The 72089-nt window shown below is 41.6% G+C and overlaps 1 protein-coding gene across 2 annotated transcripts; it reads right to left on the minus strand.

The window, feature by feature from the left end:
- Positions 1–25225: 25225 nt before the first annotated feature.
- Positions 25226–43505, minus strand: LOC139366858 (SEC22 homolog C, vesicle trafficking protein). 2 transcript variants are annotated; one of them, XR_011626799.1, is made up of 7 exons: positions 43307–43505; positions 35654–35865; positions 33558–33721; positions 29761–29940; positions 29532–29650; positions 27076–27551; positions 25272–25633 (listed from the first exon to the last, which is right to left on the minus strand). XR_011626799.1 is itself a non-coding variant. In XM_071104550.1 (6 exons), the coding sequence occupies exons 2-6, from the start codon at positions 35833–35835 to the stop codon at positions 27285–27287; spliced, it is 912 nt and encodes a 303-aa protein (XP_070960651.1). In that variant the 5' UTR covers positions 35836–35865; positions 43307–43501; the 3' UTR covers positions 25226–27284. The 2 variants fall into 2 exon arrangements, 1 of the variants encoding a protein (XP_070960651.1); XM_071104550.1 differs by having other exon boundaries at positions 25226–27551; positions 43307–43501.
- Between the last annotated feature and the right edge of the window lie 28584 nt (positions 43506–72089).

Here is a 72089-nt window from a genome sequence, read left to right on the forward strand (position 1 = left end):
TGTAAAAATATTTAGAAAGCTATAGAAATACATGTATTAATGTCTACATTCGTTTTTGCCACGTTTATTGTATTACAGACATCTTAATGCATACATTGAAATTATATTTGTGAGCTAAACATAAACATTTCAACATATCAAAAGATTTTCCTTAAAGTATATATTTTTGATTGCTAATGTTACTGTCCCCACTACAACAAAACAGTACTTAAAAACATTTCATTTTATCCTTGAAAAGATCAATTGAAATACTGTATACATGTAGGACTGATCCTACTGGATATGACTTCATAGCCTTTCAATGGCCAATACATACAGTTGAAGTCGGAAGTTTACATACACTTAGGTTGGAGTCATTAAAATAGTTTTTTTAAAACTTGTTTTTTAACCACTCCACAAATTTCTTGTTAACAAACTATAGATTTGGCAAGTCGGTTAGGACATCTACTTTGTGCATGACACAAGTCATTTTTCCAACAATTGTTTACAGACAGATTATTTCACTTATCATTCAATGTATCACAATTCCAGTGGGTCAGAAGTTTACATACACTAAGTTGACTGTGCCTTTAAACAGCTTGGAAAATTACAGAAAATTATGTCATGGCTTTAGAAGCTTCTGATAGGCTAATTGACATCATTTGAGTCAAATGGAGGTGTACCTGTGGATGTATTTCAAGGCCTACCTTCAAACTCTGTGCCTCTTTGCTTGACATCATGAGAAAATCAAAAGAAATCAGCCAAGACCTCAGAAAACAAATTGTAGACCTCCACATGTCTGGTTCATCCTTGGGAGCAATTTCCAAATGCCTGAAGATACCACGTTCATCTGTACAAACAATAGTACGCAAGCATAAACACCATAGGACCAGGCCCGTAACTCCGCTCAGGAAGGAGACGCTTTCTGTCTCCTAGAGATGAACGTACTTTAGTGTGAAAAGTGCAAATCAATCCCAGAACAACAGCAAAGGACCTTGTGAAGATGCTGGAGGAAACAGGTACACAAGTATATATATCCACAGTAAAATAAGTCCTATATCGACATAACCTGAAAGGCCGCTCAGCAAGGAAGAAGCAGCTGCTCCAAAACCGCCATAAAAAAGCCACTTTTTGGAGAAATGTCCTCTGGTCTGATGAAACAAAAATAGAACTGTTTGGCCATAATGATCATCGTTATGTTTGGAGGAAAAAGGGGGATGCTTGCAAGATGAAGAACACCATCCCAACCGTGAAGCACAGGGGTGGCAGCATCATGTTGTGGGGGTGCTTTGCTGCAGGAGGTACTGGTGCACTTCACAAAATAGATGGCTTCATGAGGTAGGAAATGTATGTGGATATATTGAAGCAACATCTCAAGTCATCAGTCAGGAAGTTAAAGCTTGGTTGCAAATGGGTCTTCCAAATGGACAATGACCCCATCATACTTCCAAAGTTGTGTCAAAATGGCTTAAGGACAACAAATCAACAAATCCAACAAATCAAAAACAAATCCTCACCAAAAGTCAAACGGGAGGCAACAGTCATACGACAGAGCCTTTGGAAAGTATTCAGAGCCCTTGACTTTTTCCACATTTTGTTATGTTACAGTGTTAATCTAAAATGGATTCAATAAATACAAATCCTCAGCAATCAATACCCCATATTGACAAAGTGAAAACCATTTATCAATTTTAGCACAACTATAAAAATTAAAGAAAACAACAAAATCTTATTTACATAACGATTCAGACCCTTTGCTATGAGACTCTAAATACACAACTGTTAGTATGTCAGTAGTGTCAGTATGTCAAATCAAATCAAATTTTATTTGCCACATACACATGGTTAGCAGATGTTAATGCGAGTGTAGCGAAATGCTTGTGCTTCTAGTTCCGACAATGCAGTAATAACCAACAAGTAATCTAACTAACAATTCCAAAACTACTGTCTTATACACACAAGTGTAGGGGGATAAAGAATATGTACATAAAGATATATGAATGAGTGATGGTACAGAACGGCATAGGCAAGATGCAGTAGATGGTATAGTGTACAGTATATACATATGAGATGAGTAATGTAGGGTATGTAAACATAAAGTGGCATAGTTTAAAGGGGCTGGTGATACATGTATTACATAAAGATGGCAAGATGCTGTATATGATATAGAGTACAGTATATACATATACATATGAGATGAGTAATGTAGGATATGTAAACATTATATTAAGTGGCATTGTTTAAAGTGGCTAGTGATACATTTTTTACAGCAATTTCCATTATTAAAGTGAGCTGGAGTTGAGTCAGTATGTTGGCAGCAGCCACTCAATGTTAGTGGTGGCTGTTTAACAGTCTGATGGCCTTGAGATAGAAGCTGTTTTTCAGTCTCTCGGTCCCTGCTTTGATGCACCTGTACTGACCTCGCCTTCTGGATGATAGCGGGGTGAACAGGCAGTGGCTCGGGTGGTAGTTGTCCTTGATGATCTTTATGGCCTTCCTGTGACATCGGGTGGTGTAGGTGTCCTGGAGGGCAGGTAGTTTGCCCCCGGTGATGCGTTGTGCAGACCTCACTACCCTCTGGAGAGCCTTACGGTTGTGGGCGGAGCAGTTGCCGTATCAGGCGGTGATACAGCCCGACAGGATGCTCTCGATTGTGCATCTTTAGAAGTTTGTGAGTGCTTTTGGTGACAAGCCAAATTTCTTCAGCCTCCTGAGGTTGAAGAGGCGCTGCTGCGCCTTCTTCACGATGCTGTCTGTGTGGGTGGACCAATTCAGTTTGTCTGTGATGTGTACGCCGAGGAACTTAAAACTTACTACCCTCTCCACTACTGTCCCGTCGATGTGGATAGGGGGGTGCTCCCTCTGCTGTTTCCTGAAGTCCACAATCATCTCCTTAGTTTTGTTGACGTTGATTGTGAGGTTATTTTCCTGACACCACACTCCGAGGGCCCTCACCTCCTCCCTGTGGGCCGTCTCGTCGTTGTTGGTAATAAAGCTGTAGTGTCGTCCGCAAACTTGATGATTGAGTTGGAGGCGTGCATGGCCATGCATTGGGTGAACAGGGAGTACAGGAGAGGGCTCAGAATGCACCCTTGTGTGGCCCGAGTGTTGAGGATCAGCGGGGTGGAGATGTTGTTACCTACCCTCACCACCTGGGGGCGGCCCGTCAGGAAGTCCAGTACCCAGTTGCACAGGGCGGGGTCGAGACCCAGGGTATCGAGCTTGATGACGAGTTTGGAGGGTGCTATGGTGTTAAATGCTGAGCTGTAGTCGATGAACAGCATTCTCACATAGGTATTCCTCTTGTCCAGATGGGTTAGGGCAGTGTGCAGTGTGGTTGCGATTGCGTCGTCTGTGGACCTATTTGGGCGGTAAGCAAATTGGAGTGGGTCTAGGGTGTCAGGTAGGGTGGAGGTGATATGGTCCTTGACTAGTCTCTCAAAGCACTTCATGATGACGGAAGTGAGTGCTACGGGGGGGTAGTCGTTTAGCTCAGTTACCTTAGCTTTCTCAGGAACAGGAACAATGGTGGCCCTCTTGAAGCATGTGGGAACAGCAGACTGGGATAAGGATTGATTGAATATGTAAGCAGTGTTAGTATGTCAGTAGTGTATCTGTCAGTATGTCAGTAGTGTATCTGTCAGTATGCCAGTAGTGTATCTGTCAGTATGTCAGTAGTGTATCTGTCAGTATGTCAGCAGTGTATCTGTTAGTATGTCAGCAGTGTATCTGTCAGTATGTCAGTAGTGTATCTGTCAGTATGTCAGTAGTGTATCTGTCAGTATGTCAGTAGTGTATCTGTTAGTATGCCAGTAGTGTATCTGTCAGTATGTCAGTAGTGTATCTGACAGTATGTCAGTAGTGTATCTGTTAGTATGCCAGTAGTGTATCTGTCAGTATGTCAGTAGTGTATCTGTCAGTATGTCAGTAGTGTATCTGTTAGTATGCCAGTAGTGTCAGTATGTCAGTAGTGTATCTGTTAGTATGCCAGTAGTGTTAGTATGTCATCCGTGTATCTGTCAGTAGTGTTAGTATGTCAGTAGTGTTAGTATGTCAGCAGTGTATCTGTTAGTATGTCAGTAGTGTTAGTATGTCAGCAGTGTATCTGTCAGTATGTCAGTAGTGTTAGTATGTCATCCGTGTATCTGTCAGTATGTCATCCGTGTATCTGTCAGTAGTGTCAGTATGTCAGTAGTGTATCTGTTAGTATGTCATCGGTGTATCTGTCAGTAGTGTCAGTATGTCAGTAGTGTATCTGTCAGTATGTCAGTAGTGTTAGTATGTCAGTAGTGTATATGTTAGTATGTCAGTAGTGTTAGTATGTCAGCAGTGTCAGTAGTGTATCTGTCAGTATGTCAGTAGTGTTAGTATGTCAGCAGTGTATCTGTTAGTATGTCAGCAGTGTTAGTATGTCAGTAGTGTTAGTATGTCAGCAGTGTCAGTATGTCAGTAGTGTATCTGTCAGTATGTCAGTAGTGTCAGTATGTCAGTAGTGTTAGTATGTCAGTAGTGTATCTGTTAGTATGTCATCGGTGTATCTGTCAGTAGTGTCAGTATGTCAGTAGTGTTAGTATGTCAGTAGTGTATCTGTTAGTATGTCATCAGTGTATCTGTCAGTAGTGGTAGTATGTCAGTAGTGTTAGTATGTCAGTTGTGTATCTGTCAGTAGTGTTAGTATGTCAATAGTGTTAGTATGTCTGTAGTGTATCTGTTAGTATGTCAGTAGTGTATCTGTCAGTATGTCAGTAGTCTATTTGTTAGTATGTCAGTTGTCTATCTATCAGTATGACAGTGGTGTATGTCAGTAGTGTTAGTATGTCAGCAGTGTCAGTATGTCAGTAGTCTATTTGTTAGTATGTCAGTTGTAGATCTGTCAGTTGTATATTTGTTAGTATGTCGGTTGTCTATCTGTCAGTATGTCAGTAGTGTATGTCAGTAGTGCATCTGTCAGTATGTCAGTAGTGTATCTGTCAGTATGTCAGTAGAGTATCTGTCAGTATGTCAGTAGAGTATCTGTCAGTATGTCAGTAGAGTATCTGTCAGTAGTGTATCTACCAGTATGTCAGTTGTGTGTCTATCAGTAGTGTTAGTATGTCAGTTGTCTATCTGTCAGTAAGTCAGTGGTGTATCTGGCAGTATGTCAGTAGTGTATATGCTATTAGTGTCAGTATGTCAGTAGTGTATCTGTCAGTAGTGTTAGTATGTCAGTCGTGTCAGTAATGTATCTGTCAGTATGTCTGTAGTGTTAATATGTCAGTAGTGTATCTGTCAGTAGTGTAAGTATGTAAATAGTGTCAGTAGTGTCAGTAATGTATCTGTCAGTATGTCTGTGGTGTTAGTATGTCAGTAGTGTATATGTCAGTAGTGTTAGTATGTCAGTAGTGTTAGTAAGTCAGTAGTGTCAGTAATGTATCTGTCAGTATGTCTGTGGTGTTAGTATGTCAGTAGTGTATCTGTCAGTAGTGTAAGTATGTAAATAGTGTCAGTAGTGTCAGTAATGTATCTGTCAGTATGTCTGTGGTGTTAGTATGTCAGTAGTGTTAGTATGTCAGCAGTGTATCTGTTAGTATGTCAGTAGTGTTAGTATGTCAGCAGTGTATCTGTCAGTATGTCAGTAGTGTTAGTATGTCATCCGTGTATCTGTCAGTATGTCATCCGTGTATCTGTCAGTAGTGGCAGTATGTCAGTAGTGTTTCTGTCAGTATGTCATCCGTGTATCTGTCAGTAGTGTCAGTATGTCAGCAGTGTCAGTATGTCAGTAGTGTATCTGTCAGTATGTCAGTAGTGTTAGTATGTCAGCAGTGTATCTGTTAGTATGTCAGCAGTGTTAGTATGTCAGTAGTGTATCTGTCAGTATGTCAGTAGTGTCAGTATGTCAGTAGTGTATCTGTTAGTATGTCATCGGTGTATCTGTCAGTAGTGGCAGTATGTCAGTAGTGTTAGTATGTCAGTAGTGTTTCTGTCAGTATGTCATCCGTGTATATGTCAGTAGTGTCAGTATGTCAGTAGTGTTAGTATGTCAGTAGTGTATCTGTTAGTATGTCATCGGTGTATCTGTCAGTAGTGGTAGTATGTCAGTAGTGTATCTGTCAGTAGTGTTAGTATGTCAATAGTGTTAGTATGTCTGTAGTGTATCTGTTAGTATGTCAGTAGTGTATCTGTCAGTATGTCAGTAGTCTATTTGTTAGTATGTCAGTTGTCTATCTATCAGTATGTCAGTGGTGTATGTCAGTAGTGTTAGTATGTCAGCATGTCAGTAGTGTATCTGTCAGTATGTCAGTAGTCTATTTGTTAGTATGTCAGTTGTAGATCTGTCAGTTGTATATTTGTTAGTATGTCGGTTGTCTATCTGTCAGTATGTCAGTAGTGTATGTCAGTAGTGCATCTGTCAGTATGTCAGTAGTGTATCTGTCAGTATGTCAGTAGAGTATCTGTCAGTATGTCAGTAGAGTATCTGTCAGTAGAGTATCGGTCAGTAGTGTATCTACCAGTATGTCAGTTGTGTGTCTATCAGTAGTGTTAGTATGTCAGTTGTCTATCTGTCAGTATGTCAGTGGTGTATCTGGCAGTATGTCAGTAGTGTATATGCTATTAGTGTCAGTATGTCAGTAGTGTATCTGTCAGTAGTGTTAGTATGTCAGTCGTGTCAATAATGTATCTGTCAGTATGTCTGTAGTGTTAATATGTCAGTAGTGTATCTGTCAGTAGTGTAAGTATGTAAATAGTGTCAGTAATGTATCTGTCAGTATGTCTGTGGTGTTAGTATGTCAGTAGTGTATATGTCAGTAGTGTTAGTATGTCAGTAGTGTTAGTAAGTCAGTAGTGTCAGTAATGTATCTGTCAGTATGTCTGTGGTGTTAGTATGTCAGTAGTGTAAGTATGTAAATAGTGTCAGTAGTGTCAGTAATGTATCTGTCAGTATGTCTGTGGTGTTAGTATGTCAGTAGTGTTAGTATGTCAGCAGTGTATCTGTTAGTATGTCAGTAGTGTTAGTATGTCAGCAGTGTATCTGTCAGTATGTCAGTAGTGTTAGTATGTCATCCGTGTATCTGTCAGTATGTCATCCGTGTATCTGTCAGTAGTGTCAGTATGTCAGTAGTGTATCTGTTAGTATGTCATCGGTGTATCTGTCAGTAGTGGCAGTATGTCAGTAGTGTTAGTATGTCAGTAGTGTTTCTGTCAGTATGTCATCCGTGTATCTGTCAGTAGTGTCAGTATGTCAGTAGTGTTAGTATGTCAGTAGTGTATCTGTTAGTATGTCAGTAGTGTTAGTATGTCAGCAGTGTCAGTATGTCAGTAGTGTATCTGTCAGTATGTCAGTAGTGTTAGTATGTCAGCAGTGTATCTGTTAGTATGTCAGCAGTGTTAGTATGTCAGTAGTGTTAGTATGTCAGCAGTGTCAGTATGTCAGTAATGTATCTGTCAGTATGTCAGTAGTGTCAGTATGTCAGTAGTGTTAGTATGTCAGTAGTGTATCTGTTAGTATGTCATCGGTGTATCTGTCAGTAGTGGCAGTATGTCAGTAGTGTTAGTATGTCAGTAGTGTTTCTGTCAGTATGTCATCCGTGTATCTGTCAGTAGTGGTAGTATGTCAGTAGTGCTAGTATGTCAGTTGTGTATCTGTCAGTAGTGTTAGTATGTCAATAGTGTTAGTATGTCTGTAGTGTATCTGTTAGTATATCAGTAGTGTATCTGTCAGTATGTCAGTAGTCTATTTGTTAGTATGTCAGTTGTCTATCTATCAGTATGTCAGTGGTGTATGTCAGTAGTGTTAGTATGTCAGCAGTGTCAGTATGTCAGTAGTGTATCTGTCAGTATGTCAGTAGTCTATTTGTTAGTATGTCAGTTGTAGATCTGTCAGTTGTATATTTGTTAGTATGTCGGTTGTCTATCTGTCAGTATGTCAGTAGTGTATCTGTCAGTATGTCAGCAGTGTATCTGTCAGTATGTCAGTAGAGTATCTGTCAGTATGTCAGTAGAGTATCTGTCAGTAGAGTATCGGTCAGTAGTGTATCTACCAGTATGTCAGTTGTGTGTCTATCAGTAGTGTTAGTATGTCAGTTGTCTATCTGTCAGTATGTCAGTAGTGTATCTGTCAGTAGTGTTAGTATGTCAGTCGTGTCAGTAATGTATCTGTCAGTATGTCTGTGGTGTTAGTATGTCAGTAGTGTTAGTATGTCAGTAGTGTTAGTATGTCAGTAGTGTTAGTAAGTCAGTAGTGTCAGTAATGTATCTGTCAGTATGTCTGTGGTGTTAGTATGTCAGTAGTGTATCTGTCAGTAGTGTAAGTATGTAAATAGTGTCAGTAGTGTCAGTAATGTATCTGTCAGTATGTCTGTGGTGTTAGTATGTCAGTAGTGTTTGTACGTCAGTAGTGTTAGTATGTCAGTCGTGTCAGTAATGTATCTGTCAGTATGTCTGTGGTGTTAGTATGTCAGTAGTGTATCTGTCAGTAGTGTAAGTATGTAAATAATGTCAGTCGTGTCAGTAATGTATCTGTCAGTATGTCTGTGGTGTTAGTATGTCAGTAGTGTATCTGTCAGTAGTGTTAGTATGTCAGTAGTGTTAGTGTGTCGGTATGTCAGTGGTGTATCTGTCAGTAGTGTTAGTATATCAGTAGTATGTCAGTTGTGTTAGTATATCAGTAGTATGTCAGTAGTGTATCAGTCAGTAGTGTTAGTATGTCAGTAGTGTCAGTGGTGTGTCTGTCAGTATGTCAGTAGTGTTAGTATGTCAGTAGTGTATCTGTCAGTAGTGTTAGTATGGCAGTAGTGTATCTGTCAGTAGTGTATCTGCCAGTAGTGTATCTACCAGTATGTCAGTTGTGTGTCTATCAGTAGTGTTAGTATGTCAGTTGTCTATCTGTCAGTATGTCAGTGGTGTATCTGGCAGTATGTCAGTAGTGCATATGCTATTAGTGTCAGTATGTCAGTAGTGTATCTGTCAGTAGTGTTAGTATGTCAGTCGTGTCAGTAATGTATCTGTCAGTATGTCTGTAGTGTTAATATGTCAGTAGTGTATCTGTCAGTAGTGTAAGTATGTAAATAGTGTCAGTAGTGTCAGTAATGTATCTGTCAGTATGTCTGTGGTGTTAGTATGTCAGTAGTGTATCTGTCAGTAGTGTTAGTATGTCAGTAGTGTTAGTATGTCAGTAGTGTTAGTGTGTCGGTATGTCAGTGGTGTATCTGTCAGTAGTGTTAGTATATCAGTAGTATGTCAGTTGTGTTAGTATATCAGTAGTATGTCAGTAGTGTATCAGTCAGTAGTGTTAGTATGTCAGTAGTGTCAGTGGTGTGTCTGTCAGTATGTCAGTAGTGTTAGTATGTCAGTAGTGTATCTGTCAGTAGTGTTAGTATGGCAGTAGTGTATCTGTCAGTAGTGTATCTGCCAGTAGTGTCAGTATGTCAGTAGTGTATCTGTCAGTAGTGTTAGTATGTCAGTAGTGTCAGTAATGTGTCTGTCGGCATGTCAGTAGTGTTAGTATGTCAGTAGTGTATCTGTCAGTATGTCAGTTGTGTATCTGTCAGTAGTGTTAGTATGGCAGTAGTGTATCTGTCAGTAGTGTATCCGCCAGTATGTCAGTTGTGTATCTGTCAGTAGTGTTAGTATGGCAGTAGTGTATCTGTCAGTAGTGTATCCGTCAGTATGTCAGTTGTGTATCTGTCAGTAGTGTTAGTATGGCAGTGGTGTATCTGTCAGTGGTGTATCTGTCAGTGGTGTATCTGTCAGTGGTGTATCTGTCAGTTGTGTATCTGTCCGTAGTGTTCGTGTGTCAGTAGTGTATCTGTCAGTAGCGTTAGTATGGCAGTAGTGTATCCGTCAGTGGTGTATCTGTCAGTAGTGTATCTGTTAGTAGTGTTAGTATGTCAGTGGTGTCAGCATGTCAGTAGTGTATCTGTCTGTAGTGTTAGTTTGTCAGTATTGTTAGTATGTCAGTAGTGTATCTGTCAGTATGTCAGTAGTGTCAGTATGTCAGCAGTGTTAGTGTGTCAGTATGTCAGTAGTGTTAGTATGTCAGTAGTGTATATGTCAGTATGCCAGTAGTGTTAGTATGTTAGTAGTGTTAGTATGTCAGTAGTGTATCTGTCAGTAGTGTTAGTATGTCTGTAGTGTTTGTATGTCAGTAGTGTTAGTATGTCAGTAGTGTATCTGTCAGTATGTCAGTAGTGTTAGTATGTTAGTAGTGTTAGTATGTCAGTAGTGTATCTGTCAGTAGTGTTAGTATGTCTGTAGTGTTTGTATGTCAGTAGTGTTAGTATGTCAGTATTGTATCTGTCAGTATGCTAGTAGTGTTAGTATGTTAGCATGTCAGTGGTGTATCTGTCAGTAGTGTTAATATGTCAGCAGTGTATATGTCAGTAGTGTCAGTATGTCAGTAGTGTATCTGTCAGTAGTGTGTGTATGTCAGTAGTGTCAGTATGTCAGTAGTGTATCTGTCAGTCGTGTTAGTATGTCATTTGTGTCAGTATGTCAGTATGTCTGTAGTGTTTGTATGTCAATAGTGTTAGTATGTCAGTGGTATATCTGTCAGTGTGTCAGTAGTGTATCTGTCAGTAGTGTTAGTATGTCAGTAGTGTTTTTAAGTCAGTAGTGTTTTTAAGTCAGTAGTGTCAGTAGTGTTAGTATGTCAGTAGTGTTAGTATGTCAGTGGTGTTAGTATGTCCGTAGTGTTTGTATGTCAGTAGTGTCAGTACGTCAGTAGTGTTAGTATATCAGTAGTGTTAGTATGTCAGTATGTCAGTAGTGTCAGTAGTGTTAGTATGTCAGTGGTGTTAGTATGTCAATAGTGTTAGTATGTCAGTAGTGTTAGTATGTCAGTAGTGTCAGTAGTGTTAGTATGTCAGTGGTGTTAGTATGTCCGTAGTGTTTGTATGTCAGTAGTGTCAGTACGTCAGTAGTGTTAGTATATCAGTAGTGTTAGTATGTCAGTAGTCTGTTGCATCGGGATGTTCTCCTTGGGAAACAAGATGATTCATATCTAGTCAGATATTAACCATGGGGTCATTACATTAATATTACAACATTGCATAACTAAGGGGATATTCAACTCAGATAAGACATTAGTGTTACAGTACCTTGCAAAAGTATTCAGACCCCTTGGATATCTTCAAATTGTTTTGCCCCGCAAAGTGGGATTAAAATGGATGCCATGGTCATGTCAACCATTTACGCAAAATACTCTTGTCAAATTGGAAGAAAAAAAACATTTACATACAGAACCAGTCAAGAGTTTGGACACACCTACTCATTCAAGTGTTTTTCTTTATTTTTACTATTTTCTAGATAGTAAAATAATAGTGAAGACATCAAAACTATTAAATAACACCTATGGCTCCATATAGTAACCAAAAAAGTGTTAAACAAATCAAAATATATTTGAGATTTTAGATTTTTCAAAGTAGCCACCCTTTGCCTTGATGACAGTGTTGCACACGCTTGACATTCTCTCAACCAGTTTCATGAGGCATGCATTTCAATTATCAGGTGTGCCTTGTTAAAAGTTAATTTGGGGAATTTCTTTCCTTCTTAATGCGTTTGAGCCAATCAGTTGTGTTGCGACAAGGTAGGGGTGGTATACAGAAGATGGCCCTATTTGTTAAAAGACCAATCCCTATGATGAAAACCATCTGTCAGTATGTCAGTAGTGTATCTATGATGAAACTGGCTCTCATGAGGACCGCAACAGGAAAGGAAGACCCAGAGTTAACTCTGCTGCAGCGGATAAATACATTAGAGTTAACTGCACCGCAGAAATTGCAGCCCAAATAAATGCTTCACAGAGTTCAAGTTACAGACACATGTCAACGTCAACTTTTCAGAAGAGAATGCGTAAATCAGGCCTTCGTGTTTGAATTTCTGCAAAGAAACAATTACTAAACAATTGTCACACCCTGATCTGTTTCACCTGTATTTGTGCTTGTCTCCACCCCTCTCCAGGTGTTGTCCATCTTCCTCATTATCCCCAATGTATTTATACACGTGTTCTCTGTTTGTCTGTTGCCAGGTCGCCTTGTCATGTCTTTCGAGCGTGTTTTCCCGTCTCCCTGCTTTCTCAAGTTGTTTCCCCGGTTCTGACCATTCTTCCTCCCCTGACTCTGAGCCTGCCTGCCATACTGTACATGCCTGACTCTGACCAGTTTACAAACCTCTGCCTGTCCTGACCCCCAGCCTGCCTGCCACTCTGACCAGTTTACAAACCTCTGCCTGTCCTGACCCCCAGCCTGCCTGCTGTTCTATACCTTATTGACTCTGACCCGTTTACAAACCTCTGCCTGTCCTTACACCCAGCCTGCCTGCTGTTCTATACCTTATTGACTCTGACCAGTTTACAAACCTCTGCCTGTCCTGACCCCCAGCCTGCCTGCTGTTCTGTACCTTATTGACTCTGACCAGTTTACAAACCTCTGCCTGTCCTGACCCCCAGCCTGCCTGCCACTCTGACCCATTTACCAACCTCTGCCTGTCCTGACCCCCAGCCTGCCTGCTGTTCTGTACCTTATTGACTCTGCCTTTGACCTGTCTTTTGCCTGCCCCCTGTTTGGGTCAATATACATCTGTTACTCTAGCTGTCTGCATCTTGGTGTTATCCTTAGTTCTGATACTAATAAGAAGAGACTTGCTTGGGCCAAGAAACACAAGTAATGGACATTAGACCAGTGGAAATCTGTCCTTTGATTTGATGAGTCCAAATTTGAGATATTTGGTTACAACCGCCGTGTCTTTTTTGAGACACAGAGTAGGTGAATGTATTATCTCTGCATGTGTGATTCCCACCGTGAAGCACGGAGGAGGAAGTGAGATGCTGTGGGGGTGCTTTGCTGGTGACACTGTGATTTATTTAGAATTCAAGGCACACTTAACCAGCATGGCTACCACAGCGTTCTGCAGCCATATGCCATCATATGCCATCAGCTCAGCCTATGTGGGAACTCCTTCAAGACTGTTGGCAAAGCATTCCAAGTGAAGCTGGTTGAGAGAATGCCAAGAGTGTCCAAAGCTCATTTAACACTTTTTTTGTTACTACATGATTTCATGTCTAATTTCACTAATTTCACAATTTTGATGTCCTCACCATTTTCCTATGTAGAAAATAGTTATTTTTTTAAGAAACCCTTCAATGAGTAGGTGTGTCCAAACTTTTGACTGGTACAGAATATCATTTCAATATAGTCATTGCATAAGTAGTCAGCCTCTTTGTATAGGCAAGCCTAAAATTAGTTCAACAGTAAAATGTGGCTTAACAAATCACATTTGGACTCATGGACTCACTCTTTGTGAAATAATATAGGGTTGACATTATTTTTTTGAATGACTTACCCTTCCTCTGTCCCCCATACATTCAACATCTGTAAGGTCCCTCAGTCAAGTATTGAATTATAAGCACAGATTCAGCTACAAGGACCAGGGAGCTTTTTTGAAAACCTCATAAAGAAGGGCTGTGATTGGTAGATGGGTAACAATAACAAATCAGACATGGAATCTATTTAAGCATGCTCAACTTAATGTATTATACCCTAATGTATTAAATTACCCAAACACATCAAAGATAATCTTCCTAAATGAAACTGCTCAGGGATGTTACCATGAGGCCATTGGTGATTTTTAAAACAACTACAGAGTTCAAAGGTTGTGATAGGAGAAAATTGAGGATGGATCAACAACATAGTAGTGACTCCACAATAATCACCTAAACAAGAGTGAAAAGAATACAAATATACAGAATAAACATATTGTACGCAACAAGGCACTAAAGTAAGTACTGCAAAAAAAACTTTGCAAAGGAGTCCACTTTTTGGGCTAAATGCAAAGCCTTTACAAGGCCATATATACAATTGAGTTGCTTACCAGTGAATGTTCCTGAGTGGCCAAGTTACAGTTTTGACTTAAATCTGCTTGAAAATCTATGGCAGGACTTGGAAATTGCTGTCTAGCCACGATCCCCAACATCTTGACAGAGCTTGAAGTATTTTAAAAATAATAAATGGGCAAATATTGCACATTCCAGGTGTGGAAAGCTCTTGGAGACTTACCCAGAAAGACTCAACTGTAATCGATGCCAAAGGTGTTTCTAACATATTGACTCAGGGAGCTCAATACTTATATTTTAGTTATTTGATTTTTATTCATCTTTAAACAATGTTTGAATTTTTCTTCCACGGACAGTATTTTGTGTAGATTGTTGACCATTTTAATCCCACTTTGTAACGCAATAAAATTTGAAGAAATCCAAGGCCAAGGGCTCTCAACACTTTTGCGAGGCACTGTATCTCTGTAAATGTGACATTAATGAGACAACACACCCAGGCCTGCTGCCTCAACATGGACAGACAGGTTCATCATTAGTTTGCTGACCACCTCTTAGAGACGCTATCTTAGAGACGCTATCGGAGTCGGTGCAGCCAGCTGGTTTCTCCACGCATCGCGCCGACAGAAACAAACATCTTTCTGGTAAGAAGAGGGGCGGGGCGTATGCTTCATGGTTAACGTGACGTGGTGTGATCATAACAACATACAGGAACTCAAGTCCTTCTGTTCACCTGATTTAGAATTCCTCACAATCAAATGTCGACCGCATTATCTACCAAGGGAATTCTCTTCGATTATAATCACAGCCGTATATATTTCCCCCAAAGCAGACACATCGATGGCTCTGAACAAACTTTATTTGACTCTTTGCAAACTGGAATCCATTTATCCGGAGGCTGCATTCATTGTAGCTGGGGATTTTAACAAGGCTAATCTAAAAAAAAAAAGACTCCCTAAATTTTATCAGCATATCGATTGCGCAACCAGGGCTGGAAAAACCTTGGATCATTGCTATTCTAACTTCGGCGACGCATATAAGGCCCTGACCCGCTCTCCTTTCGGAAAAGCTGACCACGACTCCATTTTGTTGATCCCTGCCTACAGACAGAAACTAAAACAAGAAGCTCCCGCGCTGAGGTCTGTTCAACGCTGGTCCGACCAATCTGATTCCACACTCCAAGACTGCTTCCATCACGTGGACTGGGATATGTTTCGTATTGCGTCAGACAACAACATTGACGAATACGCTGATTCGGTGAGCGAGTTCATTAGAACGTGCGTTGAAGATGTCGTTCCCATAGCAACGATTAAAACATTCCCAAACAAGAAACCGTGGATTGATGGCACTGAAAGCCCGAACCACTGCTTTTAATCAGGGCAAGGTGACCGGAAACATGACCGAATACAAACAGTGTAACTATTCCCTCCGCAAGGCAATCAAACAAGCTAAGCGTCAGTATAGAGACAAAGTAGAATCTCAATTCAACGGCTCAGACACAAGAAGTATGTGGCAGGGTCTACAGTCAATCACGGATTACAAAAAGAAAACCAGCCCCATCACGGACCAGGATGTCTTGCTCCCAGGCAGACTAAATAACTTTTTTGCCCGCTTTGAGGACAATACAGTGCCACTGACACGGCCCGCAACCAAAACATGCGGACTCTCCTTCACTGCAGCCGACGTGAGGAAAACATTTAAACGTGTCAACCCTCGCAAGGCTGCAGGCCCAGACGGCATCCCCAGCCGCGCCCTCAGAGCATGCGCAGACCAGCTGGCTGGTGTGTTTACGGACATATTCAATCAATCCCTATCCCAGTCTGTTGTTCCCACATGCTTCAAGAGGGCCACCATTGTTCCTGTTCCCAAGAAAGCTAAGGTAACTGAGCTAAACGACTACCGCCTGGTAGCACTCACTTCCGTCATCATGAAGTGCTTTGAGAGACTAGTCAAGGACCATATCACCTCCACCCTACCTGACACCCTAGACCCACTCCAATTTGCTTACCGCCCAAATAGGTCCACAGACGATGCAATCTCAACCACACTGCACACTGCCCTAACCCATCTGGACAAGAGGAATACCTATGTGAGAATGCTGTTCATCGACTACAGCTCTGCATTTAACACCATAGTGCCCTCCAAGCTCGTCATCAAGCTCGAGACCCTGGGTCTCGACCCCGCCCTGTGCAACTGGGTACTGGACTTCCTGACGGGCCGCCCCCAGGTGGTGAGGGTAGGCAACAACATTTCCACCCCGCTGATCCTCAACACTGGGGCCCCACAAGGGTGCGTTCTGAGCCCTCTCCTGTACTCCTTGTTCACCCACTACTGCGTGGTCACGCACGCCTCCAACTCAATCATCAAGTTTGCGGACGACACAACAGTGGTAGGCTTGATTACCAACAACGATGAGACGGCCTACAAGGAGGAGGTGAGGGCCCTCGGAGTGTGGTGTCAGGAAAATAACCTCACACTCAACGTCAACAAAACAAAGGAGATGATTGTGGACTTCAGGAAACAGCAGAGGTAACACCCCCCTATCCACATCGATGGAACAGTAGTGGAGAGGGTAGTAAGTTTTAAGTTCCTCTGCATACACATCACAGACAAACTGAATTGGTCCACCCACACAGACAGCATCGTGAAGAAGGCGCAGCAGCGCCTCTTCAACCTCAGGAGGCTGAAGAAATTTGGCTTGTCACCAAAAGCACTCACAAACTTCTACAGATGCACAATCGAGAGCATCCTGTCGGGCTGTATCACCGCCTGGTACGGCAACTGCTCCGCCCACAACCGTAAGGCTCTCCAGAGGGTAGTGAGGTCTGCACAACGCATCACCGGGGGCAAACTACCTGCCCTCCAGGACACCTACACCACCCGATGTCACAGGAAGGCCATAAAGATCATCAAGGACAACAACCACCCGAGCCACTGCCTGTTCACCCCGCTATCATCCAGAAGGCGAGGTCAGTACAGGTGCATCAAAGCTGGGACCGAGAGACTGAAAAACAGCTTCTATCTCAAGGCCATCAGACTGTTAAACAGCCACCACTAACATTGAGTGGCTGCTGCCAACACACTGACTCAACTCCAGCCACTTTAATAATGGGAATTGATGGGAAATGATGTAAAATATATCACTAGCCACTTTAAACAATGCTACCTAATATGTTTACATACCCTACATTATTCATCTCATATGTATATGTATATACTGTACTCTATATCATCTACTGCATCTTTATGTAATACATGTATCACTAGCCACTTTAACTATGCCACTTTGTTTACATGCTCATCTCATATGTATATACTGCACTCAATACCATCTACCTGTATCTTGCCTATGCCGCTCTGTACCATCACTCATTCATATATCTTTATGTACATATTATTTATCCCCTTACACTTGTGTCTATAAGGTAGTCGTTTTGGAATTGTTAGCTAGATTACTTGTTGGTTATTACTGCATTGTCGGAACTAGAAGCACATGCATTTCGCTACACTCGCATTAACATCTGCTAACCATGTGTATGTGACAAATAAAATTTGATTTCTAGCAAAGGTAACACTTCTACTATGAAGAGCCATTGGACTCCAGTGTATGGAGAATAACCATGGTCTGATCTCAGTGGTGTTAGGCTGCCCCCTGCTGGTATAATACAAACACTACAGCCTGCCAATGCCAAGACAACAAATCAACAGATCAGCAAAAATGTGGCTTTTTCAGCTGTTTGAAGCTGGTGGACAAAACCTAGAGTAAAAAAAATGGGAAGCATAGAATTAGCACACACAGAACAGATATACCGCTTCTTTGACTTGCTTTAAATGTCAATGACAGATCTATAACTGACATTTCTATGTGCATTTTGTCAGGTCACCCAAAAAGTTAGATATTGCAGCTTTAATGAAATGTCAGGTTCACAACTGTCTGCAGGACCTAAACACAGCACCCGTCAACATGCTGTGTGTTTGGATGATACATTGATCACATATATTGATCAGAGTACAGACATATTAATCAGATATTGATCAGAGTACAGATACACTGATCAGAGTTAGGGCTGTGGCGGTCATGACATTTTGTAAGTCGGTGATTGTCAAGCAAATAACTGCTGGTCTCATGGTAATTGACCGTAAATTAACATAAACGCATTAAGCATCTCCTGGCTTACACACATTCACCTGATGTAGACCTCTGGAACATCTACAAGTCTAATACATCCATGTAATATAGCCTACACCTTCACAATAAATCCATTATTTATTTAGACAGGTCTAAAAGAAACATGATATGAAGAAAATGTAGTCTATTTCAGAAGAACAGAATAGCACAATCTGAATTGTCCTTATCTTATTAGGCCCTGATCTGGCTATGCCATATGGCTGTGGGCTACACTAGTTCATGGGGCGGCAGGTAGCCTAGTGGTTAGAGCACGGCCAGTAACTGACAGGTTGCTGGATCGAATCCCTGAGCTGACAAGGTAAAAATCTGTCGTTCTGCCCCTGAACAGGCAGTTAACCCACTGTTCCTAGGCTGTCATTGTAAATAAGAATTTGTTCTTAACTGACTTGCCTAATTAAATAAAGGTCAGATAAAAAAAATAGCATATAAGATTTGCTTAGAATTCCATGGCAATATTTTATAGTATGAAGAATACAATTGAACATAGCTGAACAGAAATTATATTTTCTCCAAACTAATTGAGTGCGCACATGCAGCTATTCTGTGTTGAGAGGTTAACAAAGAAATAAGTACTCCTATATGCTTCATTTAGAGTCATTAATGTAACTTTAGTTGTGATACAAACGTTGGTTTATATGTTAAGATTTATAATACAGGCTGTATGATATGACTCTAATGATGATTTGAAAAAAGTTGCATGAAAGGCATGAGCTCTGCTTTGTTTTCTGTGCACACTTCATCAGTCGCTCATTCACAATTTGACTAGCATTTGATATTGCCTCAAATTTCTCGGCGGCATCCCTTCTGTGGCTGCAATGCCCCCTAAAAAAATACATGCCTTTTGCAGACAGTGGCTGTTGTGCCCTTGGGCTGAATATAATAATTATAATTCCCTTCTCCCAGAGTGCTGCGTGCCGAAGAACTCTCAGCCACGTGATCGCGTCTTTCTCACAGACTACAAGTGAAGACAGACACATTGGGGATGCAACTACACGGATCCTTATCCAATTCTGAAAAAGTTATTTGGCCACAGCTGTGATACAATCCTTATCAAAACATATAGGCCTACGGGCTAGGCTACATGAGGTGTGTGACCACGATTTAAAAGAGTAGCAAAAAAAACATTAACTATTTGCCTTAAGCTGGGCATCATTCACAAGTGATAATATATCATTCACAAGTGATAGGATGATAGTCACTCATCACAAAATTCTTGATTTAATTTTGTGTTTACTAAATAATGTGTCAAATTTGTTTTGATTTAGAATGTATCATCATCATGCACCTGTCTTGAAACAGGCAGCGGGAAAACATTCATGTAATCTATGCTGTGGTTTATTTTCATACCAGCCCGGTAGGCTATATTTCTGTTGTACAGATAAGCAATGTGCTTAATATTAGGAAAGTTAATAAATAAGTATAGTAGGCCTAGCCTATAGAAAGCTGATGGGATCCTCCTCTTTTTAATAGAAGCCATCACTGTTTTCTCATGCAATTGCAAAGCCTATATAAATGTTGCACAACATGTTGTGCAACATGAGCTCAAGGGCTCTGCCACCACCCGTGCTTCATGGTTGGGATGGTGTTCTTCGGCTTGCAAGCCTCCCCCTTTTTCCTCCAAACATGAGCGGTATGACGGCTGCGTGGTCCCATGGTGTTTATACTTGCGTACTATTGTTTGTACAGATGAACAGGCGTTTGGAAATCGCTCCCAAGAATGAACCAGACTTGTGGAGGTCTACAATTTATTTTCTGAGGTCTTCGCTGATTTATTTTGGCAGAGTTTGAAGGTAGGCCTTGAAGCACATATACAGGTACACCTCCAACTGACTAAAATTATGTAAATTCAGATGCTTGTAATTTTGTATGTAAATTTATGAAATAATCTCTCTGTAAACAATTCTTTGAAAAATTACTTGTGTCATGCACAGAGTAGATGTCCTAACCGACTTGCCAAAACTGTAGTTTGTTAACAAGAAATTTGTGGAGTGGCTTTGTAAACTTCTGACTTCAACTGTAGGCCCATTATCAGCAACCATCACTCCTGTGTTCCAATGGCACATTGTGTTAGCTAATCCATGTTATTAATTTTAAAAGGCAAATTGATCATTATTTAGCACAGCTGAAAACTGTTGTCCTGCTTAAAGGAGCAATAAAACTGGCCTTCTTTAGACTAGTTGAGTATCTGGAGCATCAGCACTTGTGGATTCGATTGCAGGTTCAAAATGGCCAGAAACAAAGAACTTTCTTTTGAAACTTGTCAATCTATTCTTGTCCTGATAAATGAAGGCTATTCCATGCGAGAAATTGCCAAGAAACTGAAGATTTCGTACAACGCCATGTACAACTCCCTTCACAGAACAACGCAAACTGTCTCTAAAAAGAATCGAAAGAGGAGTAGGAGGCCCTGGTGCACAACTGAGCAAGAGGACAAGTACATTAGAGCGTCTAGTTTGAGAAACAGACACCTCAAGTCCTCAACTGGCAGCTTCATTAAATATTAACTGCAAAACACCAGTCTCAACGTCAACAGTGAAGTGGCGATTCCGGGATGCTGGCCTTCTAGGCAGAGTTCCTCTGTCCAGTGTCTGTTCTTTTGCCCATATAAATATTTTATTTTTATTGGCCAGTCTGGCTAGAAGGCCAGCATCCCGTTTCAAAAATAAGGACATTTCTAAGTGACCCCAAACTTTTGAACAGTAGTGTTCATACCCCAACCAGAAGCCATGGATTACAGGCAACATTAACACTAAAGGGTAGAGCTGCCGCCTTCAAGGTGTGGGACTCTAACCCGGAAGCTTATACGAAATCCTGCTATGCCCTCCGACGAACAATCTAACAGGCAAAAAGCACCAATACAGGACTGAGATTGAATCGTACTACACCGGATCCAACGCTCGTCGGATGTGGCAGGGTCTGCAAACTATTACAGACCACAAAGGAAATCACAGACGCAAGCTGCCCAGTGACACGAGCCTACCAGACGAGCTAAATCACTTCTATGCTCGCTTCGAGGCAAGCAACACCGAGGCATGCATGAGCGCATCAGCTGCTCCAGACGACTGGGTGATCACGCTCTCCGTAGCCAACGTGAGTAAGACCTTTAAACAGGTCAACATTCACAAGGCCGCTGAGCCAGACAGATTACCAAGACATGAGCTCCGGGCATGTGCTGACCAACTATCAAGTGTCTTCACTGACATTTTCAACATGTCCCTGACTGAGTCTTTGAAATGCTTTGAAAGGCTGGTCATGGCTCACATTAACACCATTATCCCAGAAACCCTAAACCCACTCCAATTTGCATACCGCTCAAACAGATCCACAGATGATGCAATCTCGATTGCACTCCACACAGCCCTTTCACACCTGGACAAAAGGAACACCTACATGAGAATGCATTGACTACAACTCAGAGTTCAACACCATAGTGCCCTCAAAGCTCATCACTAAGCTAAGGATCCTGGGACTAAACACCTTCCTCTGCAACTGGATCCTGGACTTTCTGACTAGCCGCCCCCAGGTGGTAAGGGTAGAGAACAAAACATCTGCCTGTTGATCCTCAACACTGAGGTCCCTCAGGGGTGCGTGCTTAATCCCCTCCTGTACTCCCTGTTCACCCACGACTGCGTGGCCAAGCACGACTCCAACACCATCATTAAGTTTGCTGACGAGGCAAGTCAGCTGGTAGGACTGATCACCGACAATGATGAGACAGCCTATAGGGAGGAGGTCAGAGAACTGGCAGTGTGGTACCAGGACAACAACTCCTCCCGCAATGTGAGCAAGACAAAGGAGCTGATCGTGGACTACAGGATAAGGAGGGCCGAACACGCCACCATTCACATCGACAGGGCTGTAGCGGAGTGTCGAGAGTTTCAAGTTCCTTGGTGTGCACATCACCAACAAGGTCCAAACACACCAAGACCTACGTGAAGAGGGCACGACAATGCTTTTTCCCCCTCAGGAGACTGAAAAGATTTGCCATGCGTCCCCAGATCCTCAAAAGGTTCTACAGCTGCACCATCGAGAGCATCCTGACCGGTTGCATCACTGCCTGGTATGGCAACTGCTATGCATCTGACCGTAAAGAGGGTAGTGCATACGGACCAGTACGTCACTGGGGCCAAGCTTCCTGACATCCAGGACCTATTGACTAGTCGGTGTCAGAGGAAGGCCCAATTTTTTTTTAAAGACTCAAGTCATAGACTTTTCTCCCATGCAAAAAAATGCAAATTAATTACTTAAAAATCATACAACGTGATTATCTGGATTTGTACACAGTTGAAGTGTACCTACGATAAAAATTAGACTTCTACATGATTTGTAAGTAGGAAAACCTGCAAAATCGGCAGTGTATCAAATACTTGTTCTCCCCACTCTAACTATTAAAAAGGCCAAGTGCACTACTTTTGTGAAAAAATATGTAGTTTAAAAAAAAAACATTTCGGTTAGGGATATTTTCCTAAACATTAACAAACCCAATTTCATTTTAAAATGTACACCCCTTATCTTTGGTGGTTAATGTGGTTTGTTCCAATTGAACTCTAGGCTGAATCCCAAATGGCACTCTATACCCTTCATAGTGTACTACTTTGGACCAAAGACCTATAGGCCCTGCTCAAAAGTAGTGCACTATATATGGAATATGGTGCCAATTGGAATGCAAGATCCTCTATTTCACATCAGGTAAACATGTTCTTCAGTTCGCTACATGCTGGTTGAATGAGGCAGTTCGCTACATGCTGGATGAATGAGGCAGTTCGCTACATGCTGGATGAATGAGGCAGTTCGCTACATGCTGGATGAATGAGGCAGTTCGCTACATGCTGGATGAATGAGGCAGTTCGCTACATGCTGGATGAATGAGGCAGTTCGCTACATGCTGGATGAATGAGGCAGTTCGCTACATGCTGGATGAATGAGGCAGTTCGCTACATACTGGATGAATGAGGTAAACATGCTCTTCTGTTAGCTACATGCTGGATGAATGAGGTAAACATGCTCTTCTGTTAACTACATGCTGGATAAATGAGGTAAACATGTTCTTCAGTTCGCTACATGCTGGATGAATGAGGTAAACATGTTCTTCAGTTCGCTACATGCTGGATGAATGAGCTAAACATGTTCTTCAGTTCGCTACATGCTGGATGAATGAGGTAAACATGCTCTTCTGTTAGCTACATGCTGGATAAATGAGCTAAACATGTTCTTCAGTTCGCTACATGCTGGATGAATGAGGTAAACATGCTCTTCTGTTAGCTACATGCTGGATGAATGAAGCAGTTCGCTACATGCTGGATGAATGAGGTAAACATGCTCTTCTGTTAGCTACATGCTGGATGAATGAGGCAGTTCGCTACATGCTGGATGAATGAGGTAAACATGCTCTTCTGTTAGCTACATGCTGGATGAATGAGGCAGTTCGCTACATGCTGGATGAATGAGGTAAACATGCTCTTCTGTTAGCTACATGCTGGATGAATGAGGCAGTTCGCTACATGCTGGATGAATGAGGCAGTTCGCTACATGCTGGATGAATGAGGTAAACATGTTCTTCAGTTCGCTACATGCTGGATAAATGAGGTAAACATGTTCTTCAGTTCGCTACATGCTGGATGAATGAGGTAAACATGCTCTTCTGTTAGCTACATGCTGGATGAATGAGGCAGTTCGCTACATGCTGGATGAATGAGGTAAACATGCTCTTCTGTTAGCTACATGCTGGATGAATGAGGCAGTTCGCTACATGCTGGATTAATGAGGTAAACATGCTCTTCTGTTAGCTACATGCTGGATAAATGAGGTAAACATGTTCTTCAGTTCGCTACATGCTGGATGAATGAGGTAAACATGTTCTTCAGTTCGCTACATGCTGGATGAATGAGGCAGTTCGCTACATGCTGGATGAATGAGGTAAACATGTTCTTCAGTTCGCTACATGCTGGATGAATGAGGTAAACGTGCTCTTCTGTTAGCTACATGCTGGATGAATGAGATAAACATGTTCTTCAGTTCGCTACATGCTGGATGAATGAGGTAAACATGTTCTTCAGTTCGCTACATGCTGGATGAATGAGGCAGTTCGCTACATGCTGGATGAATGAGGTAAACATGCTCTTCTGTTAGCTACATGCTGGATGAATGAGGCAGTTCGCTACATGCTGGATGAATGAGGTAAACATGCTCTTCTGTTAGCTACATGCTGGATGAATGAGGCAGTTCGCTACATGCTGGATGAACGAGGCAGTTCGCTACATGCTGGATAAATGAGGTAAACATGTTCTTCAGTTCGCTACATGCTGGATGAATGAGGTAAACATGTTCTTCAGTTCGCTACATGCTGGATGAATGAGGTAAACGTGCTCTTCTGTTAGCTACATGCTGGATAAATGAGGTAAACATGTTCTTCAGTTCGCTACATGCTGGATGAATGAGGTAAACATGTTCTTCAGTTCGCTACATGCTGGATGAATGAGGTAAACGTGCTCTTCTGTTAGCTACATGCTGGATGAATGAGGTAAACATGCTCTTCTGTTAACTACATGCTGGATAAATGAGGTAAACATGTTCTTCAGTTCGCTACATGCTGGATGAATGAAGTAAACATGTTCTTCAGTTCGCTACATGCTGGATAAATGAGGTAAACATGTTCTTCAGTTCGCTACATGCTGGATGAATGAGGTAAACATGCTCTTCTGTTAGCTACATGCTGGATGAATGAGGCAGTTCGCTACATGCTGGATGAATGAGGTAAACATGCTCTTCTGTTAGCTACATGCTGGATGAATGAGGCAGTTCGCTACATGCTGGATGAATGAGGTAAACATGCTCTTCTGTTAGCTACATGCTGGATGAATGAGGCAGTTCGCTACATGCTGGATTAATGAGGTAAACATGCTCTTCTGTTAGCTACATGCTGGATAAATGAGGTAAACATGTTCTTCAGTTCGCTACATGCTGGATGAATGAGGTAAACATGTTCTTCAGTTCGCTACATGCTGGATGAATGAGGTAAACGTGCTCTTCTGTTAGCTACATGCTGGATGAATGAGGCAGTTCGCTACATGCTGGATTAATGAGGTAAACATGTTCTTCAGTTCGCTACATGCTGGATAAATGAGGTAAACATGTTCTTCAGTTCGCTACATGCTGGATGAATGAGGTAAACGTGCTCTTCTGTTAACTACATGCTGGATGTTGTTCATAGCAAAGCACTGCAGTTTATAAATAAGACAGGATCTGAAATGTCATCATACTTTAGAACGTTTATGGCAACAATCAACATAATTCATTTGGTCAATTTGATTCAGATTACTGCACCTTTCAGACAGTGGTTTATTTTACTTTAGAAAATACAAACCGCACAATAGCTAAACCATGTGTTAATACAGGTATCTCTAATCAATTTCAGTTATGAAAGACACACCCAACACTTTGAAAAGGAGGGCCTGAATGTTACCCCTTGTAGACTGAAACGTTAACACGCTCTCTCCCCCACTTCAATTGACAATTTAAGGAAACTGTAAAGGACTCCTTGACATTAAAGCAGCCATCATGACACAGAACAAAACTCAATTATACAAAAAAAAAAAAAATCAACATATTGGTCTATCAGTTACAGCAGCTTAACCTAGGGGGGAGAGGGGGGGGGGGTAATCCTGCAACCCCCACATTGTTCCCTCAACCAGAGTTCAGTAGTTAACACTAAACAAGCCAACCGTAGTGCAAACTCACTGGTCTTGGATCTAAAACTATTGGACATTCCATTACCAGTGCTCAGGTTCTTGAGGAACACATATCTACACATCACCAAGATTTGTTCGTTTCAGTAGAGCGGGCATTTGTATTCAAACTGTCTCTCAATCATAGAAAAAGCCGTAAATAGTTTCTTCCAAATATGTCTTTTCAGCTCAAATTCTGCTGAAATTAATTATATTTCTTATTTACCAGATTACTATACAAGCTGTAAAAACATGAACAGGGCCCTTAGACTAGACATGAGAAATATCACAGACTGGAAGGAGCCCAAATCACGTCTATATATTTTTTAAATTTAACTAGGCAAGTCAGTTAAGAACAAATTCTTATTTACAATGACAGCCTACCACCGGCCAAACCCGGACGACGCTGGGCCAATTGTGCGACGCCCTATGGGTCTCCCAATCACGGCCGGTTGTGATACAGCCTGGAATCAAACCAGGGTCTGTAGTGACGCCTCTAGCATTGAGATGCAGTGCCTTAGACCGCTGCGCCACTCAGAAGCCCCAAAAGCATCAATCGATCGATCGTTTTAGGACTACAAAAAGCAACATACACTGTCACTACATTATTACGGTGTTACAAAATCTATTTTAACTACACAATATAAAACGTTTCTGTATTCATTTTAACTTATGATTTCCATGTTTTAGATATAAGAAGAAAAATAATTAACTACAACCATTGTTACCAAGCAACATACTATTACCAACAGCCTTCTTGAACAACAAATTAGATACATTATATTGATAATATAATACCTTACTTAGCCATGTAAAGTATAAAACCATGATCTAAAAAATATATATTAACTCCTCAATACTGACCACCATGAAGAGGAATAACACCTGGTGTTGTGGTTGTAAAACTAGAGGGATATGTCAAGCACCTCCTTGCTTGGGAAGCTTTCTGCATAAACAACAGAAAATACTTTGGTGAGACATTTTGATTCGTCAATTCTACAGAATGCAAAAGAAAGCAATAAAGCAAATTGAATTGAAAGCACAGTACATTTCCTATTCTAGTGAGACTAGCTGCATTTAGACCCTGGAGAATCAGACTGGTAGTTGATTATCACTTAACTGAGCTACAGCAGTGGTCTGATTGGACAGTGAGTGTTCTTTACGTCACTGATGATGTAATCTCAATTACCTCGTCCAATGTAGACCTACTGTCTGACTGGCTATAGTCTAATGTCACACGGATGCCCTTTAATTAGACAGTCAGTATTACAAATTCATATCATTCAAGTAATTTGTTCAAAACTATTGTCTTCATCTGGAATTCATTTCTAAAAGACGATTTGAGGACCATCCAACACCCCCCCCCCCGTGGTTAGGGCCTCCACTACCCCTCAAACCTGCCTGGGACGCTACGTAAACGCAGTGCAAATAAACATGGAAATAAAGCAACAAATTATCCTTATACAAACAAAACAATGTTATATCCCACTGGACATGATAGGAGACGTCTGTCTGGGTTGGATCCTCCCCTACCGGCCTGTACATAGCCTACTGCGATGGTGCTACGCACTAAATGGTCCCCCCTCCTTCAGACCCCACAGTCATTGGTTCTGTCGTGTAGTTTCCGGTTGAGGGTGAGGAGGGTGACGAGGACAGCCACCGCCAGGTGGAACAGCAGCTGCCAGACATTCCTCAGACCAAACAGGAAGCAGTTACAGACCACAACCACACTCAGCAGTGCCAGGGACTTGACCCTCTTCAGAGAAGAGTGGAACAGATACAGGTGACACTGACCGACACAGCACAGGAACGCCAGCAGAAACGCCACCACGTTCCAGATTCCTTCATAATCATCCTGTAGCAAACAGGACGTAAGAACCATAGAACACAGTGTTCACATTGACAGAAAGTGGGTCTTTATGAGTGGACTACAACATTGGCAGAATATAAGACATGATCAGCCAAGTTGAATTAGACATGGCTAAATATAATAGTGTACCTGGAAGGTGTCTTCTAAATGTTTAATAGAATAGTGTACCTGGAAGGTGTCTTCTAAATGTTTAATAGTGTACCTGGAAGGTGTCTCCTATATGTTTAATAGAATAGTGTACCTGGAAGGTGTCTCCTATATGTTTAATAGAATAGTGTACCTGGAAGGTGTCTTCTATCTGTTTAATAGAATAGTGTACCTGGAAGGTGTCTTCTATATGTTTAATAGAATAGTGTACCTGGAAGGTGTCTTCTGTGTGTTTAATAGAATAGTGTACCTGGAAGGTGTCTTCTATATGTTTAATAGAATAGTGTACCTGGAAGGTGTCTTCTGTGTGTTTAATAGAATAGTGTACCTGGAAGGTGTCTTCTTTCTGTTTAATAGAATAGTGTACCTGGAAGGTGTCTTCTAAATGTTTAATAGAATAGTGTACCTGGAAGGTGTCTTCTAAATGTTTAATAGAATAGTGTACCTGGAAGGTGTCTTCTAAATGTTTAATAGAATAGTGTACCTGGAAGGTGTCTTCTATATGTTTAATAGTGTACCTGGAAGGTGTCTTCTATATGTTTAATATAATAGTGTACCTGGAAGGTGTCTCCTATATGTTTAATAGAATAGTGTACCTGGAAGGTGTCTTCTATATGTTTAATAGTGTACCTGGAAGGTGTCTTCTAAATGTTTAATAGTGTACCTGGAAGGTGTCTTCTAAATGTTTAATAGAATGGTGTACCTGGAAGGTGTCTTCTAAATGTTTAATAGTGTACCTGGAAGGTGTCTTCTAAATGTTTAATAGTGTACCTGGAAGGTGTCTTCTATATGTTTAATAGTGTACCTGGAAGGTGTCTTCTAAATGTTTAATAGAATAGTGTACCTGGAAGGTGTCTTCTAAATGTTTAATAGAATAGTGTACCTGGAAGGTGTCTTCTATATGTTTAATAGTGTACCTGGAAGGTGTCTTCTATATGTTTAATATAATAGTGTACCTGGAAGGTGTCTCCTATATGTTTAATAGAATAGTGTACCTGGAAGGTGTCTTCTAAATGTTTAATAGTGTACCTGGAAGGTGTCTCCTATATGTTTAATAGAATAGTGTACCTGGAAGGTGTCTCCTATATGTTTAATAGAATAGTGTACCTGGAAGGTGTCTTCTATATGTTTAATAGAATAGTGTACCTGGAAGGTGTCTTCTAAATGTTTAATAGTGTACCTGGAAGGTGTCTTCTTTCTGTTTAATAGTGTACCTGGAAGGTGTCTCCTATATGTTTAATAGAATAGTGTACCTGGAAGGTGTCTCCTATATGTTTAATATAATAGTGTACCTGGAAGGTGTCTCCTATATGTTTAATAGAATAGTGTACCTGGAAGGTGTCTCCTATATGTTTAATAGAATAGTGTACCTGGAAGGTGTCTTCTAAATGTTTAATAGTGTACCTGGAAGGTGTCTCCTATATGTTTAATAGAATAGTGTACCCGGAAGGTGTCTTCTATATGTTTAATAGTGTACCTGGAAGGTGTCTTCTTTCTGTTTAATAGAATAGTGTACCTGGAAGGTGTCTTCTAAATGTTTAATATTGTACCTGGAAGGTGTCTCCTATATGTTTAATAGAATAGTGTACCTGGAAGGTGTCTCCTATATGTTTAATAGAATAGTGTACCTGGAAGGTGTCTCCTATATGTTTAATAGAATAGTGTACCTGGAAGGTGTCTCCTATATGTTTAATAGAATAGTGTACCTGGAAGGTGTCTCCTATATGTTTAATAGAATAGTGTACCTGGAAGGTGTCTTCTATGTGTTTAATAGAATAGTGTACCTGGAAGGTGTCTTCTATATGTTTAATAGTGTACCTGGAAGGTGTACTCTATGAGGTGAACTCCCCTGATGAGGTTCAGAGAAGAACACATGATGTTGAGGACCAGTGAGAGGATTCCTGGGGCGGTCACTGGCTCCAACCTCTGGTTCTGACCTGGAGGACCGATGCAACACAACACAGGATCAAGCAACGTTTAACTGAAGTAATACAGTGCAACATTGATCTCTGGTTAGAGGCAAAGGTCCTCCTCCTCGGATTCTTACCGGATTCAGAAAGTTGTTCCGCGTGGCCATTGGCTGACCCGTTGGTAAACTCCACCTCCTCCAGAGTGAGGATCTGCAAAGGGCGGGTTTTCAGATCCTCCTGTACCTCGGTCAGAGTGACCTCCAGCGCTGGACCACCCCTCTGGTTATACTGCTGCTGCAGCCAGGCTATGCTGTTGTCTAATAGAATAGAATATTAACCCTTCTAGTTATACTGCTGCTACAGCCAGGCTATGCTGTTGTCTAATAGAATAGAATATTAACCCTTCTAGTTATACTGCTCCTACAGCCAGACTATGCTGTTGTCTAATATAATATCTTCTAGTTATACTGCTGCTACAGCCAGGCTATGCTGTTGTCTAATATAATATAATATATTCTAGTTATACTGCTGCTACAGCCAGACTATGCTGTTGTCTAATATAATATAATATCTTCTAGTTATACTGCTGCTACAGCCAGACTATGCTGTTGTCTAATAGAATAGAATATTAACCCTTCTAGTTATACTACTGCTACAGCCAGGCTATGCTGTTGTCTAATAGAATAGAATATTAACCCTTCTAGTTATACTGCTGCTGCAGCCAGGCTATGCTGTTGTCTAATAGAATAGAATATTAACCCTTCTAGTTATACTACTGCTACAGCCAGGCTATGCTGTTGTCTAATATAATAGAATATTAACCCTTCTAGTTATACTACTGCTACAGCCAGGCTATGCTGTTGTCTAATAGAATATAATATTAACCCTTCTAGTTATACTACTGCTACAACCAGACTATGCTGTTGTCTAATATAATATAATATATTCTAGTTATACTGCTGCTACAGCCAGACTATGCTGTTGTCTAATATAATATTAACCCTTCTAGTTATACTACTGCTACAACCAGACTATGCTGTTGTCTAATATAATATAATATATTCTAGTTATACTACTGCTACAGCCAGGCTATGCTGTTGTCTAATAGAATAGAATATTAACCCTTCTAGTTATACTACTGCTACAGCCAGACTATGCTGTTGTCTAATATAATATAATATATTCTAGTTATACTGCTGCTACAACCAGACTATGCTGTTGTCTAATAGAATATATTCTAGTTATACTGCTCCTACAACCAGACTATGCTGTTGTCTAATAGAATATTAACCCTTCTAGTTATACTGCTCCTACAACCAGACTATGCTGTTGTCTAATAGAATATTAACCCTTCTAGTTATACTGCTCCTACAACCAGACTATGCTGTTGTCTAATATAATATAATATATTCTAGTTATACTACTGCTACAACCAGACTATGCTGTTGTCTAATAGAATATAATATATTCTAGTTATACTGCTGCTGCAGCCAGACTATGCTGTTGTCTAATAGAATATTAACCCTTCTGGTTATACTACTGCTACAACCAGACTATGCTGTTGTCTAATATAATATAATATATTCTAGTTATACTACTGCTGCAGCCAGACTATGCTGTTGTCTAATAGAATAGAATATCTTCTAGTTATACTGCTGCTACAGCCAGACTATGCTGTTGTCTAATAGAATATAATATCTTCTAGTTATACTGCTCCTACAACCAGACTATGCTGTTGTCTAATATAATATTAACCCTTCTAGTTATACTGCTGCTACAGCCAGGCTATGCTGTTGTCTAATAGAATAGAATATTAACCCTTCTAATTATACTGCTCCTACAGCCAGACTATGCTGTTGTCTAATAGAATATAATATCTTCTAGTTATACTGCTCCTACAACCAGACTATGCTGTTGTCTAATAGAATATTAACCCTTCTAGTTATACTGCTGCTACAGCCAGGCTATGCTGTTGACTAATAGAATATTAACCCTTCTAGTTATACTGCTGCTACAGCCAGGCTATGCTGTTGACTAATAGAATATAATATCTTCTAGTTATACTGCTCCTACAACCAGACTATGCTGTTGTCTAATAGAATAGAATATCTTCTAGTTATACTGCTGCTACAGCCAGGCTATGCTGTTGTCTAATAGAATATTAACCCTTCTAGTTATACTGCTGCTACAGCCAGACTATGCTGTTGTCTAATAGAATATTAACCCTTCTAGTTATACTGCTGCTACAGCCAGGCTATGCTGTTGACTAATATAATATAATATCTTCTAGTTATACTGCTCCTACAACCAGACTATGCTGTTGTCTAATAGAATAGAATATCTTCTAGCTATACTGCTGCTACAGCCAGGCTATGCTGTTGTCTAATAGAATATTAACCCTTCTAGTTATACTGCTCCTACAACCAGACTATGCTGTTGTCTAATAGAATATTAACCCTTCTAGTTATACTGCTGCTACAGCCAGGCTATGCTGTTGTCTAATAGAATATTAACCCTTCTAGTTATACTGCTGCTACAGCCAGGCTATGCTGTTGACTAATAGAATAGAATATCTTCTAGTTATACTGCTGCTACAACCAGACTATGCTGTTGACTAATAGAATATAATATATTCTAATTATACTGCTACTGCAGCAATGATATTGTATGCCGTTTTTAAGTATCTGGACTCCTGCCTGCCTCATGGGATAAATCAAATATTTTGATGAACTTCAGATGACCTCTGTTCAATTCATATTAATGTTAGTTAGAGCACCAAGGCTCTAACCACTAGGCTACCTACTGGACTGTAGCACCAAGGCTCCTGTCCAGGGGTAGGCAACCCTTGTTTTGATTTATCTAACCTGGAAGACCAGACGTGTTGAACTTAGGCATTCCCTGAATTGATCAAACAGCTCAGTTGGTCAGGTGTGATGCCTAGTTGGAACAAAATCCTGCAGTACCTGCAGCACTCCAGGAACAGGGTTGTCTACCCCTGCTCTAGGGTCCTGTGGTACTCCAGGAACAGGGTTGTCTACCCCTGCTCTAGGGTCCTGTGGTACTCCAGGAACAGGGTTGTCTACCCCTGCTCTAGGGTCCTGTGGTACTACAGGAACAGGATTGTCTACCCCTGCTCTAGGGTCCTGTGGTACTCCAGGAACAGGGTTGTCTACCCCTGCTCTAGGGTCCTGTGGTACTCCAGGAACAGGGTTGTCTACCCCTGCTCTAGGGTCCTGTGGTACTCCAGGAACAGGGTTGTCTACCCCTGCTCTAGGGTCCTGTGGTACTCCAGGAACAGGGTTGTCTACCCCTGATCTAGGGTCCTGTGGTACTCCAGGAACAGGGTTGTCTACCCCTGCTCTAGGGTCCTGTGGTACTCCAGGAACAGGGTTGTCTACGCCTGCTCTAGGGTCCTGTGGTACTCCAGGAACAGGGTTGTCTACCCCTGCTCTAGGGTCCTGTGGTACTCCAGGAACAGGGTTGTCTACCCCTGCTCTAGGGTCCTGTGGTACTCCAGGAACAGGGTTGTCTATGCCTGCTCTAGGGTCCTGTGGTACTCCAGGAACAGGGTTGTCTACCCCTGCTCTAGGGTCCTGTGGTACTCCAGGAACAGGGTTGTCTACCCCTGCTCTAGGGTCCTGTCGTACTCCAGGAACAGGGTTGTCTACCCCTGCTCTAGGGTCCTGTGGTACTCCAGGAACAGGGTTGTCTACCCCTGCTCTAGGGTCCTGTGGTACTCCAGGAACAGGGTTGTCTACCCCTGCTCTAGGGTCCTGTGGTACTCCAGGAACAGGGTTGTCTACCCCTGCTCTAGGTTCCTGTGGTACTCCAGGAACAGGGTTGTCTACCCCTGCTCTAGGGTCCTGTGGTACTCCAGGAACAGGGTTGTCTACACCTCTCAACCCTCCATCACCCCTCTCCCTCTTCTACATACCGAACTCCAGAAAGGGGTACGGCCTGGCTGCCAGGGCAACCTTGGCGTTGTCCATATGAGCTGTGAACTCCCAGCGCAGGTCCTCTAGAAAACAGAAGGCCATGGCTGCAGGGAGCCTGGCGTCACATACGCTCATGTAGGATACGCCCTCACTGGAGAGGAAACTAGAGGGAGGAGGAAAGGAGGGGAGTTGGGGGGGGTAGTGAACAAACAGCTGGGCACAGCTTGCCCACAGTATGCAGCAGGACAGTTTCTGAATCCTTTCAAAATGTGGAGACTGGTTTCTGATCTGTTCAACCAATTCTGTTTAACGTCTAATCTTCCCTGCGCAACTTTCTCTTTCCAATTACTCTCTGTTGAGGTACAGTGCCTTCAGAAAGTATTCACACCCCTAGACTTAAACACATTTTGTGTTACAGCCTGAATTTAAAATGGATTACATTGAGATTGTGTGTAGGCCAGTGACCACACACACACACAATAATGTCAACGTGGAATTATGTTTTTAGAAATTAAAAATTAAAAGCCGAAATCCCACACGTCACCGAGTACCACTCTTGATATTTTCAAGCATGTGGCTGCATCGTGTTATGTTATTCGCCTTTCAGCAGGACAATAACCTAAAATACAAAGCCAAATCTACACTGGAGTAGTTGAAAGTTCCTGAGTGGTCTAGTTAAAGTTTGGACTGAAATCAGCTTTAACATCTATGGCAGGACTGAAAAATGGCTGTCTGGCAATGATCATCTACCAACTTGCCAGAGCTTAAATCATTTTAACAATAATGTGCAAATATTGTACAAATCTAGGTGTGTCTTACCCAGAAATGCAGCTTTAAATCACTGCCAAAGGTGATTCTAACATGTATTGACTCATACAGAAATCCAATTTACATAAGTATTCACACCCCTGCGTCAATACTTTGTAGAAGCACCTTTCGGAGCAACTACAGCCGTGAGTCTTTTTGGGTAAGTCGATGACATTTCCACACATGGATTGTGCAACATTTACCTATTAACCTTTTCAAGATTCTTCAAGCTCCGTCAAACTGTTTGTTGATCATGTCTTGACATCTAATTTCAGGTCTTGATGGTACTCAGTAATGTGTTGTATTGGATTTGCCAGATGTGTTTTTACAGTATAACTTTAGAGCCTTATTGCAAACAGGATGCATGTTTTGGAATATTTGTATTCTGTACAGGCTTCCTTCTTTTCACTCTGTCATTTAGGTTACTATTGTGGAGTAACTACAATGTTGTTGATCCATCCTCCATTTTATCCCATCACAGCTATTAAACTCGGTTTTAAAGTCACCATTGGCCTCATTGTGAAGTTAGGAAGGACGCCTATCTCTGTAGTGACTGGGTGTATCGATTCACAATCCAAAGTGTAAATAATAACTTCACCATGCTCAAAGATATCCAATGTCTGTTTTTTTGTTGTTGTTTTTTTAACCAATCTCCCAATAGGTGCCCTTATTTGCAGGGCATTGGAAAATCTCCCTGGTCTTTGTGGTTGAATCTGTTTGTAATTCAATGCTCGACTGAGGGACATTACAGATAATTGTTTGTCTGAAGTACAAAGGTGAGATAGTCATTCAAAAGTCATATTAAACACTATTATTTCACACACAAAGTGAGTCCATGCAACTTATTAAGAATATTTTTACTCCTGAACTTATTGAGGCTTGTCATAACATTGGGGTTGAATAATTTTTCATTCAAGACATTTCAGATTTTAATTAATTGCCCCCCAAAAATGTAAAAACATAGTTCCACTGACATTATGGGGTATTGTGTGAAGGCCAGTGACCAAAAAATCTCAATATAAATAATTTTAAATTCAGGTTGTAACAAAATGTTGTAAAAGTTAAAGGGGTGTGTATACTTTCTGAAGTGTGTGTGTGTCCTTAATATGTATATATACATCTATTTATCTATACACATCTATCTATCTATACACATCTATCTATCTATACACATATCTATAGACATATCTATACATATAGATATATACACACACATCTATACTTACACACACGCATCTATACTTACACACCAGGTATAGTATATACGATAAAGAAAGATATATCTTACTATATATTGAGGTCATGGCCCTTGACCACCCCTCTGTCAGGGAACAGGCTGAGGGCCTTGGAGATGGTCCGTAGCTGCTGCTTCCTCTCCTGCAGCTCTGGGTTGTGTTGGAAGTCAGTGGAGGCTGAGAGAGGCAGACCATCCCTGACCCGCACCACCAGGGCAAACAGGATCAGAGACATGGTCCACACAGGCCACTGGGTTCACATAGCCTGCAACGATATCACAGGAAAACATTTAGCACAGCGCAATACAAAATACAGAGGACAGGGCAGGGCAGGAGACTCAGAGACTCCATTACAACTGAGACACATCTGGTATGAAGTCAGTACCGCAGTCAGGGGTGTATTCATTAGGAACCAAACATGGAGGGACTTACATAAATCTGTCCAACTAACGCTCAGTAGTAATAGGTTAACGGTTAGCTGCTAGCCAGTTGTCAGTCACTAGGTGGTACATCAGCTCAGTAGTAGTAGGCTAAGAGTTAGCTGCTAATGGTTAGCTGCTAGCCAGTTGTCAGTCACTAGGTGGTACATCAGCTCAGTAGTAGTAGGCTAAGAGTTAGCTGCTAACAGTTAGCTAGCCAGTTGTCAGTCACTAGGTGGTACATCAGCTCAGTAGTAGTAGGCTAAGAGTTAGCTGCTAACGGTTAGCTGCTAGCCAGTTGTCAGTCACTAGGTGGTACATCAGCTCAGTAGCAGGCTAACAATTAGCTAGCCAGTTGTCAGTCACTAGGTGGTGCATCAGCTCAGTAGTAGTAGTAGTAGGCTAACAGTTAGCTGCTAACAGTTATCTAGCCAGTTGTCAGTCACTAGGTGGTGCATCAGCTCAGTAGTAGTAGTAGTAGTAGGCTAACAGTTAGCTGCTAACAGTTAGCTAGCCAGTTGTCAGTCACTAGGTGGTACATCAGCTCAGTAGCAGGCTAACAATTAGCTAGCCAGTTGTCAGTCACTAGGTGGTGCATCAGCTCAGTAGTAGTAGTAGTAGGCTAACAGTTAGCTAGCCAGTTGTCAGTCACTAGGTGGTACATCAGCTCAGTAGTAGTAGGCTAACGGTTAGCTGCAAGCCAGTTGTCAGTCACTAGGTGTTACATCAGCTCAGTAGTAGTAGGCTAAGAGTTAGCTGCTAACGGTTAGCTGCTAGCCAGTTGTCAGTCACTAGGTGGTACATCAGCTCAGTAGTAGTAGGCTAAGAGTTAGCTGCTAACAGTTAGCTAGCCAGTTGTCAGTCACTAGGTGGTACATCAGCTCAGTAGCAGGCTAACAATTAGCTAGCCAGTTGTCAGTCACTAGGTGGTGCATCAGCTCAGTAGTAGTAGTAGGCTAACAGTTAGCTGCTAACAGTTAGCTAGCCAGTTATCAGTCACTAGGTGGTGCATCAGCTCAGTAGTAGTAGTAGGCTAACAGTTAGCTGCTAACAGTTAGCTAGCCAGTTGTCAGTCACTAGGTGGTGCATCAGCTCAGTAGTAGTAGTAGTAGTAGGCTAAGAGTTAGCTGCTAACAGTTAGCTAGCCAGTTGTCAGTCACTAGGTGGTACATCAGCTCAGTAGTAGTAGGCTAAGAGTTAGCTGCTAATGGTTAGCTGCTAGCCAGTTGTCAGTCACTAGGTGGTACATCAGCTCAGTAGCAGGCTAACAATTAGCTAGCCAGTTATCAGTCACTAGGTGGTGCATCAGCTCAGTAGTAGTAGGCTAACAGTTAGCTAGCCAGTTGTCAGTCACTAGGCGGTACATCAGCTCAGTAGTAGTAGGCTAACGGTTAGCTGCTAGCCAGTTGTCAGTCACTAGGTGGTACATCAGCTCAGTAGTAGTAGTAGTAGTAGTAGTAGTAGTAGGCTAAGAGTTAGCTGCTAACAGTTAGCTAGCCTGTTGTCAGTCACTAGGTGGTACATCAGCTCAGTACTAGTAGGCTAAGAGTTAGCTGCTAACGGTTAGCTGCTAGCCAGTTGTCAGTCACTAGGTGGTACATCAGCTCAGTAGCAGGCTAACAATTAGCTAGCCAGTTGTCAGTCACTAGGTGGTGCATCAGCTCAGTAGTAGTAGTAGTAGGCTAACAGTTAGCTAGCCAGTTGTCAGTCACTAGGTGGTACATCAGCTCAGTAGTAGTAGGCTAACGGTTAGCTGCTAGCCAGTTGTCAGTCACTAGGTGGTACATCAGCTCAGTAGTAGTAGGCTAAGAGTTAGCTGCTAACAGTTAGCTAGCCAGTTGTCAGTCACTAGGTGGTACATCAGCTCAGTAGTAGTAGGCTAAGAGTTAGCTGCTAACGGTTAGCTGCTAGCCAGTTGTCAGTCACTAGGTGGTACATCAGCTCAGTAGCAGGCTAACAATTAGCTAGCCAGTTGTCAGTCACTAGGTGGTGCATCAGCTCAGTAGTAGTAGTAGTAGGCTAACAGTTAGCTGCTAACAGTTAGCTAGCCAGTTGTCAGTCACTAGGTGGTGCATCAGCTCAGTAGTAGTAGTAGGCTAACAGTTAGCTGCTAACAGTTAGCTAGCCAGTTGTCAGTCACTAGGTGGTGCATCAGCTCAGTAGTAGTAGTAGTAGTAGGCTAACAGTTAGCTGCTAACAGTTAGCTAGTCAGTTGTCAGTCACTAGGTGGTACATCAGCTCAGTAGTAGGCTAACAGTTAGCTAGCTAGTGTAATATATGGCAGAATGATGGCAAACAGGGCTCATGATGGTTTTAACATGTTGTTTTCTTTTGCAAGGTGGTGCTGATGATTAAGGCAAGGCGTCTCGGCCTCTCTATGGACTCATTTTTACATTTTTTTAACACCCGTAACTGCCATTTCCTGTGATGGAGTCTTAAATGAACAGAAACAAGGGAAATCCCTGTAATCTTCCTTGCTTGTTGACCTAATTTAGCTAGCTAACAGTAGGGACATCTAAGGTTCAGTATAATTATGTCTACATTCCAAAGTGCTGATAGAACGTTCTGGTTTCTATGATGTGAAGCATGCACACAATGAAAACACATGCACACCTGCCAAGCTCATGCACGTGTTTTAGGGTTGGGCGGTATCCAGATATTCCTATCGTTATACCGTGCCGCTCTCAGCTCGGGATTGGAAAAAAAGCCCATTGAGCATCGATTACCAGAATGCTAACAAAATTAGCACAAGTAATAGCAAATGTCCATGGAGGCTACTAGCTAAATACTCTAAAGAGCGCAAACAGAAAAACTAAATTGAAACATTTTTCTTTCACCTTGATTTAACCAGGTAAACTAGTTGAGAACAAGTTCTCATTTACAACTGCGACCTGGCCAAGATAAATCAAAGCAGTGCGACAAACAACACAGAGTTACACATGGAATAAACAAGCGTACAGTCAATAACACAATAGAGAAAAAAAGAAAGTCTATATACAGTGTGTGCAAATGGCATGAGGTGGTAAGGCAATAAATGGGCAATAGTAGCGAAGTAATTACAATTTAGCAGGTTAACACTGGAGTGATAGATGAGCAGATGATGATAACAAACATGGAGATAATTATCTATAACATTTTTCTTAGCACATGCCCCCAAGTTTAGTCTCCATAGTAGAGGAACACTTGTCACCTCTCAAACAGGGCCAATCACTAGGGCCAGCTCACAAGTATTGGCTTTTTATACACGGTTCCTAATCAACACTAAAAGCAAAATCATTTTGAAAACATAAAAACAACGATCACGTCAACACAGACCTCAAACTGGCTACACAATGCTTAAGTAGGCTACCGCAAAAGGAATCTAACCGCTGTTCGGTAGGCTACAGGGAATCTGAACACTGTTCACTAGTGTTTCAGCCTATGTAAAAGGTACCCATTGTATTTCTTTGCAGTGCAAACATAATTTCAGATTTTCTAAATGTATAAAATCTCAAATCCAGTGCAAAGCCATTATAGAAGCGTTGCTTCTATAGCTAATACCGGACACTCATTCATCGTCCATCGCTCAGTCTTCTAAACTCCCGACTCCATTTAATGCCAAGATGTTTATATTTATTTTTGATTATACTTTTGTAATGCTTTTTGTGACGTGGATCATAATTACAGTTACAGTCTGAGGCTGCGTGATGCTCGTAATGTTACGGGAAAAATACACCTAATGGGAAGCAGATTTAAATGCATATCTCACTCGCATAAATGCGACCAGTTATTTTTCGTATTTGCATTTCATTTCATTTACTAGCAAATGGCGAGTGAACTGCTGGCACTTTAGAGCCCACTGAATGTCTATCTAATGTTAGCTAGAAACAAATGTGTTTACCTTTCCACAACACACGGAGTCAAAAAGGGATTTGTCCATGTGTTTACCTAACAGCCGGCAAATTCAGCATCACAACAAACAGAACGAGGGGCAGAAAACATATGTCTGTGTGCTGAAGTTCGAGAATCGGGATGTTAAATTTACTCAGTGGATTTATTTTTTATTAAAATGTTTTTTTTTTAAATGTAAAAAATAATATATAATAAAAGCATGCCCTTTTCATTTCTGCGTACTTTTAACATGGATCTTGTACCTACATACATGGACAGAGAATTGCATAGCTGGTACGCTAAATGCATGCATGTTGGCAGGTCTGCTGCTCGCTTAACCCTTGAAGCCAGCCGCACCAATGTGTCAGAGGAAACACCGCCCAGCTGGCGACCGAAGTCAGCTTGTAGGCTCCCAGCCCGCCATAAGGAGTCGCTAGATTGCGATGAGACAAGAAAATCCCGGCCGGCCAAACCCTCCCCTATCCCGGACAACGCTGGACCAATTGTCTCCCTGTCACGGCCAGCTATAACACAGCCTGGGATAAAACCCAGGACTGTAGTTTTGTTTATTTATTTCACCTTTATTTAACCAGATAAGCCAGTTGAGAACAAGTTCTCATTGACAACTGCGACCTGGCCAAGAAAAAGTAAAGCAGTGCAACAAAAACAGAGTTACGCAGCGATGCCTCAAACAAATCGACACAGTGCCTTAGACCGCTGCGCCACACGGGAGGCAGCTAGCTGCATGTCTAAACAAAAGACTCCAATATGCAAGTAACCATTTCACCTTCTGTATCCTGTGCATGTGACAAATAAACATTGATTTTCTATAGTGTGTGTTTACCAGAGACTTGAAGAACAACATGACCAGCACCAAAGTCAGATTAAGAGATCACATTAGTGGTGGTAGGCAGCAGCAGGCTCGTACGCGTTCATTCAAACTTTACTGCATTTGCCAGCAGCTCTTAGCAATGTTTGATGTACAGCGCTATTTATGACTTCAAGCCCATCAACTCCTGAGATTAGGCTGGCAATACTAAAATGCCTATAAGAACATCCAATAGTCAAAGGTATATGAAATACAGATGGTATAGAGAGAAATAGTCAACGCGTTATAATTCCTACAATAACTAACCTAAAACTTCTTAACTGGGAATATTGAACCACCAGCTTTCATATGTTCTCATGTTCTGAGCAAGGAACTTAAACATTAGCTTGTTTACATTGCATTTTTTTATATATTTAAACCAAATAGAACATGTTTCATTAGTTATTTGAGACTAAATAGATTTTATTTATGTATTATATTAAAATAAAAGTGTTAATTCAGTATTGTTGTAATTGTCATTATTACAAATATATATATTTATTTTTTTTATTAAAAAAATAAATATATATATATTTAAAATCGGCCGATTAATCGGTATCGGCTTTTTTTGGTCCCCCAATAATCGCTATTGATTATTAAAATCAGTCGACCTCTACAACAGACATGTCAATAGACAAGGTATAAAGCAGCCTTCAGTCTTGAAATAATTGGTTTAGTACACCACCCTACTCTGTTTAGCCTCACATGTTAAAGAGATGGGTGGGGCTAACAGGCTGACTACACCGCTCGCGTCGCAAAATAAATGTACAAATCTACATTATTCAATTATTGCACGTGCCAACGAGCGTCTGTGATGCCAATGGCTAAAATAGAAGTCAGTTCTATTTGTGACGCAGATGCGCTGCAAGTCCTGCCTCTCCAATCTCCTCATTGGTTTATAGAAGCAGATACCCACGTGCCATCTCCTCATTGGTTCATAGAAGCAGGTACCCACGTGCCATCTCCTCATTGGTTATACCCACGTGAGTGACTGAAAGACAAACAAGGTCGGTGGCGGTAATTGCACCTAATTTATGAAAGTTGCCAATCGCAATATAAAGTCAAGAGAAGAAAAAGCCTGGAAGGAAGAGAGATGACTAGAAACGATTCGGTTTACCGTTTTGTGTGGATTAATTGGCGGAGTAGAGGACCTTGTGCATTTCAGGTAAAACAACAACTCAATGTTTATATCCCAGGACAAATTAGCTAGCAACAGCAAGCTAGCTAAACAGGACAAATTAGCTAGCAAGTGCAAGCTAACTAGCTAAATTGCCATAAATGTTTAATGCTTTTTGACCTGTCCCCAAATTAATATAATTGGTTCAGAGTTTGTTTTGATATTTTAACCTGCGTGTCGTGATCACGTTTCATGTGGGGGGACAAAACACATTTATGCACGATGGTGCACAAGCGTTTGGTTTCTGTGTAATTTATAAGAGGGTGTAAATGATGCTTAATGCATGTAGAATAGGGCTGACCCCAATTAGTCAACTAGTTGATTGTTAGGCTGTTGGTCGACCGAGACGGTTTTAGTCGAGCAGTAAATATATATACAGTACATTCGGGAAGTATTTAGACCCCTTAACATTTTCCACTTTGTTCCGCTCCAGCCCAGATGCACAATGCACTGCTCGCTCCAGAATGCACTCTCCCGCCAATTTGTGCAAATTCATTATTATTTCATAACTTCATTGTGCGAATTGTTTACATTTGATTGTTAGTTATATCAATTCCCCATTACATATCACTAGTACATTTACCGCTAATACATAGGGCGTGTCTATGTATGGAAAATACTCTTAAAATATTAGAGAAATAGATTGGTCGCATGAACAGATGACTTTCGATAGACCAAGATTTTTGTTGTTGTTGTAGGGGACAGCCCTAGTGTGGACAAAAAGCTCTCCAATAGGTTTACCAAAACATTCAGGGGCCATTTTCTCAAAAGTGAGGTTACAAGTTGATCAACTTTCAAAGCATAATTGCTTTCCCATTGTTCCTCAATTGCAGTGTATGATACCATTTTCTAGTCTCTACTTTTATCCACTGTAAAAAACACCACTTCAAATGTTGCTACATAAGACTGAAACGAGGAGATCCGTCACATCTTATCTGCAAAAAGACCTACCGCACCGACAACCGGTAAATTAAAATATAATTGTATGTCAACATTCTGGCTTGTAGAGGTCGTCTGAGGAAACTTTCCTGATCCAAACGCTCATTTATGCCCGACGTTGAATCCAATACAACTCAACGTCGGGTCTCCAGGCGAAGGTTCGCCCTTCCTGCAAACAGATGGCTACACTAGTTAGATGGCTGAATGCACGTTTCATTGCCACAACCAGTGAAATATGAGTCTAAAAGTAGCAATGTGTTCAGCAGCAAGCCTGACTTTCAGTCAGAGTGATTGACTTTAGATGCACGGGTCTCCATAATTATCTTAGGAATAAATATCACACAAATAAACGCACTGTGGCGAACATAAACATTGCTTGTTGCAAACGTGGCTGGCTAATAACGTTAGCAGCTAGCTACTATGTGTACCTTACCTTAACATTCGTCGGTACATTTTGTTTATCTCAAATTGTTGTGATACAACATGTGAATGAAAGTAGACACTTTAGTTGTGTTTTGCTAAATACTGTACATGTCATTTAAAGTAGACTGTTGTCCAATACTTCGAAAGATCCACTAGCTTTCTTAATATTGTGTTAAGCATTATGGGTAAAGATGAAAACAAATCTCTTTCCGGGTTCCGCGCTTTTTTTTTTTAAAGAAACCGTAGCTCAATAAACTTTACGGTTAGGGTTGGGTGTCCGGTGTCCCCTCTAACAGTACACAGCTGATTTAAACGACCAACTCATCATCATGCTTTGATTATTTGAATCAGCTGCTTTTCTACCGATCTGTGTGCCAGTTATGATCCATTTCAATAATAACGTTTTCGTTTCTCAAAGTCATTGTCATGTTGTTAATCATAAAAATCAGAAGTAAAAAAGTATACATCCAAAAAGTAAAAATGTAACTATGGCAAGAGCATTAGCCTCTGCCATAAGGACACATTGATACACTGTGGTCCATTGGCGGCTAAAGAATTGAGTGTTAAACTCAGAGATGCAGCAGTAGGCCTCTAACTTCCATCCTCGACTAAGTGAAATGCATAGGCCTAAAGCCAACAAATACAAACATTAGAAAATATCATGATAAATTCTGGTTCTTTCAATCACAAGCTCTCTACTTGTAGGTGAAAATTCATGACTATGGTTGATTTTCCAGTATCCAGACTGTTCTCCCTGAAATATTGAGACAGAAAACATAGGGTTAATTAATAGACTTGTGTAAACAGAATAAAGGCTGAGCTCAGGTGAACGAACAGAGCTGGATAAACAAAGAGTTAACCGTTGGACATGTAAAACAGAACTTAAGCAGAATCCACGGGAGTGTACAGACTGGGTCAACATGGAGTTAATCACTAGACATGTAAAAACAGAACTTAAGCAGAATCCACGGGAGTGTACAGACTGGGTCAACATGGAGTTAATCACTAGACATGTAAAAACAGAATGTAAGCAGAATCCATGGGAGTGTACAGACTGGGTCAACATGGAGTTAATCACTAGACATGTAAAAACAGAACGTAAGCAGAATCCATGGGAGTGTACAGACTGGGTCAACATGGAGTTAATCACTAGACATGAAAAAACAGAACTTAAGCAGAAAATGTGTACTTTAGTTAATTCATGCAGGCACCACACGCCATATGTCTGTAATAAGAACATATGCTTGGACTAATCAAGTATTATTAGGAAAGTATATATGTAAGAAATGTATTATTTTTTGTATTAACACTATGGCGCTGCCATTATAATCTAAACTGAGCAGATGTGGGTGTTAACAAGCAAGAATTGGGACAAGAAGATAATGGTGGCGAGAGGCCAAGGGGTCATCTACATAGAGGGGAGGGACCATGTGTGTTATCTGAAGGTGGAAACCTACAGAGGCCAAGGGGTGTTACTCATCTACATAGAGGGGAGGGACCATGTGTGTTATCTGAAGGTGGAAACCTATAGAGGCCAAGGGGTGTTACTCATCTACATAGAGGGGAGGGACCATGTGTGTTATCTGAAGGTGGAAACCTATAGAGGCCAAGGGGTGTTACTCATCTACATAGAGGGGAGGGACCATGTGTGTTATCTGAAGGTGGAAACCTATAGAGGCCAAGGGGTGTTACTCATCTACATAGAGGGGAGGGACCATGTGTGTTACCTGAAGGTGGAAACCTATAAAGCCTGAGGTCTGTAAAAAGAAAATGCAGTTGTTCCATGGAATTGCTCGGCTTCTGTTACTGTTGTATTATAGTATTTTTGAATTTACAAGTTCCGGTATCTGAGAAATATTTGATTCAATATTTCCACAACATACTCCGCCTGTCTGCCTCCCTTTCTGTCTTGACTTGAGCTATTGCTAGTGAAGTAAAACATTGTAACATTACATCCCAAATTGCTTCCCAAACACACTGGGGATTTGAAACAATCCACAGCAAAACATTTTAAAAGAAGCAAATGATCCTCTGTGGCTGAGTCATGCTCCCTGGTGAAGTATTTTATTTAGATAGGAGCAATTAAATTATTTTTGGAGAAACATCTATTTACTTTAGGGCAATCCAGCATCCTAACTGTGCACCTGCCAACTTTACTTTCCAATTCACCAGAGATCTTTATGTATATTTTATTTAACCTTTATTTAACTAGGCAAGTCAGTTAAGAACACATTCTTATTTACAATGACAGCCTGGGAACAGTGGGTTAACTGCCTTGTTCAGGGACAGAATGACAGCCTGGGAACAGTGGGTTAACTGCCTTGTTCAGGGACAGAATGACAGCCTAGGAACAGTGGGTTAACTGCCTTGTTCAGGGACAGAATGACAGCCTAGGAACAGTGGGTTAACTGCCTTGTTCAGGGACAGAATGACAGCCTAGGAACAGTGGGTTAACTGCCTTGTTCAGGGGCAGAACGACAGCCTGGGAACAGTGGGTTAACTGCCTTGTTCAGGGGCAGAACGACAGCCTGGGAACAGTGGGTTAACTGCCTTGTTCAGGGACAGAATAACAGCCTGGGAACAGTGGGTTAACTGCCTTGTTCAGGGGCAGAACGATAGCCTGGGAACAGTGGGTTAAATGCCTTGTTCAGGGGCAGAACGACAGATTTTTACCTTGTCAGCTCGGGGATCGATCTTTTCGTTTACTGGCCCAACACTCTAACCACTAGGCTACCTGCCACCCCACAATGACTAGATGCTCATGTCTCCACTCTAACAATGGGAGTCTTTGTCTCAATGGCGGGAAGGCAGGCCTGTTTGGCCTATAAACTATGACCCCTATATTGACAGATGAGACTCTCACTAACAAGATGGTTCAGAAGACTCGTATGACATCGGTACAGCCAACTTCTGTCTGTAGTTTCGGAAACCTTTGGGCTACACACTAATATGGCCCTTCTGTGCAAAGGTGAGACTCTCACTAGCATGTACGTTTCGGTTGTTTTTCTCTAGGACAGGCAAAAAATGGCAAAAATATGGGCTTAAATACATGTTAAAATATCCTAGTATATGAGAGATACTTCAGAACAAACTTCCTTTTGATATTTTTGGGGGACTTTCTGTTGTTCCGTGTATTGAATCTGTTGTTCCGTGTATTGAATCTGTTGTTCCGTGTATTGAATCTGTTGTTCCGTGTATTGAATCTGTTGTTCCGTGTATTGAATCTGTTGTTCCGTGTATTGAATCTGTTGTTCCGTGTATTGAATCTGTTGTTCAATACATTTGTATGGGCTAATAGCAGTAAGGCCCAAAAATAAATGGATCAAATCATTTTTGAATATATTTTTTTTATACTTCAATGGGTTTTAAAATTCCAAATCAAATAGCTAAATGATCCTTGTTATGACCTTCTTAAAACAATTCCTCATAGCTTAGTAGAACCCCCGGCTAAGACAGGGCTTAGACTTTAATTGTTTGAACATGTGCATGTTTTTCTCCTCTGATAAAAAAAAACTGATTTAAGAGGTGTGTGGCAGATTTCAACACTATTCTGCGTCCTCGATGAACTTGTACTTTCTCGCCAAAGGACGCCATCTACGAGGATACTCTTCCGTTAGCCTACTAACGAATTGACAGATTCCTCAACCACTTATCGGTTTCCAGATCATGGAAGAGAGAGGACAGAGGATGGCCTTTTGCCCAAAGACAAAACCCCATGGTGAGGAGAGGAAGTCCAGTGTCTGGGAGTGGGAGAGTATGGCACGAGATAGAACTGGGACGACATTCTGCACATTTCTCATCGATGAAACATTCGATATCAATACAGTTTTCTTTTCCCAAAACATGAATCTGTTATGAACAGAGTGGATAAGTAGAATCTGTTATGAACAGAGCGGATAAGTAGAATCTGTTATGAACAGAGCGGATAAGTAGAATCTGTTATGAACAGAGCGGATAAGTAGAATCTGTTATGAACAGAGCGGATAAGTAGAATCTGTTATGAACAGAGCGGATAAGTAGAATCTGTTATGAACAGAGCGGATAAGTAGAATCTGTTATGAACAGAGCGGATAAGTAGAATCTGTTATGAACAGAGCGGATAAGTAGAATCTGTTATGAACAGAGCGGATAAGTAGAATCTGTTATGAACAGAGCGGATAAGTAGAATCTGTTATGAACAGAGCGGATAAGTAGAATCTGTTATGAACAGAGCGGATAAGTAGAATCTGTTATGAACAGAGTGGATAAGTAGAATCTGTTATGAACAGAGCGGATAAGTAGAATCTGTTATGAACAGAGTGGATAAGTAGACTTTTACCCCTTTTTAGACTTCAGCCTTTGCCAAAGTTTCCAAAAATTGTATTGTTTAAAAGGAGTGCTAGGGCAAATTGAGTTATTGAACACATGCCCTTCACAGAGTAAGCATTCTCTAACGGAAATATGCAAATACATGCTACAACAAGCCTAGGATCTTGCTAGTTCGTGCTTGGCTCTGCCCACCTCCTTGCTTAACTTGCTCCTATTGGAAAAATAGGCTGTGGTGGAGCTGGAATCAGTTTGGTTTTGGGCTTATACAGTCATATGCTTTGTAATAGTGGAAGCAGAAGCACTGTTTGATTGAGTTGGCGTGAGTGAAGTTGGTGAGAATGAAGACATGAAGAAGAAGGAGCTAAAAGCAGTTTCTTATTGAACTGAGATTCATTAACAATTCTGCATTTTTTTGGAGATCCATTTGATGTTAATGGTGAAGGATGCATTGGGGAAGGTGGAGTCGGTCCAAATTTCGGTTCCGGTCTCGAGTCCACATCGTTCTTGTGTCGAATACATTTATACTCTGTCTTCACTCGGTTTCAGACATCGAGGACTCATAATTTCTTCCAGAGACCAGCAGACCAATTTCTTCCAAAACCCTCATAATTATCAGCTTCTTCTTCGCCAGGCCAAACATACACACTACCGGTCATAAGTATATATACACACACACTCCTTTCTGGAAACAATAATACTTAACAGCCCTTATACAGTGCAAGTCAAAAGTTTGGACACAGCTACTCATTCAAGGGTTTTTCTTTATTTTAACTATTTTCTACATTTAGAATAATAGTGAAGACATCAAAACTATGAAATAACACATATGGAATCATGTAGTAACCAAAAAAAGTGTTACATTATATTTTAGATTCTTCAATGTAGCCATCCTTTGCCTTGATGACCACTTTGCACACTCTTGGCATTCTCTCAGCCAGCTTCACCTGGAATGCTTTTGCAACCATCTTGAAGGAGTTCCCACATATGCTGAGCACTTGTTGGCTGCTTTTCCATCACTCTGCAGTCCAACTCATCCCAATTGGGTTGAGGTTGTGTGATTGTGGAGGCCAGGTCATCTGATGCAGCACTCTATCACTCTCCTTCTTGGTCAAATAGCCCTTACACAGCCTGGAGGTGTGTTGGGTCACTCATGTTGAAAAACAAATGATAGTCCCACTAAGCGCAAACCAGATGGGATGGCGTATCGCTGCAGAATGCTGTGTCAACCATGCTGGTTAAGTGTACCTTCTAAATAAATCACAGACAGTGTCACCAGCAAACCACCATGACACCTCCACCCCCATGCGTCATGGTGGGGACCACAAATGCAGAGATCATTCGTTCACCTACTCTGCATCTCGCAAAGACACTGAGGTTGGACCCAGAAATCTCTCATTTGGACTCATCAGACCAAAGGACAGATTTCCACCTGTCTAATGTCCATTGCTCGTGTTTCTTGGCCAAAGCAAATCTTCTTATTATTGGTGTCTTTTTAGTAGTGTTTTCTTTTCAGCAATTTGACCATGTTGATGCTGAGATGTCTGTTACTTAAACTATGTGAAGCATTTATTTGGGCTTCAATTTCTGAGGCTGGTAACTCTAATGAACTTATCCTCTGCAGCAGTGGTAACTCTGGGTCTTCCTTTCCTGTGGCAGACCTCATGAGAGCCAGTTTCAGAGAGAACAGTCTACGACTTGGGTGACTGGAGTCTTTGACAATTTTTTGGCCATTCCTCTAACATGGCCTAGTATATAGGTCTTAGATGACAGAAAGCTTGGCCTCAGTGATGTACAATACTGGGCCAGACGCACTGCCCTCTGTGGTGCCTTACGGTCAGATGCCGAGCAGTTGCAACTGGTCAGGATGCTCTCGATGGTGCAGCTGAAGAACGTTTTGAGGATCTAGGAATCCATGCCATGTGAACCATGACAGTTCCTTAGTGATGTGGACACTGATGAATCTGAAGCTTTCGACCTGTTCCACAACAGCCCCATCAATTATTTTATTTAATCTTTATTTAACTAGGCAAGCCTGACGACCTCCCATTAGGCTGTTTCATCGTCGTCAGTGTTCAGGTCTACCACCGTCATGTCGTCTGATGATGTCAGCGAACTTAATGGAGGGTGTTGGAGTCTCCAAATGCATTTGTAGGTAGCTAGTTAACAGCCATGGAAGAAGGTCAACGGATAGCAGCTGTCAAATAAGGGAGAGAGTAGGCTGGCTACTCTGGATAGAGCAAGTACTTTTGTGCATTTCTAGTCCCTAGAGAGAAACTGAAGACGGAGATAATCTAGTCCCTAGAGAGAAACTAAAGACGGAGATAATCCAGTCCCTAGAGAGAAACTGAGAATGGAGATAATCCAGTCCCTAGAGAGAAATTGAGAACGGAGATAATCCAGTCCCTAGAGAGAAACTGAAGACGGAGATAATCTAGTCCCTAGAGAGAAATTGAGAACGGAGATAATCCAGTCCCTAGAGAGAAACTGAGGACGGAGATAATCTAGTCCCTAGAGAGAAACTGAGGCCTTAGATAATCTAGTCCCAAGAGAGAAACTGAGGACGGAGATGAAAGTAACATAATATATTAATTTGAGTATAATGAAGCCTGTTTGTCTAATAATGACATTACCTTCCGTATTCCTATAGATCAAATTAAATGTTATTTGTCACATGCGCCAAATACAACAGGTGTAGACATCACAGTGAAATGCTGAATACAACAGGTGTATTTCACCTTATAGTGAAATGCTTGGGTTGATGCACGGTGGGGTTTATCATCAGGAGTGTGACCAGGGAAATGTGGGACTGTCTCATGGGGGAATTCATGCCTGTCCCAACTAAGGACGACTGGAGCATCATCACTGTTGCCTTTGAAGAACAGTGGAACTTTCCTCATTGTCTGGGATCAGTGGATGGCAAGCATGTGGTCCTGCAAGCCCGGAGACCCCTGCCCCATGTCTTCATGGGAGACGAGACCTTTCCTCTCCGGAGAAACATCATGCGGCCCTATCTTGGAGTGACCATCCCCAGTAGGAACAGGGTCTTTAAATACCGCCTCTCCCGGGACAGGCTGACCATCGAGTGCCCCTTCGGCATTCTTGCGTCCCAGTTGCGAATGTACCGCCCAGTCATTGGGTCCACCCTGCTAAAGCATAGGCTTGTGTAAAGGCTACCTGTGTCCTGTATGACTACACAAGGATGGACACGAGGACCAGGTGGGGACCTGCAGCTCTCCACCATGTGACAGAGGAGAGGTCTGCTGTTCTGCAGAATATTGCAAGGATGGGGGTCAACAGCGCATGATGTCTGCACAAAAACCAAGCAGGCTCTTTTAAGAGTCACACATATTCCAAAAATGTAGAACAGTTAGACACCCTACAACCCACACCTACACAATATTTAATCAATCTGATTGATGGATTGTGTTGTGCAGTAAGCAGGCTCAGGTGTATAACTGTGGCTCCTTCCACCTTCAAATAATAGACAAGATAGCCGACCATGGAGAATAGTAAGACACTCCATTATTTCTATAACTACGCTGTATGGTTTGTCCTCATGTTCGTGTGAATGGGCTTATTTTTCAGTACTCTGCAGCCACTTAGTGTGGACACCAGGTGAGGCCACAGACATACACACAGATTCCTCTTGAACACTGTCTCTTTAACTACCTTGTTGTCTCGATAACATTCTCCCTCCCCCTCTCTAAATCCTCTAGGTTATATCAGCTGTGTTGGTGAACCCCTCCCCTTCTCTCCCTTCTGAACTGCCTGACCCATAGAGGGTACAGCATGATCAGAGTTGAGAGGTCACTTGGTCGGGTATTCTTCTTCTTCGTGTGTCTTTCTGGCAGACCAGACGGTTTGTTGCATATTGTTACATTACACGTTTGTTTGGAAAAGGAAATTGCACCACCCTATAACCCTATATACACAGAGGACAAAACATTAAGAACACCTGCTCTTTACATGACATAGACTGACCAGGTGAATCCAGGTGAAAGCTATGATCCCTTATTGATGTCGCTTGTTAAATCCACATCAATCAGTGTAGATGAAGACAGGTTAAAGAAGGATTTTTAAGCCTTGAGACAATTGAGCCATGAATTGTGTGTGTGTGTTCCATTCACGGGCACGACAACATAAATAAGTGCCTTTGAACGGGGGTATGGTAGTAGGTGCCAGGCGCGCTGGTTTGTGTCAAGAACTGCAACACTGCTGGCATTTCCACACTCAACAGTTTCCTGTGTGTATCAAGAATGGTCCACCACCCAAAGGACATGAAGCCAACTTGACACAACTGTGGGGAGCATTGGTGTCAACATGGGCCAGCATCCCTGTGGAACGCTTTCGACACCTTCTATAGACCATGACCAGCGAATTGAGGCTGTTCTGTGGGCGTGGAGGGCCCAAGCGCAGGGTGGTGAGCGTACATATTCCTTTATTTCTATGACGCCGACAAAAACAATAAACAATCCAAAACAACCGTGAAGCTAAAGGGCCACAAACACAGTTAGCCTCCCACAAAGACAGGTGGGGAAAAAGGGCTGCCTAAGTATGGTTCTCAATGAGAGACAACGATAGACAGTTGTCCCTGATTGAGAACCATTCCCAGCCAAAGCATAGAAATACAAATAATAGGACTAAAGAACATAGAATACCCACCCCAAATCACACCCTGACCAAACCAAACAGAGACATAAAAAGGCTCTCTAAGGTCAGGGCGTGACTCCTTGAGATGCTTCTGCAACTTGATTGGAGTCCACCTGTGGTAAATTCAATTGATTGGACATGATTTAGAAAGGCACACACCTGTCTATATAAGGTCCCACAGTTGACAGTGGATGTTAGAGCAAAAACCAAGCCATGAGGTCGAAGGAATTATCCGTAGAGCTCCGAGAGAGCATTCTGTCGAGGGACAGATCTGGGAGAGGATAGCAGGTCCCCAAGAACACAGGGGCCTCCATCATTCTTAAATTAAATATGTTTGTAACTACTAAGACTCTTCCTAGAGCTGGCTGCCTGGCCAAACTGAGTAATTGGGGGAGAAGGGCCTTGGTCAGGGAGGTGACCAAAAACCCGATGGTCGCTCTGATAGGGCTCCAGAGATCCTCTGTGGAGATGGGAGAAACTTCCAGAAGGACAACCATCTCTGCAGCACTCCACCAATCAGGCCTTTATGCTGGAGTGGCTAGACAGAACCCACTCCTCAGTAAAAGGCACATGATAGCCCTCGTGGCGCTTGCTAAAAGGCACCTAAAGACTCTCAGACCATGAGAAACAATATCGTCTGGTCTGATGAAACCAAGATTGAACTCTTAGGCCTGAGGGCCAAGCATCACGTCTGGAGGAAACCTGGCACCATCCCTACGGTGAATCATGGTGGTGGCAGCATCATGCTGTGGGGATGTTTTTCAGCGGCAGGGACTGGGAGACTAGTCAGGATCAAGGGCAAGATGAATGCAGCAAAGTACAGCGAGATGAATACCTGCTCCACAGCGGGTTTGGGGTGAAGGTTCATGTTCCACCAGGACAACGACCCTAGCACACATCCAAGACAACGCAGGAGTGACTTTGAGACTAGTCTCTTAATGTCCTTGACCCAGTCAGAGCCTAGACTTGAACAAAGTACTGAGTAAAGGGTCTGAATATTTATGTCAATGTGATGTTTCAGATTTTTATGTCATACGTTTTTTTTTTGCGTCCTCATTATCGTGTAGTGCGTGTAGATTGAGGATTTGAAAAAATATATATATTTTAGAATAAGGCTGTAACGTAACAAAATGTGGAAATAGTCAATGGGTCTGAATACTTTCCGAATGCACTCTATGTAGTGGTGTAATAATGTTATGTGATGTACTGTTTTATATTTTGTTTTATATGTAATGTTAAGTGCCTTAATGTGTTTGGTCCCCAGGAATGGGGATCCCTAATAATACTAATACTGGGCTGTACGCCCGCTCTGTAACACCTCCCGGTTGGACGCCGAGCTGTTGCAATACCAGCCAGTGATGCAACCGGTCAGGATGCTCTCGAGGGTGCAGCTGTAGAACTTTTTGAGGATCTGGGGACCCATGCCAAATCTTTTCAGTCTCCTGACCACCTCCCTATAGGCTGTCACATCGTTGTCAGTGATGAGGCCTACCACCGTTGTGTCATCAGCAAACTTAATGATGGTGTTGGAGTCGTGCCTGGCCATGCAGTCATGGGTGAACAGGGAGTACAGGAGGGAACTAAGCACGCACCCCTGGGGGGCCCCTGTCGCATGGCTCTCCAGAGGGTGGTGCTGTCTGCACAACGCATCACCGGGGGCAAACTACCTGCCCTCAATGACACCTACAGCACCCGATGTCACAGGAAGGCCAAAAAGATCAAGGACATCAACCACCTGAGCCTGTTCACCCTGCTATCATCCAGAAGGCGATGTCCGTACAGGGAAATCAAAGCTGGGACCGAATTGAAAACAGCTTCTATCGCAAGGTCATCAGACTGCTAAACAGCAATCACTAACTCAGAGAGGCTGCTGCCTACATTGAGACCCAATCACTGGCCACTTTAATAAATGGATCACTAGTCACTTTATATAATGCACTCTAAATAATGTCACTTTAATACTGTTTACAATACATGACTCATATCACATGTGTATATACTCTATTTTATATATCTACTGCACCTTGCCTATGCCACTCGGCCATCGCTCATCCACATACTTACATGTATATATTCTCATTCACCCCTTTAGATTTGTGTGTATTAGGACGTTGTTGGGGAATTGTTAGATTACTTGTTAGATATTGCTGCACTGTCGGAACTAGAAGCACAAGCATTTCGCAAGCATTTCGCAACACTCTCATTCAAATCTGCTAACCATGTCTATGTGACAAATAAAATATTATTTGATTAGATTAGATAAAATATATATATAATACATAGTTACTATAACTACTATATATATAATACATAGTTACTATAACTACTATATATTAAATACATAGTTACTATAACTACTCTATATAATACATCGCTCCTATAATTACTATATATAATACATAGCTGTAACTACTCTGTATAATACATAGTTACTATAAACACTATATATATAATACATAGCTACTATAACTACTATATATAATACATAGTTACTATAACTACTATATATAATACTTAGCTACTATAACTACTATATATATATATATAAATAATTCATATTTAATATAACTACTTTACATAAAATAGAGCTACTATAACTACTATATAATACATAGTTACTATAACTACTATATATAATACTTAGCTACTATAACTACTATATATATATATATATATAAATAATTCATATTTAATATAACTACTTTACATAAAATAGAGCTACTATAACTACTATATAATACATAGTTACTATAACTACTCTATATAATACATAGTTACTATAAATTACTATAAATACTATATATATAATACATAGCTACTATAACTACTATATATAATACATCTACTATAACTACTATATATATATATATATATAATACATAGTTACTATAACTACTATATATAATACATAGTTACTATAACTACTATATATAATACATTGTTACTATAACTACAAAATATAATGCATATCTAATATAACTACTATATAGATAATACATAGTTACTATAACTACTATATAGATGATTAATATTTAATATAACTACTTTATATAAAATAGAGCTACTACTAGAGCTAATATAATACATAGTTACTACAACTACTATATAATACCTAGCTATTATAACTACTATATATAATACATAGCTACTATAACCACTATATATAGTACATAGTTACTATAACTACTATATATAATACATAGTTACTATTACTACTATATATAATACATAGTTACTATAATTACTATATATATATATAATACATAGTTAGTATAACTACTATATATATAATACATAGTTACTATAACTACTATATATAATACATAGTTACTATAACTACTATATAATATATATATATATACTATATATAATACATAGTTACTATAACTACTATATATAATACATAGTTACTATAATTACTATATATATAATACATAGCTACTATAACTACTATATATAATACATAGCTAGTATAACTACTATATATTTAATACATAGCTACTATAACTACTATATATCATACATAGTTACTATAACTACTATATATATAATACATAGCTACTATAACTACTATATATAATACATAGTTACTATAATTACTATATATATATATATAATACATAGTTAGTATAACTACTATATATATAATACATAGCTACTATAACTACTACATATAATACATAGCTACTATAACTACTATATATATATATATATATAATACATAGCTACTATAACTACTATATATAATACATAGCTAGTATAACTACTATATATATAATACATAGCTACTATAACTACTACATATAATACATAGCTACTATAACTACTATATATATATATATATATATATAATACATAGTTACTATAACTACTATATAATACATAGCTATTATAACTACTATATATAATACATAGCTACTATAACCACTATATATAATACATAGTTACTATAACTACTATATATAATACATAGTAACTATAACTACAATATATAATACATAGTTACTATAACTACTATATATAATACATAGTTACTATAATTACTATATATATAATACATAGTTATTATAACTACTATACATAATACATAGCTCCTATAATTACTATATATTATACATAGTTACTATAACTACTATATATATATATAATACATAGTTACTATAACTACTATATATAATACATAGCTACTATAACCACTATATATAATACATAGCTGTAACTACTCTATAAAATACATAGTTACTATAAATACTATATATATAATACATAGCTACTATAACTACTATATATAATACATAGTTAGTATAACTACTATATATTTAATACATAGCTACTATAACTACTATATATCATACATCTACTATAACTACTATATATAATACATAGTTACTATAACTACTATATATATAATACATAGCTACTATAACTACTATATATAATACATAGCTATTATTACTACTATATATAATACATAGTTACTATAACCACTCTATATAATACATAGCTATAACTACTCTATATAATACATAGTTACTATAAATACTATATATATATAATACATAGCTACTATATCTACTATATATATATAATACATAGCTACTATATCTACAATATATAATACTTAGCTACTATAACTACTATATATATATATATATATAAATAATTCATATTTAATATAACTACTTTACATAAAATAGAGCTACTATAACTACTATATAATACATAGTTACTATAACTACTCTATATAATACATAGTTACTATAAATACTATATATATAATACATAGCTACTATAACTACTTTATATAATACATCTACTATAACTACTATATATAATACATAGTTAGAATAACTACTATATATATAATCCATAATTACAATATGTACTATATATATAATACATAGTTACTATAAATAATACATCTACTATAACTACTATATATAATACATAGTTAGTATAACTACTATATATATATTTTTTCATTTTACCTTTATTTAACAATGATGGCCTATGAACAGTGGGTTAACTGCCTGTTCAGGGGTAGAACAACAGATTTGTACCTTGTCAGCTCGGGGGTTTGAACTTGCAACCTTCCGGTTACTACAATATATACAGTGCCTTGCGAAAGTATTCGGCCCCCTTGAACTTTGCGACCTTTTGCCACATTTCAGGCTTCAAACATAAAGATATAAAACTGTATTTTTTTGTGAAGAATCAACAACAAGTGGGACACAATCATGAAGTGGAACGACATTTATTGGATATTTCAAACTTTTTTAACAAATCAAAAACTGAAAAATTGGGCGTGCAAAATTATTCAGCCCCTTTACTTTCAGTGCAGCAAACTCTCTCCAGAAGTTCAGTGAGGATCTCTGAATGATCCAATGTTGACCTAAATGACTAATGATGATAAATACAATCCACCTGTGTGTAATCAAGTCTCCGTATAAATGCACCTGCACTGTGATAGTCTCAGAGGTCCGTTAAAAGCGCAGAGAGCATCATGAAGAACAAGGAACACACCAGGCAGGTCCGAAATACTGTTGTGAAGAAGTTTAAAGCCGGATTTGGATACAAAAAGATTTCCCAAGCTTTAAACATCCCAAGGAGCACTGTGCAAGCGATAATATTGAAATGGAAGGAGTATCAGACCACTGCAAATCTACCAAGACCTGGCCGTCCCTCTAAACTTTCAGCTCATACAAGGAGAAGACTGATCAGAGATGCAGCCAAGAGGCCCATGATCACTCTGGATGAACTGCAGAGATCTACACCTAAGGTGGGAGACTCTGTCCATAGGACAACAATCAGTCGTTGCACAAATCTTGCCTTTATGGAAGAGTGGCAAGAAGAAAGCCATTTCTCAAAGATATCCATAAAAAGTGTAGTTTAAAGTTTGCCACAAGCCACCTGGGAAACACACCAAACATGTGGAAGAAGGTGCTCTGGTCAGATGAAACCAAAATTGAACTTTTTGGCAACAATGCAAAATGTTATGTTTGGCGTAAAAGCAACACAGCTCATCACCCTGAACACACCATCCCCACTGTCAAACATGGTGGTGGCAGCATCATGGTTTGGGCCTGCTTTTCTTCAGCAGGGACAGGGAAGATGGTTAAAATTGATGGGAAGATGGATGGAGCCAAATACAGGACCATTCTGGAAGAAAACCTGATGGAGTCTGCAAAAGACCTGAGACTGGGACGGAGATTTGTCTTCCAACAAGACAATGATCCAAAACATAAAGCAAAATCTACAATGGAATGGTTCAAAAATAAACATATCCAGGTGTTAGAATGGCCAAGTCAAAGTCCAGACCTGAATCCAATCGAGAATCTGTGGAAAGAACTGAAAACTGCTGTTCACAAATGCTCTCCATCCAACCTCACTGAGCTCGAGCTGTTTTGCAAGGAGGAATGGGAAAAAATGTCAGTCTCTCGATGTGCAAAACTGATAGAGACATACCCCAAGCGACTTACAGCTGTAATCGCAGCAAAAGGTGGCGCTACAAAGTATTAACTTAAGGGGGCTGAATAATTTTGCACGCCCAATTTTTCAGTTTTTGATTTGTTAAAAAAGTTTGAAATATCCAATAAATGTCGTTCCACTTCATGATTGTGTCCCACTTGTTGTTGATTCTTCACAAAAAAATACAGTTTTATATCTTTATGTTTGAAGCCTGAAATGTGGCAAAAGGTCGCAAAGTTCAAGGGGGCCGAATACTTTCGCAAGGCACTGTAATACATAGCTACTATAACTTCTATATATAATACATAGTTACTATAACTACTATATATAATACATTGTTACTATAACTACAAAATATAATGCATATCTACTATAACTACTATATAGATAATACATAGTTACTATAACTACTATATATAACTACTATATATATATATATATATATATATATATATATATATATATATATATATATATATATATATATATATATATATATATATATATATATATCCACAGATCCACATTTGTATCTGATGATGGAACAGCCAGCGAACACATTCCTGGACCCAGGCATATTGGTTCCAAGGGACAGAAGCTCTTTCGCCCGTTATCAGAACAAGGACGTCCTCAGGCAATGGATGCAAAGGGTCTGAAAACAAACCAAAAGTCCTTGGAGGAACCCAGCAGCAGGTCAGAATGGGACAGTAACAGGGATAAACTAGGTAGAAAGAAAAGCCTGATGAACAACCAGAAGTCTGAGGTTAGATCAGAGGAGGTTCTTGACCAGAGACTGGCAGCTCTAAGTGGGTGGGACTCAGAGACTCTGAGAACATGCTGCCCAAGATGTTCCTATTAGAGAAGGAGGAGGGTGAGGCCAGCTCTGAGTCAGAACACGAACACTGTGTATTTGTATTTATTATGGATCCTCATTAGCCAAGGCAGCAGCTACTCTTCCTCTGGTTTATTATGGATCCCCATTAGCCAAGGCAGCAGCTACTCTTCCCGGGGTTTATCATGGATCCCCATTAGCTAAGGCAGCAGCTACTCTTCCTGAGGTCCTGCAAAATTAAGGCAGATTTTACCATTTTAAAAACATTACAGTACATTCACAGATTTCACAACACACTGTGACCTCAGGCCCCTACTCCACCACTACCACATATCTACAGTACTAAATCCATGTGTATGTGTGTGTATAGTGCGTATGTTATCGTGTGTGTGTGCACAGTAATATAAACAAAGCTCCTGGAACCTCCGAAGCGCTGGTGCCTCCTGCACTTGTACACACTTCGACTCCATACTGCCACCCCATTGTAAGGAAACCCTGAGAGTGGACCAGGGGCAGAGAGACTCAAGAGCAGGACAAAGAACAAACGTAAACACAAACGCAAGAATAGGAGCTCTGCCATGTCTGGCTCCCACTGGTCAAAGGTCAAGTCGAAGAGGTCCAAGAGGAAACACCAGAAGCTCAAGGAGAAATTCAGCTGGCAGCCGCTGCTGGAGTTCAGAAAGGAAGAGGAGGAGGATGAGTCCCAGAAAGAGAACCGTCTGAAGCAGAAACATTCTTGTAACTGTATTCGTCGTCTGAAGAAGAGGAAGAGGAATCATCGGACCGAAGCGCAGCGTGGTAAGTGTTCATGACTTTTTATTTCAACTGAACACTAAACAAAATAACAAAAATGAGAAACGAAACCGAAACAGTCCTGTAAGGTAAAAAACACTAAACAGAAATTAACTACCCACAAAAACCATGTGGGAAAAATGCTACCTAAGTATGGTTCCCAATCAGAGACAACGATAGACAGCTGTCCCTGATTGAGAACCATATCCGGCCAAAACAGAAATACAAAAACATTTAAAAAATAACATAGAATGCCCACCCAAATCTCACCCTGACCAAACCAAAATAAAGAAAGAAAAAGCTCTAAGGTCAGGGCGTGACAATTCTGCTGTAAAGGATAGTCCTAAGAGAGCTGTCAGGGGAAGACAAGGCAAATCCCCATGTCTGAAAAAGGAGGACAAGGAGAGAATTCCAGCTTCACCCAACAGAAACGGTTCAGTACAGCCAACGCCTCACAGCATGGAAGATACAGAGGAGATAAACAAAAAAAACAACTGCCAACTCAAACCCAAAACATACTAAACCTCACGACCTCACTGCTAACCTGCCAAAGATGGAGCAGCCATAAACAGTAGTAGATGCTATGGAGATCTGCAACCCAAAACACACAGACCTCCCTGAACCCTCCCCCAAGCCACCAGGCCCTCTTGGTCACCAGACATCAGTCTAAAAACTCTGGCTCCTCTGAGATGCACCTTAAAGAATGGAGATGTGTTCCTCTCACCTGTTATAGAACAACAGTCTACAGCCTCTCTGCAAGCTGTGATGCTACCTAGTGGGCAGCAGCAGGAAACTGCAGCAGGCAGAGCTGCTGGACCTCCTGTCAACCCCAATGGAATCTTCTAAATTGGGATGGCCGCTCTGCAGTCCCTGAACCCAAACCCCTCCTCCGTGGCCCGTCTGCTCCCCACCAGACCTCGGAGCACAGCGGGTCCCAGACCCAGCCCCACCACCAGCCCCAAGGAGGCATCAGGCCCCAGGGCAGCAGGACCCAGAGTCAGGTCAGGAGGACCCAGGGGGGAGTCAGCATCCAGATCAAGAGCCAGAGCAGGGTGCATCTGGGTCTCGTTGTTCGACGAGGTGCGGAAGACAGCCAGGCTGAACTAGAGGGCCTGAAGTCAGGACAGCAGCTCCAGCGAGGAGAGGTCTCCATCTAAAGCTGGAGCCAGAGGAGAGGCGGAGCAGCAGGATGTCTAGCCACTCCCACAGGTCCCGCTCCTCACAGTCAGTCTGACCTGCAGCAGAAGTCCTTCCAGAATCTGTTCCACATTCTGACCTGCAGTTGAAGTCCTTCCAGAAGTCGTTCCATAGTCTGACCTGCAGTAGAAGTCCTTCCAGAAGTCGTTCCAGAGTCTGACCTGCAGTAGAAGTCCTTCCAGAAGTCGTTCCAGAGTCTGACCTGCAGTAGAAGTCCTTCCAGAAGTCGTTCCACAGTCTGACCTGCAGTAGAAGTCCTTCCAGAAGTCGTTCCACAGTCTGACCTGCAGTTGAAGTCCTTCCAGAAGTCGTTCCACAGTCTGACCTGCGGTAGAAGTCCTTCCAGAAGTCGTTCCACAGTCTGACCTGCAGTAGAAGTCATTCTTGCAAAAGTGACTACTGCCCAGATAGAGAGATGGAGAGCTCTGCCCAAGTAGAGAGATGGAGGGCTCTGCCCAGGTAGACATATGGAGGGCTCTTCCCAGGTAGAGAGATGGAGGGCTCTTCCCAGGTAGAGAGATGGAGGGCTCTGCCCAGGTAGACATATGGAGGGCTCTTCCCAGGTAGAGAGATGGAGGGCTCTGCCCAGGCTAGAGAGATGGAGGGCTCTGCCCAGGCTAGAGAGATGGAGGGCTCTGCCCAGGCTAGAGAGATGGAGGGCTCTGCCCAGGCTAGAGAGATGGAGGGCTCTGCCCAGGCTAGAGAGATGGAGGGCTCTGCCGAGGTAGAGAGATGGAGGGCTCTGCCCAGGCAGAGAGATGGAGGGCTCTGCCCAGGCAGAGAGATGGAGGGCTCTGCCCAGGCAGAGAGATGGAGGGCTCTGCCCAGGCAGAGAGATGGAGGGCTCTGCCCAGGCAGAGAGATGGAGGGCTCTGCCCAGTCAGAGAGATGGAGGGCTCTGCCCAGGCAGAGAGATGGAGGGCTCTGCCCAGGCAGAGAGATGGAGGGCTCTGCCCAGGCAGAGAGATGGAGGGCTCTGCCCAGGCAGAGAGATGGAGGGCTTTGCCCAGGCAGAGAGATGGAGGGCTCTGTCCAGGTAGAGATATGGAATTGATGATCTCTGTATTGATGATTCATGAGTCTGTTTCTGTCTCTGTCCTGATGATTCATGAGTCTGTTTCTGTCTCTGTCCTGATGATTCATGAGTCTGTTTCTGTCTCTGTCCTGATGATTCATGAGTTTGTTTCTGTCTCTGTCCTGATGATTCATGAGTCTGTTTCTGTCTCTGTCCTGATGATTCATGAGTCTGTTTCTGTCTCTGTCCTGATGATTCATGAGTCTGTTTCTGTCTCTGTCCTGATGATTCATGAGTCTGTTTCTGTCTCTGTCCTGATGATTCAGGAGTCTGTTTCTGTCTCTGTCCTGATAATTCATGAGTCTGTTTCTGTCTCTGTCCTGGTGATTCCTTTGGGTCTAAACCAGTCTATTCAGCTAGTCTGATAGCCAGTCTGTTTCTGTCTCCGTCCTGATGTCCTGGTGATTCCTGTGGGTCTAAAACGGTCTATACAGCTAGTCTGATAGTCTGTTTTCGCTATCATGCCTAGTCCCTGTTACTTATTGTCATAGCAAAGTTGACAATGACAGCAATATAGTTGGTTGGTTGGCAAGAATGCAAACAGATCTGGGATCAGGCTACTGAAGAGGCCTCCTTTTCTATTGGGAACATATACGGTTACTTCTTTTTTTTATTGTTCTTCTTTTTCACCTTTATTTAACCAGGTAGGCTAGTTGAGAACACCTTTATTTAACCAGGTAGGCCAGTTGAGAACACCTTTATTTAACCAGGTAGGCTAGTTGAGAACACCTTTATTTAACCAGGTAGGCCAGTTGAGAACACCTTTATTTAACCAGGTAGGCTAGTTGAGAACACCTTTATTTAACCAGGTAGGCTAGTTGAGAACACCTTTATTTAACCAGGTAGGCCAGTTGAGAACACCTTTATTTAACCAGGTAGGCTAGTTGAGAACACCTTTATTTAACCAGGTAGGCTAGTTGAGAACACCTTTATTTAACCAGGTAGGCTAGTTGAGAACACCTTTATTTAACCAGGTAGGCTAGTTGAGAACACCTTTATTTAACCAGGTAGGCTAGTTGAGAACACCTTTATTTAACCAGGTAGGCTAGTTGAGAACACCTTTATTTAACCAGGTGGGCTAGTTGAGAACACCTTTATTTAACCAGGTAGGCTAGTTGAGAACAAGTTCTCATTTACAACTGCGACCTGGCCAAGATAAAGCATAGCAGTGTGAACAGACAACACAGAGTTACACATGGAGTAAACAATTAAAAAGTCAATAACACAGTAGAAAAAAAGAGAGCCTATATACATTGTGTGCAAAAGGCATGAGGAGGTAGGCGAATAATTAAAATTTTGGTAATGTACAGGTAGAGATACTGGTGTGCAAAAGAGCAGAAAAGTAAATAAATATAAACAGGATGAGGTAGGTAAATTGGGTGGGCTATTTACCGATAGACTATGTACAGCTGCAGCGATCGGTTAGCTGCTCAGATAGCAGATGTTTGAAGTTGGTGAGGGAGATAAAAATCTCCAACTTCAGCGATTTTTGCAATTCATTCCAGTCACAGGCAGCAGAGAACTGGAACGAAAGGCGGCCAAATGAGGTGTTGGCTTTAGGGATGATCAGTGAGATACACCTGCTGGAGCGCGTGCTACGGGTGGGTGTTGCCATCGTGACCAGTGAACTGAGATAAGGGCGGAGCTTTACCTAGCATGGACTTGTAGATGACCTGGAGCCAGTGGGTCTGGCGACGAATATGTAGCGAGGGCCAGCCGACTAGAGCATACAGGTCGCAGTGGTGGGTGGTATAAGGTGCTTTGGTAACAAAACGGATGGCACTGTGATAAACTGCATCCAGTTTGCTGAGTAGAGTATTGGAAGCTATTTTGTAGATGACATCGCCGAAGTCGAGGATTGGTAGGATAGTCAGTTTTACTAGGGTAAGTTTGGCGGCATGAGTGAAGGAGGCTTTGTTGCGAAATAGAAAGCCGACTCTAGATTTGATTTTAGATTGGAGATGTTTGATATGAGTCTGGAAGGAGAGTTTACAGTCTAGCCAGACACCTAGGTACTTATAGGTGTCCACATATTCTAGGTCGGAACCATCCAGGGTGGCGATGCTAGTCGGGCGTGCGGGTGCAGGCAGCGAACGGTTGAAAAGCATGCATTTGGTTTTACTAGCGTTTAAGAGCAGTTGGAGGCCACGGAAGGAGTGTTGTATGGCGTTGAAGCTCGTTTGGAGGTTAGATAGTACAGTGTCCAAGGAAGGGCCGGAAGTTTACAGAATGGTGTCGTCTGCGTAGGTGTGGATCAGGGAATCGCCCGCAGCAAGAGCAACATCATTGATATATACAGAGAAAAGAGTCGGCCCGAGAATTGAACCCTGTGGCACCCCCATAGAGACTGCCAGAGGACCGGACAACATGCCCTCCGATTTGACACACTGAACTCTGTCTGCAAAGTAGTTGGTGAACCAGGCAAGGCAGTCATCAGAAAAACCGAGGCTACTGAGTCTGCCGATAAGAATATGGTGATTGACAGAGTCGAAAGCCTTGGCCAGGTCGATGAAGACGGCCGCACAGTACTGTCTTTTATCGATGGCGGTTATGATATCAGAAATCAAATCAAATCAAATCAAATTTTATTTGTCACATACACATGGTTAGCAGATGTTAATGCGAGTGTAGCGAAATGCTTGTGCTTCTAGTTCCGACAATGCAGTAATAACAAGTAATCTAACTAACAATTCCAAAACGACTGTCTTGTACACAGTGTAAGGGGATAAAGAATATGTACATAAGGATATATGAATGAGTGATGGTACAGAGCAGCATAGGCAAGATACAGTAGATGGTATCGAGTACAGTATGTACAAATGAGATGAGTATGTAAACAAAGTGGCATAGTTTAAAGTGGCTAGTGATACATGTATTACATAAGGATACAGTCGATGATATAGAGTACAGTATATACGTATGCATATGAGATGAATAATGTAGGGTAAGTAACATTATATAAGGTAGCATTGTTTAAAGTGGCTAGTGATATATTTACATCATTTCCCATCAATTCCCATTATTAAAGTGGCTGGAGTTGAGTCAGTGTCAGTGTGTTGGCAGCAGTCACTCAGTGTTAGTGGTGGCTGTTTAACAGTCTGATGGCCTTGAGATAGAAGCTGTTTTTCAGTCTCTCGGTCCCAGCTTTGATGCACCTGTACTGACCTCGCCTTCTGGATGATAGCGGGGTGAACAGGCAGTGGCTCGGGTGGTTGATGTCCTTGATGATCTTTATGGCCTTCCTGTGACATCGGGTGGTGTAGGTGTCCTGGAGGGCAGGTAGTTTGCCCCCGGTGATGCGTTGTGCAGACCTCACTACCCTCTGGAGAGCCTTACGGTTGAGGGCGGTGCAGTTGCCATACCAGGCGGTGATACAGCCCGCCAGGATGCTCTCGATTGTGCATCTGTAGAAGTTTGTGAGTGCTTTTGGTGACAAGCCGAATTTCTTCAGCCTCCTGAGGTTGAAGAGGCGCTGCTGCGCCTTCTTCACGATGCTGTCTGTGTGAGTGGACCAATTCAGTTTGTCTGTGATGTGTATGCCGAGGAACTTAAAACTTGCTACCCTCTCCACTACTGTTCCATCGATGTGGATAGGGGGGTGTTCCCTCTGCTGTTTCCTGAAGTCCACAATCATCTCCTTAGTTTTGTTGACGTTGAGTGTGAGGTTATTTTCGTTTATTTATATCGTTTAGTACCTTGAGCGTGGCTGAGGTGCACCCGTGACCGGCTAGGAAACCAGATTCCACAGCGGAGAAGGTACGGTGGGATTCGAGATAGTCAGTGACCTGTTTGTTGACTTGGCTTTTGAAGACCTTAGATAGGCAGGGCAGGATGGAAATAGGTCTGTAACAGTTTGGGTCCAGGGTGTCTCCCCCTTTGAAGAGGGGGATGACTGCGGCAGCTTTCCAATCCTTGGGGATCTCAGACGATATGAAAGAGAGGTTGAACAGGCTGGTAATAGGGGTTGCGACAATGGCGGCGGATAGTTTCAGAAATAGAGGGTCCAGATTGTCAAGCCCAGCTGGGTCCAGGTTTTGCAGCTCTTTCAGAACATCTGCTATCTGGATTTGGGTAAAGGAGAACCTGGAGAGGCTTGGGCGAGTAGCTGCGGGGGGGGCGGAGCTGTTGGCCGAGGTTGGAGTAGCCAGGAGGAAGGCATGGCCAGCCGTTGAGAAATGCTTGTTGAAGTTTTCGATAATCATGGATTTATCGGTGGTGACCGTGTTACCTAGCCTCAGTGCAGTGGGCAGCTGGGAGGAGGTGCTCTTGTTCTCCATGGACTTTACAGTGTCCCAGAACTTTTTGGAGTTAGAGCTACAGGATGCAAATTTCTGCCTGAAGAAACTGGCCTTGGCTTTTCTGACTGACTGCGTGTATTTGTTCCAGACTTCCCTGAACAGTTGCATATCGCGGGGACTATTCGATGCTATTGCAGTCCGCCACAGGATGTTTTTGTGCTGGTCGAGGGGAGTCAGGTCTGGAGTGAACCAAGGACTATATCTGTTCTTATTTCTGCATTTTTTGAACGGAGCATGCTTATCTAAAATGGTGAGGAAGTTACTTTTAAAGAATGACCAGGCATCCTCAACTGACGGGATGAGGTCAATATCCTTCCAGGATACCCGGGCCAGGTCGATTAGAAAGGCCTGCTTGCAGAAGTGTTTTAGGGAGCGTTTGACAGTGATGAGGTGTGGTCGTTTGACTACGGATCCGTAGCGGATACAGGCAATGAAGCATTGATCGCTGAGATCCTGGTTGAAGACAGCGGAGGTGTATTTGGAGGGCCAGTTGGTCAGGATGACGTCTATAAGGGTGCCCTTGTTTACAGATTTAGGGTTGTACCTGGTGGGTTCCTTGATGATTTGTGTGAGATTGAGGGCATCTAGCTTAGATTGTAGGACTGCCGGGGTGTTAAGCATATCCCAGTTTAGGTCACCTAACAGAACAAACTCTGAAGCTAGATGGGGGGCGATCAATTCACAAATGGTGTCCAGGGCACAGCTGGGAGCTGAGGGGGGTCGGTAGCAGGCGGCAACAGTGAGAGACTTATTTCTGGAGAGAGTCATTTTTAAAATTAGTAGTTCGAACTGTTTGGGTATGGACCTGGAAAGTGTTACATTACTTTGCAGGCTATCTCTGCAGTATACTGCAACTCCCCACCCTTTGGCAGTTCTATCTTGACGGAAAATGTTATAGTTGGGCATGGAAATCTCAGTATTTTTGGTGGCCTTCCTAAGCCAGGATTCAGACATGGCAAGGACATCAGGGTTAGCAGAGTGTGCTAAAGCAGTGAGTAAAACAAACTTAGGGAGGAGGCTTCTGATGTTGACATGCATGAAACCAAAGCTTTTTCGATCACAGAAGTCAACGAATGAGGGTGCCTGGGGACATGCAGGGCCTGGGTTTACCTCCACATCACCCGCGGAACAGAGGAGTAGTATGAGGGTGCGGCTAAAGGCTATCACGTAAAGTGTATGTGTGTATGTATATATATATTATAGACACAACGATAGTCACGTCTATATTAGGTTTTGATTGGCCAATGCATGTTAAAGTGAGTTTTTCCCCTCTTTTCTCTGTCAGTACTCCATATTCCTGAACGAATTTGGGACCTCAGCTGAGAACTCCATTCTCTAAATGATCACCAGATGGCACCTCGATCGGTTTGCAGGTGTTCTTGCAAAATAGGTGTTTAATTCCTTAGCGTTATCTAATAGGCACTTTTTTTTAAATGACCTCCAAGAAATTCCACAAAGTTGTCAACAGTGACACACGAATCACAGAGAACAATTATTTATGAACACTTCCTTCCGTTTGAATATTGAAGAAAGGTGTTGTTGATTTAATTAAAAACAATATTTTCTCTATATTTTACAGCAAACAATGAAGGAAAGCTAACTAATTACATGAGGGCTAACAGGCTAATATGACATTTTTGTTGAAGGAATTAGGATTACAGATCATACAGTCTCATTCAAAGTGAAAAATGCAGCATGTCGTCATTGAAGATTTATCGTTTCTAGGTACAGAGCTGCAACGCAAACTGAAAACTAGCCACTCTCTCGTATCTTAGCAACAGTAGCTAGCTAACTAGTTTTTATAATATAACTAACGTTATATCCCGACAACATTGACGCTCAATCTATTTTTGTTCTCAGCCATATCTAGAATTGAATTCAAGCCAGATAGCCTTTATTGAAATTGTATCTGTTTTGTTAGTTGACTTTGTAACACTAGCCAGGCGTGTGGGTTCGCAGCATGGCATTAATGGTAACCAAGCCTGTTCTCAGAGCAGGCCTGGTTGTACCTAAACATGCTCGAGTCGCTTTGGGGACAATTGTTGCATTTTAGCTAACCCTAACTTTTTTTCCCCTAACCTTAACCTAAATCCCTGTCACGTCCTGACCTTAGTTCCTTTTTTATGTCTCTATTTTAGTTTGGTCAGGGCGTGAGTTGGGGTGGGCATTCTATGTGTTGTTCTATGTTTTTGTATTTCTGTGTTTGGCCTGGTATGGTTCCCAATCAGAGGCAGCTGTTTATCGTTGTCTCTGATTGAGAACCATACTTAGACAGCCTGTTTTCCCACTATGGGTTGTGGGTAGTTTTTCCACTCTGTGTCTGCACCAGACAGAACTGTTTCTTGTTGGTCTAGTTTTGTTATTTTGTCTTAGTGTTCTGAGTTAAAATAAATATGAACATGGACACTTACCACGCTGCGTATTGGTGCAATCCTTCCTACTCCTCCTCAGAAGAGGAGGAAAACCGTTACAATCTCCTAACCTGCCAAGTTCATTCTCCTAACCTGCTACCTGCTAGTTGTGAGAATCATTATACCACCATGCTAATTAGCGTAATAAAAATATATTTTTGCATTGGATGCGTCTCAATCCACCACATCCACCTATGTCGCACTGCGGTGAAAGGTGACAGAGCTAGATTGTAATTAAATTGTTGCCAGCAGCACATTAACAGTCATCAACGATAACATGAAAACAGCCTAACCAGCTCTGCTAGGGCGAGTAAAATGGTTAGAGTGGGGTGGTTCTCTCATTTCTGTCTGGAAGTAGCTAGCAAGGTAGCCAACGTTAGCCGGTTAGCTTGGGTGCTTGACTGCAGTTCGGATCAACACTAATCCTCGGCCAGAGCGTCCAGTGAACTTTCTGAGTGCAAAACGCAATTTCCGAACACACAGTTGGGTAGTTAGATAGCATATAGTTAATATACCTGCAAGTTTTATGTATTAGTAGCCAAGTAACGCTAACATACTGGTACATACAGTATGCTGTAATGATATGCTATGTTGTCGTAAGGATAGCGTAGCTAACAAATTGTCAGCCAACATGACATGTAACATAACTTATTTGAAAAATCATTACTTTATTACATTGCTTAAAATTTGTCCTATTATTTAAAGCAAATAATTTGCATCTGCTCTCGTCGGACTTCCACTGCAGATTTTCTGCCATTTTCTTCATAACTAAAAAGGTTGTGAAGCCACGCCCATTTTATGAAGGATTTCATTATGGGCCCTAAAAGCACGGAAATGGTGTCCACTGCTTGTATACTTCGTATTTTGGCAAATTTAGTATGACATCAGGGAACTTTTGGAATACTTACTATATCCATACCATGACCAATAAGCATACAACATACTCAATTAGTACGGTTAATATTCTCGAACGCAGCTCATATCTTCTTCCTCTGTCCCTGTCCCACACTGGGCTCAAACCAGTGATCCTCTGCTCGCAAACACACATGACCCTCCTCCTTGAAAGCATACCAACGGTTTGAGCCACCCAACAGGCACCAATTGGATGGCTCAATCAGTGACATTTCAAGCTAGCTGTGGAGCGAACTTACAGCACGTTTTAAACTCTTTATATCGTTTTAGACGCTTATATGGGATTGTGTATTAGTGCATGTCTGTGAATCCTCTCTGTTTCCTTTAGTCCACGATCAGATCCTTAGTCTTGCGACATTGAGGGAGAGGTTGCTGTCCTGACATCACACTGCCAGATCTCTGACTTCCTCCCTATAGGCTGGCTCATCGTCATCGGTGATCAGGCCTACCACTGTGGTGTTGTCAGCACGACGGTGGTGTTGGAGTCACACAGAAGTGGGTGAATAGGGCGTACAGGAGGGGCCTAAGCACGCACCCCTGAGGGGCCCCCGTATTGAGGGTCAGCGGAGTGGATGTGTTGTTGCCTACCCTCACCACCTGGGGATGGCTCATCAGGAAGTCCAGGATCCAGTTGCAGAGGGAGGTGTTTAGTCCCAGGGTCCTTAGCTTAGTGATGAGCTTTGTGCTGTAGTCAATGAACAGCATTCTCACGTAGGTGTTTCTCTTATCCAGGTAGGAAATGGCAGTGTGGAGTGAAATAGAGATTGTGTCATCTGTGGATCTGTTGGGGCGGTATGCAAATTGGAGTGTGTTCAGGGTGTCTGGGATGATGGTATTGATGTGAGCCATGACCAGCCTTTCAAAGCATTTCATGGCTACAGATGTGAGTGCTATGAGGTGATAATCATTTAGACAGGTTACCTTGGCGTTCGTGGGCACAGGGACTATGTTGGTCTGCTTGAAACATGTAGATATTACAGACTGGGTCAGGGAGAGGTTGAAAAAGACACTTGCCAGTTGTTCAGCGTATGCTGTGGGTGTTCTGGTAATCTGAAAATTACTTCCTGGGGCCCCTCCTGGTGCATGTTTAGATTTATGCCTTAGCACTAAACAGCACCCAATGGGGGCCCCAAGATAGAGTTTGGGAAACACTGTATTAGCAGACTGCCGAAGAGGCAGAGCTCTGTATCTCCTCCTTAAGCTGTATGGCTGGGCTCTATATATTAGCAGACCCCTGAAGAGGCAGAGCTCTGTATCTCCTCCTTAAGCTGCATGGCTGGGCTCTATATATTAGCAGACCCCTGAAGAGGCAGAGCTCTGTATCTCCTCCTTGATTAAGCTGCATGGCTGGGCTCTATATATTAGCAGACCCCTGAAGAGGCAGAGCTCTGTATCTCCTCCTTAAGCTGCATGGCTGGGCTCTATATATTAGCAGACCCCTGAAGAGGCAGAGCTCTGTATCTTCTCCTTAAGCTGCATGGCTGGGCTCTATATATTAACAGACCCCTGAAGAGGCAGAGCTCTGTATCTCCTCCTTAAGCTGCATGGCTGGGCTCTATATATTAGCAGACCCCTGAAGAGGCAGAGCTCTGTATCTCCTCCTTAAGCTGCATGGCTGGGCTCTATATATTAGCAGACCCCTGAAGAGGCAGAGCTCTGTATCTCCTCTTTAAGCTGTATGGCTGGGCTCTATATATTATGCAGTTAAAGCTGCAGTTTCTAACTTTTTGGGCGACCTGACCAAATTCACATAGAAATGTGAGTTATAGATCTGTCATTCTCATTGAAAGCAAGTCTAAGAAGCGGTAAATATGTTCTATGTGCTATTTCTATGCTTCCCATTCTTTAGA

This window comes from Oncorhynchus clarkii, chromosome 15 (assembly GCF_045791955.1).
Source record: "Oncorhynchus clarkii lewisi isolate Uvic-CL-2024 chromosome 15, UVic_Ocla_1.0, whole genome shotgun sequence".
Classification (NCBI taxonomy): Eukaryota; Metazoa; Chordata; class Actinopteri; order Salmoniformes; family Salmonidae; genus Oncorhynchus; species Oncorhynchus clarkii.

Excerpts from the sequence above, each read along its gene's own strand:
- LOC139366858 (XM_071104550.1), bottom strand. The coding sequence starts at position 35,835 with ATGTCTCTGATCCTGTTTGCCCTGGTGGTGCGGGTCAGGGATGGTCTG. Across the intron at positions 29,941-33,557 it reads GTACCCCTTTCTGGAGTTCG|ACAACAGCATAGCCTGGCTG; the intron begins GTATGTAGAAGA and ends CTATTCTATTAG. Across the intron at positions 27,552-29,531 it reads TCATAGAGTACACCTTCCAG|GATGATTATGAAGGAATCTG; the intron begins GTACACTATTAA and ends TGTTTGCTACAG.